Below are 72,089 nucleotides of genomic sequence, written 5' to 3'. Positions count from 1 at the left end.
GTGGTCCGTCTCCTTAGAACGCTGCTTGGAGTCAGCCAGCTTGCTGTCAATCGAGCGCAAGGGCACCTCTGTAAAACAATAGGCCAAGTGATCTTGTGCCCTCAAGATGTAGTGAACCTGATAATCTGCACACACAGCTCTTCTTCCAACCATCCAGTGCTCCACAGAGTACAAATCAACATACTCAATCCAAGTTTGGCAACCCAGTTTAGTACTCTACCTAAACTTTACCCTGTAACTCTCTGGGGTGAGACCATACCTCCTGACCAGGGCTTCCTTCATTTCAGATCACTTTATCTAATCCTCTGGTGCTAAAGCCAATAAGGTATTCCTCCCCTCTACAGTAAAGCGGTTCCACAGATCTGCCCCCAATCTCTCAGGAACCCTGTGTGACCTCAGTGCCATCTCACAGCCCTAACTCACTGGGCAATATCATCCTTCACTACATCCGTGGGTAGGTGTACTTTTCCTTCTGAGTGCCCTAAAGAAACACTGCCGCCATCGGTGCTGGATTTGGCCTTCAAGTCCAACTCCTTTAAGCTCACCTCCTGTGATCTAATGTAATCTTTTGTTCCTCCATCCTGATAGTAGCAAGTTCCAACTGAAAATGCCTCACCTCTGGGGACAGACTCTTAGAGGCAACACTGCTACTTGCCCTAGAAGGTGCCTTCTTCCCAAGCAGGATCCTCTAGCAAGCTCTGCTCCTCTTCTCCCACATCATCATTCTACTCCTCTGGGTAACCACCAACCTTCCTAGCTGCCATCCAGGTACTCAGCACCTTTTGCAGCTCTTTATTCCTTTTGCAACCTCTAATAGAACACTTGAAACCCTTGCAAATATTTTTAAGGCACTGTATTGGACTCCAGTTTCTCCTCCTCAAACTAAAAGGATAAACTGATGGCTCTCTAGAGTGAGACATGATTTATAGATTAACGAACTCAGGAGTAAGAAGAGAAAAATCAAAAACAGTTTGTGGATGCGTAGGGGTCTGCACTCTGGTAGTAGTCCATACCAATCACTGTATGTTAAGTACAAACATATGTCCTATCTTCACTGCTGCCCACTAATGTTAAAAATGGTGGTCTCTAGTTGCCAGTGGCCAGAACCAAGTAGAGACCCTTCCTTCATGTCAGGGTAAGGGAGTTACACACTGAAGATAACCACTGCTTACCCCCTTGCTAGCTTGGCACAAGCAGTCAGGCTTATCTCAGAGGCAAAGTATAAAGCATTTGTACATAGACACACAGTAACACAGTGAAAACACTACAAACGAACACTGCACCAGCTTAGAAAAATAACCAATCTTTATCTAAACCAAATTAGACCAAAATGACAAACATCCCACATACATAAATCAAGTTATCACTTTTATTGGTTTAAAGGTTTAAAACAGTTCAGTCCATATAAAACTATGGATACATCACTTTTAGCAGAAAGTACCTGGGGTGCGTCAAAATTAAAGACCAAAACAGCAGGGAAGTTCAGGCACTGGAAATGCAAGCGTTCCATGGATTGCACAACTCGCCGTGTAGGTGATGCGTTGGTTTCTTACTACTATGCAGGGAAGGTGCTGAGTCGGTTCCTTACTGTGGTGCATCAGTTTCTTACTGCAAGGGGAGGTGATGTGCCGGTTCTCCGTACATGCAGCCTCAATTCCATACCGAAGCGAAGTGTTGATGTAGACTTGGCTCACAGGTGCAATGCATGGAAAATCCAGATGCACTGAGGTCCATGCGGCAGTGGCTAAAAAGGTGCTGCATCAATTCTCCCAGCCGCGAGCCGGTGATGCATCAATTCCTTCGGCCGCATGGCAGGGCATGTATCGGAGTAGGGTTCTGGGACGTCTGAGACACAGTGCTCTGGACCCAGACTGCAGCAGTTATTTCAGCCATGGATAGGCACTGTGTCAGTCTTTTCTGCCGCACCCAAGAACTGCATTGTTTTTTCAACTGCACAGCTAGCTTGCAGCGGAAAAAATAGCACTGTAGGATGATGTGTGGATTTTTAGCTCTTCTTGCAGCAGAAGCCACCTCCAAGTGCCTAGAACTGACATTTGCACCACTTAGCAGGTCAGAACTCCCAGCAGAGGAGTTCAAGGGTTGCAGGTGAAGTATTTGATGACCCTGAAACTTCTTAACAGGAGGCAAACACACATAAACCCTTGGAGAATCTTTTCAAGCAGAATACCAAAGCAAAAATCCAGTCCTTAGTCTCTCCAAGACAGAAGCAACAACTGCTTGTCAACCCACCAAAGCAAACACAGCAAAGGGGCAGAGTCCCTCCTGACAGCCCTCCAGCGCTTCCTCTTGGCAGAGTCTCCTCTTTATCCAGAAGTGATCTGAAAATGGAGGGTTACAGGTCCAATACATACAGCCCATTTTGCCTTTGAAGTAGGCATACTTCATAGGATAGTCTTTGTAGTGCAAAGATCTTGACTTGTCCTGTCTTGCCTTCAGACACACTACTGGGGTGGAGAGAGCATTGTGAGATGCCAGGCATAGGACTATGCAGGTGTCAGATTATAACTCCTCCTACCACTCTACATCAGGAAGACCCATCAACCTATTGATGGCCATCAAAATATGCGCGGCACACTTCAGTACCCTTTTTGTGACTGTCTAGAGTGAAAGCACAAAACAGCCCAACTATCAGTCTAACCCAGGTGTGGATTCCGCAGGCAAGAAGAGACACAGAATGGTAAAGCAGGAAAATGCCCACTTTCTAAAAGTACATTCAACAAAAGAGATGACAAAGTGCACACCAGTTTCATTTACGACTTTACTAACAATTATTTCACCGTTTAGTCTTGTTCACGTGCAAGCCCGGATGCGTGGCCTGCCCTGAGCCACCCATTTGTACAACATTTCAAAATAGGAGTGAAATCACAGCTTAATCCTTAATACATAACATAGATGGCCCCAGTTTCTACATTTTCCCAAATATCTATTTCATGTTATCCAAAACTTCTGCGCATTCATTTCTTGTTCTCTTGTCACATGAGAGGTGCTTACGTATTCACTGTATTCTAAATGCAGCAGACATGCCTATCCAGATCAACTATTGTGGATAACTTATGTACACTTTGTGCTTTAGAATAAGGCCTGGATAGGCATGATTATGCTGAGGCTATAATGTTGGACGATGGCGATGAGGGGAGCCATGTAAATGTTGAAGAGGGTTGGGCTGAGTGATAATCCCTGTGAGACTCCACCGTTGACATCCGTGGGTTCGGAGCTGTCTGATCCTTTGGCTCCTGCCAGTAATGAGCGATCTGATCCAGTCAATGGCGGTGCCTTGTATGCTGGTGTCATGTAGTCTGGCTGTGAGTGTGCGGTGGGAGACGATGTTGAAGACTGCCAACAGGTTGATTAGAATGAGGGGTGCGGTGTGGCCTTGGCCGAGGAGGGTACGGATGTCGTCAGTAGCAGCGAGTAGGGCAGTCTCGGTGCTGTGGTTGCTTCGGAATGCGGATTGAGAGGGGTCAAGGATGGCGTTGTCTTCGATGAACCTTGTCAGTTCTGCGTTGACGGCCGGCAGTTCTTGAGGTCAGTCGGGTCTGCTGAGGGCTTCTTGAGCAAGGCCCTGACTTCTGCGTGTTTATAGTCATCAGGGAAGGATCCGGTCTTGAAGGTGGTGTTGATGGTGCTTTGTTACATGGGTGCGATGGTGGTGGCAGCTCTGTAGAATACGTGGGGTGGGCAGAGGTCTGTGGTGACACCTGAATGAAAACATACCATTAGAGCAATGGCACCATCCCAGAAAAAGGAGATGCAAAAATTCCTCGGGCTCCGCAATTACGTCGGGCAATGGATCTTTGACTACCGCATCCTCATAGCCCCCTTGTTGTCCGTGATGAAGAGTGCACATTCCAGTAGTGCCCAACTGACATGGACCCCTGAGATGCAGAATGCCTTCATCCAATTAAAAGAAGAAATCACAAATTCACCCGTACTTGGGAGCCCAGACTATAACAAGGAATTGTTCCTGTTCTACAATAGCTATGGATGGGTGATGACAGCAGTGTTCACCCAGAGGTACCCGTCAGGGCACAAACCCATAGCGTATTACGGTGGTCTACTTGACTACTCTGTAATGCAGGGATTTTTCGCTTGTGAGCAGGCCTTGGCCACAGCAGCCTGTGCGGTAGACAAAAGCATCTCTATTGTTATGGGGCACCCCTCACAGTGTACACTGAACATACAATGTTCACGATCATACATAAAGGGAAAGGCACCCTGACCACCAATATGAGCTTATGCTATCCAGACATCACTAAACAAAGTGCGGTGCCATATTTTCAACCCAGCCACCATCAATGCCCATGAAGTAAAAAAAAAAGAGAGGAAGTCAAAAACTGCCAGGTGCAGGCACCAGATGAATCCAGCAGTGCAGAAAAAGATCTGATCCCCAACAGTAAGGTCATGTTCTCGGATGGTTCCACTGTCACATATCGAGAAATTGGTGTTAGGTACACAGGGACAGCAGTGGCCACAGGAGATATTCAGACATCCTCATATTCCCTGCAAATTACAGCACAATTGCCCTTGCTCCAGTGCCTCTCTGAAGAAGCAGACAAATTGGTGCCATTCATTGAGGCCATCACACAAGGCACAGGGTATATCATCATGGTATGTTTCAACTACCGTACATTCCAGTATTAGCACATGGAAGAGACGGTCTTCCTCAAATCTGATGGCACACCAGTAATGCACAGGTATCTGTTAGAGCTCCTTGTCATCGCATTGATGCTGCCAAAATGAGAAGCAGTTGTCAAGTGCACTGCACATATAGGAGGCCAGGAGTTTATGTAACAGGGAAACAAACTCCAGGCTGAAAAGCAGGCAGCCTACAGAATCACAGGAGTAATCCATGAGTTCCCAGAACAAAAAGCTGAAATGTAACCTCCAGAGGACTCTTCACACCCTTCCGAGCTGCCATACACTAAAACATCTAGATTATACCTCATGGATATACAGGCAGTTGCTCTCCCACATGAACGAGAACTCTGGGAATCTAGGGGATGCACACAAACCCCCCACAATCCCAGCTACAGGGATAACTTTTTCAGGGATACCCATCATGTCCCAAAGCCTACTCTACACCAACCTGAATCAGCTCCAACTTTCAGCACACACTTCTAAAGAGAGCATGCTCACCCACCTACAACTAGACTGGTTTATTCCCTATGCAGCAGAAATTATCTCTATGTACAGTCAGGAAGCTTCCAGTGTATTCCTTGTGTTTTAGAGGGAAGGGGGGGGGGGCGATACCTGTCGTGGTGAGCATCAAGTGCAAGAGTATAACATGTCATAATGATATGCAGTGGGGCACCTCCATCTTGATGGACTATTACTGGCACTGCGGTTAGCATGCCTACACCCAGCTCTTCCTGACTGGAAAGTGTTCAGCCCACTGGATACCGTCTACATGCTCACATTGGTCATGCACAGAGAACATCTTTCTGCACTGCATCCCCATCCCATGAGCAAAGGCACCACACTTCTACATGCAAAAGAAAGTCAGAAGAATATTTTGGTTATGACAGATTCAATGACATTTCTGAAGAGTTACAACTTTTTTACTGATGCACAAATAGTTGTAGGAGGTTCAGTCCCCTTCTTCACCATGCAAACCACATCCAACTTTTGGTGGCTGCAGATCGCCAGGTGGGAACGGTTGGAAATAACATAACATATGTATTTGTAGAGTGCACGTTCACCCCTAACGTGGTATCTTGGCGCTGAATAACAGATGTTAATTGTTTCCCAACTCAATGGTACTCATTTTATCGACCTCAGATGGATGAAAGGCTGAGTGGACCCACTAGGATTTGAACCTGTGAACCATGAAGTCAAACACAGGCCCTTGCAGTGGATGCATTAGTTCACTGAGCCACCAGACCCGGCTTAAAACGATGAACACCACTGAAGATGGTCTCAATGCAATCAGAGAAGAAATATATGCCATCTGCCTCATGATGATGCAGCACCATTATGTGCTGGATTTAATGACTGCAATGAAACGGGGCGCATATTCCAAGATAGGGTAAGCATGCTGTACTTTCATCCCCATGAACAACCTGGACAATAGCACACTGCAATCGCCAACAAAGCACTTCAGAACCTACAGCAAGTCATGACTACAGAAGAAGGTGCCCCAAACATAGAATGGTTCACATGTTTGTTGGCCTGGGTACCAAGGTGGATCGCAGGCCTATGTAAGGCCTTGTTACCAGTGGCTGTAATACCTGCTGTGCTGCACCCTAGAACTAATATGTACCTGTGTGAAGAAGGATACCCTGAACATTGGGGAAATACACTTGGCTATAGACACCCAATACCAAGTGAAACACATACACCACAAACTAGAAAGCAGAAATCCCCTATGCCTTAGGATAAGTAAAATAGCAGATCACCGGATTTAGGGAAATGCCCAAAACCCAACAAAAGTAGCCCAAAGTTACCCAAAAAGAGAAGCCTCAAAAAAAAGAATGGAACCTTGATTTTGTGCGCCACAAGGGAGGGGCACGTTGCATGCCACATGCGGCGAAACTCTTGATCATGGGGCACATTGCATTCACCAAAAACACTTAAGAGAGACACGCCTCTTCCTCTTACAGTTCCTGCACTTGTAGTTTGAGAGTTACCAAAATTGATGGTGTCCCCAGGCACACCTCGGGAGAGACAGGGTCTTGGAAATCTGACAATTCCTATAAAACCCTACATAAAAACTGATATATTCATCTTTATAATCAGAAGAACGCTACCTAAAACTGATACGAGCAGCCAGTTAACACAGCAACTCATAACATAGATTAATCTGCCTGATTACCATAAGCTACCTTTAGCTTTTAACCATCAAAAAGATACCATGAATGAGGCCACCTTGAAGTGCCCCACAAAAACATAATGAAGTCAATGGAGTGTGGAGAACACACCCCTGAGGGAAATACAGAAACCATGTAATGTTTTGCTAAACTAACAAATGAATCAAGGTCTTATCCAACAGGTCTGCAATTGAACCACCAAGGTCACCATCTTTCATCTGCCATATCATCATCCCAACGCGGATCTAAAATGTGTGAATCAGACTTACAAACTGCACTATGATCAAACAGTTGAACGAAAACATCTGTTAACCAGAGGACCACAGACATCTCCCCTGGATCCATATCAGAGACCTGCAATGTTCAATCACATGTTATACATTCTTTTACACTTCTATGTACCCTCTGTCTAGTTTGGACGCTGCCACACCTATTTGCTGCCAAAGAACCACAAGGCCAAATGGTGTCTGTTCAGAAACTATCACAGCGCTTGCATTGGAATCTCTCCTATGTCACTTATAATTACACCAACCCAACAACTAGCATTCCATATTCACTACCCAGCGTCTTTTTACACAACACATGGTATCAGCACATGACCGTTGTGGGCTCCGAGACATCTGCCAGGTTGCGTTACATCTGTTCTCTGATAGCGCACAGATAGACTTTACTTGTCCCAAGAGGTAGCCCCAGGAAAAGCAAAATACCTTCTCTACTTAAACCTATGCCGAATCCGAGCCCACATCCAGCCCAACAAGGCAGAACTCCACAGAGTAGCAATGACTCTGACCCGATACAAAGTCAACCCAATGCCACTACCTTTTCAGTAAGATATTCAAACTGAGTTAGACAAGATGCGCAGGAAGGGCACCATAGTGGAGGATACTGTTTGGCCCCGAAACTTCTCAGAGAAGAGATTCTGAAAGGTAGCAAAGCCCCCAACTCAACGCACAAACGCATCTGCTCATACCTTCATTTGTGGTCCAACGGTGGCTTATCCGGGGCAGTCTTATTTAACAAAAAGTGGAACCCCGACATGGAGTTCCTGTGTAGGGCCATCCAGCTCGATGATATAAAGGGTAACAGGTATCATAGGGGAGGGCTGAATGAAAGCATACACACCCCATGTCAGGAAATCTGGGATAACAAGGTGGATGGATATACTTGGCTAGAAGGGAAGGGGCAACTAATAATTGTATGCAAACTTACACTGTAGTCCTTATGTTTCATAGATAAAGGAGCGCTTCCACTGGGTACAAATTAAAACTGTGACACAATCCGTCACATTCCTGATATGCAATGGGGCACCTCCACACTGATGGACTTGCACTGGCAGTGTTGCGAGTTTGCCTACACTCACCTCATCCCCGGGTGGCACAGACTTTACTCTCTCCTCACCATGCCCACCCCTACCCTGGTCATTCCCAGAGAAGAGCTATTAGACTTCTACCAGCACCTGCTAAGGAAGAAGACAACGTTGCTGCATCACGCTCATGAGAAAGTAACTGTGGATGTTTTTCTCTGGGCTCAGTACAAGAACATTCCAGAAGAATTTAGACTGTTCTCAGACTTAGCAGTATTGGCGGCAGGGTCAATACCCTTCTTCACCATGCAGACGAAAGCCAATGCCCACTGACTTCAGATCACCATATGAGAAATGCTTAAAATGATGAGCAGCATAGAGCTGGGCCTTAATATGATCAGGGAGAACTAAGAGCAATCTGCCTTATGGTGATACAGCACTGGTATGTGTTAGACTCAATGACAGCAATAGAGGGTGGATATGTGTCAAGATTGGTGCATCCTACTTCACGTTTATCCCAGAAAATGACCTGGATAATGGGATATTAACTGTTGCAATCTACGCACTGCACCTATTACATAGAGACATTCACGAGGTGCCCCTGAGCAGGAGTGGATCTCAAATTGGTTCTCCTGGCCGTCCCGGTAGATTACCGGATTGTGCATGCAATTACTACCTGTTTTCATGATGTTCTTGTATGTGTGTGACTCTGTTTGTGGCTCTGTGCAATTGGGAATTTCTTGCTGTACAAACACAGTTCTCAAATTCTATATAATGCTAGAAACTAGGAAAGTAACAGACCGAACAACAAAAGTCCCCCAATAAAGCACCTGCCATGTAGTATGTGTTAGATAGTGTAGTTGAAAATTCAACTAGAGGGGGGAATGCTAATATTGAAAAAGTCGATGTCCATTTGAATAATGATACATTAATGTATAGAAATGTAATTGCATCTTTATTGACAAATTCGCCCGTCGTAAACTCCACGCCTTCCCCAAATCAGAAATATGTAGTTAGGCAGGCCCTGATACCCAGGCCCAAGGTCACTGATTGACAGATTACAGGTGGTGTGGCACATAGCCAGCAGAAAAATGCACAAACAGGAAGTCCAAGATCAATACCCCAGATAGGTGCAGCGGCACCACAATGGTCCAGGGAGATTAGCCCAAATAAAGCACACATGGCTTGAGGAACACATAGCCAATCAGGAAACAGCACACAGTGCATGCAGTGAACACAAACCCCTTGTCAGGTATCTGGGCACGTTACCCACTGGCTGCATTGTGTCCACTCAAGGTTGAGGCCCACCTGGATTCCTCGTCAAATACCTTGTCTTATTGCTCCAAAAACAGAGGTGCACATTTTATTACATTCAATGAATTGTATGAAAGTTTATGTTAAACCACCTATGACTGTACTCCCGCCCCTCTTGTTTTTCTAATTTATTTCATGTTCAAGCAACACCTTTGAGTGAGCGGGGGTGGCAGGATCCTTGAGAGTAGTTGTGAGTCCATCCATGCCTGAGAACATCACCTGGAATGAGGTTGAACTCAGGTCCCACTTAGGGGTTGCCTGAGTGGGTGTGCCTGACCTCACAGTCCATGGCAGCCCGTGAGAGTGGTCAAAAGAGGACATGAAGTATGACCCAGATGCCTGCTAAGATGAGGAAAGGCAAGGGTGACGGGAAACCCGGTCCTGAAACTCCCACAGTCCGGTAGGAGGCTGACCCTGAGGGAGATTCCCCAGTGCCTATAGGGGAGGATGTGGCCGAACTGGGGAACCTGTGTGTACTGTCCAACTGGCAGCAGGAAGGAGGTCTCACCAGGGAGGAGTTTGGCAAGGTGCAGATAGAGTGCCTAACTACTGTGGGCCTTTGGCAGCAGGCTGAGACACAGGCAGCTGGTGGTGACACCCACCTCAGAGACACACCTGATTTAGTGGGAGAATTGTGTCCTGTATAGTAAGCCTAAGGCTCCTGAGCCTGGTGCAACATGTGTGTTGGTGGTACCCCAGTGCTTCAGGGCCTTCCTATTGGGTCTGGCTCATGATGTGTCACTTTCAGGCAATGTGGGGCAAGACAAGACATTTGTAAGGCTTGTACCCCACTTTTATTAGCCTCAAATGAGGATGGCCTCAGATGCATTATGTAGGTCCGGTCCTACCTGCCAGGAGAGTCATGGATGGAGTGCAAGGCCCCCATGCTCCCTGTCATTAGCACCCTTTCTGAGCAGGTTGGCATCGACATTGTAGGACCTCTGGATCCCAAGAGAGCCATAGGCAACAGATTTGTTCTAGTCTTGTTAGACCATGACACTGGGTAAACAGAAGCTATCCCTCTAAGGCAGATGTCTTCAATCTGTGAGCTACAACCCTAAGGGGGGCCATGGAGTCCTAGGAAGGGGGTTGCGTATTCCCCAGCCTCGCCTTGCCTGGATTCTAAAACATTTGCTTTGGTTTTGGTAAAAAGACAGCCGTCCAGGCACAGCAAATTTTTTTCATTTAAAAAGCTTCATCTGAGTCTCTTGTGCTGTAAAAACGTTCTTGCCAGGGTGCCTGGTTGCCCCCAAAAATGCAAATATGCCCCATTAGTTAACCTGCAAGTGTAAAGGATTCTTGGGACCCTATGAATCACTCCAAACTATGTGATGACAAAGAGTTGTTTTTTGAGTGGTAGTGCAAAGAGTTAACAACTGGGCAATGAAGGGTTTGCTTTTTATCAGAAGTGTACTTACACAGCCCTTAGTACTCCTAAGGACGTGTTGAAGCAACAGTTATTCAAAAAGGAAATTGCATTATATACACCCTGGTATTCATAAATCTACATTTTGGAAGAACGATTTTATTGTAAAACTATTTACACATTTTGTATCAGTCTATATTTCACTGTGTGCAATGCAATGCACATATAAATGGCCTACATATAAAATGGCTAACATACTCAGAGAGCTTTCTGTCACAGGCTGTGACCTCATAACACTAAATTACACTATTCTGCACTGCACTAACCAAGATTTAATTCTGTGTCTCTGGTTACACACCGACTTCTGCAGTGTATTAAATAGTAGAGGTTTTATATTGTACTACAGTGCATTTCCCCCTGAGTAACTACTTTTTACACTTTTCTTTTCACTTACGTGGTCCATTTTTTATATGTAGGTACCTGATGGTGAAAGACCTAAAAATATACAGAATATTCTGGGGCTTATTTATGAGAGGCTTGCGCTGCCAGAGCACCAGTTCTTTTGACGCTCTGGCGGCACAAGCGTCTTAAAAATACCTATGAGGCAACACAAAGTCACCCTGCATGGCTTTCCATGGCCTCATAGATATGGAGTAAGACAAAGCAGGACAAGTTGCTGCCTTGCCTAACTCTGCGTCAAGGAGGTGTTCCATGTGCACTGCAGGGCTGTTTCCACGCAACACCCATGGATTTTGATGCTGCCACATATTTACAAAATCACTTAAACCAGGGGTAGCACCAAAAACATACGTCTCCCCAATGAAAACATTTCCCCTCATGCCCTAGTGAAAACATTTCTCCTCATGTTTTCCACTTTCTGTTCGTGCTCCATTCTGCAACTCACATAGAAAGAGGAAAACATCTCCCAGAATTGCTTTTGTGAGGGATGGTGCCCTTCTGCACCAAAGCAATCCTGCCTATGTTGGTCCTAGGCAGCAATTTGTGTGCCAACGCAAGAGGAAAGAAAAGGAATGGACCGTATTTCATAAATAGAGTGCAGTCCTGCCTTTTGACATTGGTTTAGGGCAGCGCAGCAAGAAGACTTGCAGCCCTGCCCGACCTCAATTCCTCATAAATGAGGCCCTTCATTTTTAGATACACCTTTGACCATGACCTCACGCTCACTGACCTTTAATTTTCTATGCCCTGTTTAATATTATTTCCCCACTGTAACAATTATGTTGTGTGAGAATTGGAGGCAATTATGGTTGTCGATGATGAGGAGTACCAGGTTCTAGAAGCTTTTGTCAGGAGGGGGTCCTTACTCCTAAAAAGGTTTGAGAAGAGGGTCTCAGCATCAAAACAATTGACAGCTTCTGCTCCAAGGACAGTGACGTTGCCTGCCATGGCAAGGGCACTGCTGGGAATCTTTATCTGCATGGGATTCCCCAAGGAGGTGGTATCTGACCTGGGTACCAGCTTCATGTGTAGGTACATGAAGGCCATGTGGAAGGAGTGTGGGGTAACCTGCAAGTTCTCCATTCCTTACAACCCCCAAACAAATGGGCCGGTTGAAAAATTCAGCCATACTCTCTAAGGCATACTTATGGGTCTATCCAAACTCATGAGGCATAAGTGGGAAGTCCTCCTGCCATTGCTTTTGTTCATCTCTAGGGAAGTAACATAGAAGGGGGTTGGTTTCAGCCCCTTTGGACTTCTGTATGGGCACCCTATGAGAGGACCTCTCAGTTTGGTTCAGGAAGGCTGGGAGAAAGCCCACAAGAAGCTACCCCATGATGTAGGTAGCTATATGCTAGTGATCTGCAACCAGACAGCCTGCTTCTGGAAACTCACACAGGAGAATCTAGAAGCTAGCCAGGAAGACATGGAACACTGGTATGACCAGAATAACACTTTGTTTGAGTTTCAACCTCGTCAAAAAGCATGGGTGATAGAGCCTGTGGAGCCAAGGGCTATGCAAGACTGCTGGCCTGGGCCTTGTGAGGTGAAGGAGCACAAAAGTGATGTCATCTACTTGGTGGACCTCAAAATTCACTGGAACCATTTAAGGGTCCTACATGCCATTCGCCTCAGGTCCCACTTTGAGAGGTCTGAGCTTACCATTCACTTTGTTACTGATGATGGAAGAGGAAAGTGACCTTCTCCACGACCTCCTTTTTTCCAAGGAGCAGAATGGGTCAGTGGAGGATGTGAGGCTCTCCCCTGCGCTAGATCAACAGAGAGACTGTCACCAGTTGCTGGGGCAGTTTGCCTCTATGTTCTCACTTACCCAAGATATCAGTACATGGTGCACCCTTGAAATTAATATGAGGGCAGTATGCTTGTGAAGAACAACATGTACAGGTTATCTGACAAGGTGAGGGCGAGCATCAAAGATGAATTCTCTAGGATGCTGCAGGTAGAAGTTAATAAGCACTCAAACAGCCCTTGATCTACGCCAGTGGTGTTGATTCCCAAGGCTACCCGCCAGGTGTCACACATGAACTCTGTTTCTGTATGGACTACTGTGGGCTCAATGTGGTCACCAATGCTAATGCACTCCCCATCCCCAGAGTTTATTAGCTCATAGAATGGTTTGGAGCTGCCATGTTCCTCAGTACGTTTGGCATTATATCTGGGTACTGGCAGATTGCTGTGACTGTGGGGGGCTAAAGAAAGGTCTGTGCTCTCAACATCAGAAGGGCATTTCCAGAGTTTGGCTAACAAGGTCCTGGCTGGGTTGGAGAGCATAAATGCTGCCTACCTAGATGGCATTGTGGCCCCATTTCTAGTTGGTAGGACCACTTGCACCACCTCCAGGAAGTGATTCGGGCTCTGCAGCATGCAGGCCTGACTATCAAGTCCAGAAAGTGCCAGATAAGGCAGGGTTCTGCGTTCTACTTGGGACAAGGTGCAGCCCCTTCCGCCAAAAAGTGATACCATTCAGGCTTGGAAACCCTTCAAGACCCAGGAAGAAGTGTCATGGCTTGACATCTTCTTATTGGATTTTTGTTGTTTTGGTCTTATTTTACACATAACAATATTCTCTATTTTTCTAAACTGGCATGGGGTCATTTTATGTTTATTTCATTGTGTTACTGTGTGATATGTGCACAAATACTTTACACATTGCCTCTTAGTTAAGCCTGACTGCTCCGTGCCAAGCTAGCAGAAGGAGAGCACAGGATAATTTAGGATGTGTTGTGACTTACCCTGACTAAGATTGTGGTTCCTGCTAGGGTGCGTACCTCTGCCAACCAGAAACCCAATTTCAAAAATGGCCATCCTGTGCACACCTAGACCCCTTTGTTTCACTGTCTGAGAGGAACTCACAAACCAATACAAAGGCGTTTTCCCTGAACTTGTTGTTAGAATCCAAACTTTTGCTCTGTGGGTGCTTAATTATGAACACAAGAGCAACAACTTTGATGTCAAAAGATAACAAATTATGCTCCAACCACAATATTTAGAATCTCAAAAATATTTCATAAAAAACACATAAAATTCTAGTGACATTTGTTACCATAATTTATGATCCATTGGACCAGATTCATCATCAAAAACATGTGTTATAAAAAATAACATAAAAAACAACTGCACACAATCAAAATACTTAAAAAGTTATTGTTCGCACCGTTTCGGGGCTCCTTGAACTTTATCCTATGTTCTTCAGGTCTAATAACTGATTTAAAACCAGCAAATATGATAACATATATCTCTCCATAAAAAAGTTGTGAAACAAATTTTCTAAAGACATACGATTAGGCATACCATGTTGTTCTCACAAAAATACATTATTATCAACATGGTGTGTATTTATACATATATCATGAGTAGAAATTATTTTTTTATATATTATTCTTTACCATGTCTAATTTCATACACATTTAATTAATATGCTTAGGTTATTTGGTTTGGACTGGATGTGAATCTATGACTATGTTTAGCATTCTGTTGATCATCTTTTTGTGCAACTTCAGTTGCCTTAAGTGGGAAGGATATGCTCAGACATGGGTCCAGTGCTCACTGTGCCACTGGTTTCAGGTTAGCCTGGCTGATAAAGGGGTGATACCCTGAAACCGGTCTCAGGATGTTTGTTTCCGGTTCAGGGAGGACCTGGCTTGACAGTTCAGGCCGGATTCTTCCCATGGGGAGTAGGGTCAAGACTGATTTGCATATGGCTGGATCCAAACTGGGGTGGCACAGTGAGCAAATAAAAGGTGGATTCAACCCAAATCTGTGACTGGGGGTAAATGTTTGACTTAATCAGCATTCCGTCCATCATTTTTTCTCTGTTCGTTTGTTGCCCTAAGTGGGGTGGGTATGCCCACATGTGTGTAGCATGCTCACTGTGCCACTGGATTCAAGTTAGGCTGGCTGATTAGGGGTGATACCATTAAATTGGTTCCAAGATGCTTATTTCCAGTCCATTGAGGATTTGGAGCGGCAGTTCGGGCTTGACTGTACCCATGGGGAGCAGTGTCAAGACTGATTTGTACGTGGCTGGGACCAAACTGTGGTGGCATGGTGAGCAAAAAAACGATGGATTAAACCCAGACCTGTGACTACGGGGGAATGTTTGATTTGTTCAGCATGCCATCCATAATTTTTTCATCATGCTTTTGTTGCCCTGGATGAGAAGGGTATGCCCAGACGTGGGTCCCAGGCTCACTGTGCCACTGGCTGATAAGGGGGTGATACCCTGAAACCGGTCTCAGGATGTTTGTTTCCGATGATGATGGGTAATACCCTTAAACTGGTCCCAGAATACTTGTTTCCAGTCGAGGGAGTACCTAATTTGGCAGTTCAGGCTAGCCTGTTCCCATGAGGAGCAGGGTCAAGACTGATTTGTATATGGCTCGGTCTAAACTGGTGTGGTGAGCAAGAAAATGATGGATTAAACCCAGATCTGTGACTGAAGTGAATGTTTGTTTTGTTCAGCATTCCATCCATAATTTTCTTCTTTTTGCTTAGATTATATGGTTGCAATGAGTATCAAATAAAAAGATTCTAAGAGAAATCCTTCATTTCCTTCTTTTACTTTTTAACTTGATATAACAATGTTCTTACCCATTGATGTTCTCAAGGATTTTATATCATGTATATGGAAGGGACCTTGCTACACAAACCCAAAGAGCAGAGCCATTCACAGTCATGAAATCCAGAACTCTGGCAGAAGGCACAAATGACCAGGACAAGAACATGGCAACTTTCTAATAGTGGCCTTTTCAGAATTGTAACATAAAATACAACTGTAGCATTAATGAGGCTTTTAAATTATAATTCATTATAGTACTAAGGTAACCCAGTGTTAGTTCAAGGAGAGTAATGGACCTTACAGCAGTGAAGAACAAAACTGAGTTTTTTTACTACCAGTACATATAAAACGCAAGTACACATGTCCTACTTTATAAATACAATGTACTCTGCCCTATGGGCTTTTTGTGCTTACCTTAGGGGTGACCTCTATTTATGAAACAAAAAGGAGTAGGCCTGACAAAAAGGATTATTTTGCTCTGTTGAAATGGCAATTCGGGGTGCAGTGGCATGCTTGAGATGTGTTTTTTAAAAGGCTACTTCAGATGGTGGCACAAGGAGTGTTGCCGGCCCAGGCAAGCATTTAATTTACAGGACCTGGGTACATATAGTACCATTTACCTGAGACTTAGAAGTAAACTAAATGGAGTAATTTAGTGTAGGTCAACTTTACCATGTGTAATGAGAGAGCACAAGAACATTAGCACTAGTTTGCAGTCCTAAAGCCAACAAAAAGAATTCAGCAAAACAGAAGTGGTGAAGGCACAATCTTTGGGAGGAATACCACACCAAGGATGTCAGGTCTAACAGTCCTCATCATGTTTAGTCAGTGCAAGAAAACAGCAATTGGTGTCACTTCAGAGTGTGACAGTGGAAAATTGATCCCAGTTTTCAAAACAAAAAAACCCTTTACTCTTGCTTAGTTGAGTTGAAATATGTCACTGAACCGGATGAGATAATACAAATGGACCATATGGATAAGCCAGTTGTGAGGAGGACATTCTAGCATGGATATCGAAGGCAGAGGACCCAGGAACATACATCTTAGCCAGGTCATGGTCTCAACACTGATTTATGGGACCAAATTATTCTGAAGTTGTGCTGGCTACATATCTGTCATCTTTAACCAACATTAACTTTAACACATAATTCTCATCAGTGCAACCTAAAGGGCATTTTGAGCAATATAAAATACGTTTCTGCATGCTTTAATATCAACTAAGACACTGGGTTCTAGTCCCAAGTAGTATGTAAGCAGCAACTAATTCACTGATGAGTTTTGAAAATTGGAATAATATTTGAACATGAAGAGGAATTTTCTCTTGCATATATATGTTTTTGTCTGAGATAAGAGCAGGTGAGCAAAGCAAGAATGTATATGACACAAAATATACATAAAATGATACTACGTGTAAGCATGTTCGGCCTCATAATGATGGCCGTTGTTGCCATGGGCAGGAACTGTCTGACAATGAGTTGGCCATCCAGCCACCCTTTTAGGGTACATCTAACGTGCGGGCGGTGGTAAAATGCTGTTTTTGAGTACAGCTTGTGCTGCAGCCCAAGAATATGGAGGCAGCACAAGCTGCACTAGAAAAAAAATGTGTGCACACCAGTGCATCGTGTGCCAGGCACCACATGAATAAGTGACGAGGCACTATATATGCCCCCCAGGTCACTACACAGTGGCCCACAGGGGATGGGGGCCCTGCATGGGGCCCCCCAAAGCCCCTTTCAGTGGGACTGCCATGAAGAGGCAGCCTGAAAGGGACATCCTGATCCCTACAGCGGTGCCTGCGCAGGGACTGCATCCATTATAGGGATTAGAGTCGGACCGCCACACCGACGGGCTCTTGAGCCTGTTGGGGGCGGCGGTCTTCCCCCCAACATAATAAATCCAACTGCAGGTATTGATTGTAATCCTGCTGTCGGACCAATGGCCTGGATGCCAGGCGGACCGCCCAACATCATAATGAGGGCCTATGAGTGTGAGTGTGTCTCGTGTATGGACACATGGTACAAGGTAATGCCACATAAGCTCAAACAAATATATATATATATATATATATATATATATATATATATATATATATATATATATATATATATATATATATATATAAGAAAAAGTGTCAGTAAAGCTCAAAATGTACTATAGTTAAGTGTTTTCATGGTAACATGAAAATGAATTCATAAACTGTCTGACATTGTTACAATCCGTTATTGCGCACATGTGCCTTATCACTTAACTCGTCTTCAGGTCTACAACACAATACATTGAAGCAATACGTAAACATTTACTAAAATGAGGTGCACAAAGCATCAAATAATGGCTTCAGATAAGACAAAATACTAAATTACTCGTAGCTTTCACTAAGTTTTTGAAAAAGCTTCTAAATATCGGTAGTAATAAAACACTGCAAAATAGGAGAGGACATACAATACTCACATTGCCTGGTACAGCTTTCTCTGTAGACGTTGTTAGGGGGATGAGAGGTTGAAGGAGCATGAGGTTAGCCTTTCAATACTTTCTGACTCAAGGAATTCGACAAAAAGGTGTCAGACAAAAGAAATGACCTGGAAGTTGTTTTCGCAATAATGAAATATAAAGAAAATCCATAAAATTCACCTTAAACTTCTAACATAAAAACCTAGGGAATAAAAATCTGTACAAGTCATCAAAATACTAGAATAAAAAAATACATATGGGAAATCTACCATGCACTGTAACACCTAAACAGATTTCCTCAGTTACGATACCAGTCACTATTTACCCCTGTCTTCAAGTAAGGTAGTGCTAGAGAAAGACAACAGATGCCAGCCTCTAAATTAGATCCTAATTCACCTCAAGAAAACTTCTGCAGGATGTAGCCAAGTGAACCAGCCACTCAACATATTGGTTAGGTCAAATGAACCTCATTTTTTTTATTTTAAAATAAAAAAAATAAAAAAATGAACCTCATTTTTCCTTCTAGGTATATACATTGGAAAGAGTGCCTCTCTCTTTATTTATTTAGAGTTACATATCTAATGTGGCCTAGTAGCTTGATAATTTAATGTTATCTTCAAATTTTCTGCCTGCCAGTCCTACGTTTTGTTTTATTTTAGTTTCGTGTTAGGTGTCTTATATTTAAATTATTACAATTTCTTTTCAATGAAATCCTTCAGCTTCACAGGTTTCTAACTTACTAAAACTGGTGACTGAAGGTGTGGGAGATATGTATCATCAATAAATAATGAGGAGTGGATTTACAAGAAACAAATTCTGTGCGGTGCCGCAAGTCATTTTGCTGCGCTGCGTTATTTCCGAAGCACAGGGATGTAACATATTTATAGCAATATGTTGCATTTCTGTGCTTCCCCCTGCGCTGGTGCACACACTGCTGCAATGCGCTGGCACGGGCATCCCTGCACCATGGTGCAGGGATGCCTGTGTCATGAGGAAATTGTTTTTATGCAGGAAGGGGCACCTTTCTGGACAAAAACAATCAATTGAGATGATTTTCTCTTCCAATGTGTGCTGTAGGGGACGCCTTGTTTACTCTTGCTGCCACTCACCTGACGAATTGCTGCTGCCCCGCAAGTTCATGCTGCCCCAGGTGGGGGCCCACAGAAGTTCCTTGCGGCTGCTGCCGCCTTTGCCGCCATTGTCGTGTCGCCGAGGGGGACTACACACCCCAGAAGCCCCTAGTGGCGCAGGAGCAGCGCGTCACTTTTTAGCGCCAGGATGCGCTTGAAATCACCGGAGGCTCCACGCAGCGCGGGATGCAGTCAATTCTGAACATTCACTGCAGGATGATAATTTTTGGGGTAAATTGGAGACTCTTTTGCTAACTACCCTGGAGCCCATCCATTAAAAAATGTCTAACCTAGAATTGCGGTTAGTAAAGATAGAGGAGTTGGTGCAAGGCACCCATCAACTGGCACAGAATCAAACAGCATGCACGCCATCCTGTATAGGGAAAGAGCCCGTTGTGGACTCATCCTCTAATTTGGTAATCCCTGAGAAAACGAAGAACAGGATTGTGAATTCCACTTTAACCAACAATCGTTCTGCTCACATTGAAAGCAAGGTAATTGTAGGGGGAAGGAAGGGGGAAGTACTGAGGCTGCTATCAATGGCATTAATCAGCGGGGACATTGTGAGAATCCTTATAATTCTTCACAAAATTTAAACCTACCCCCAGAGGCAACCCCGCACACGGAGGTTTTGTCTAATGTCCCTCCCTTAGGGCCATATGTATCATGCTACCGTTTAGCGAATTCCAAATAGCGAATTTTAAGGAATCGCTATTTGGAATTCGCAAAACGGTATGTATGTACAAAATTCGCTATTAAATAGCGATTCTTTACCATTCCTAATTTGTGATTAGCAAATTGCTAATCGCAAATTACCCATTCATTTTCATGGGCCAGGAGGCCCATAGGAATGAAGGTGCAATTTGAGATTAGCAATTAGCTAATCGCAAATTAGGAATTTCTTCAAGGGTGCTGGGGTGTCTCAAGAACACCCTGCTGCACCCCTGAAAAAGACATTTGGGGGCATATGGCGCACATACATGCCCTAAGGGCATGTATGTGCGTCATACGGCACCTTTGGTTTTTTGGAAAAAAGCTTTTTGAAAAGAATTCGCAAATTACCACCAACTAGAAGTTGGTGGTAATTTGCGAATCCTTAATGGCATTTTTTGAATATTTTTTGTTTGATACATTGCATTTAAGGAATCGCAAAATTTGCGATTCCTTAAGTGCAATCGCAAAATATGGAATTGCAAATTTTGCTATTCCTTATTTTGCATCAAACATGTTTGATACATACCGTTTGTCTAATTAGCATTCGCAAAGGCCGAAATTCGCAAAATTTTGGCCTTTGTGAATGCTAATTAGCTTGATACATATGGCCCTTAGTCGCCAATGTGTTTGAACATTGGTCAACTCTAAGGAACAAGGCTCTCCACTTTTTAACCACTAGGACTGGTCTGAAGGAATGCCTCTTCTCGGAATTTAAAATGGTCCGTAGGATCGGATGGGTTGGCCCTTCCCCTAAATTGTCAAGAGGAGATTGTGTAGTTGTAACCTTTAGGGGCCCGCATCTGGTACGCACCATTATTGAGAGGGGCCCGAATGGGCCGGTTACTCAGCATGATATAAATATTCTACCTCTAGGATATTTTTATCGCCCTTTAGAGCCTGTACTGAACCCAGGTTTCCAACGTCCCCCTGAGAATTATTGAGAAATAAGCAAGCCTAGACACTATTTACATACATACAATCGTTTTGGGGCTCGGGCCACATGCATCATCGAGACATTTTATGATTCCTTATTTGCGAAAAATAGGGAATTGCAAATAAGGAATCGCAAAATGGGATGCATTAATTTATTTGCATAATTTTTGCGATTCAGTGAAAATCGCAATTTTTACCAAATCGCAAGGATTATGCGAATTCTAAATTGCGATTTCGCAATTCCCATGGATTCCTATGGGCCAAAAGGCCCATAGGAATCAATGGGAAGGCATTGACATTTTGCGAATTTCTATTTGCGATTGCCAAAATGTTCATGCATTACATGGGTGCAGGGGGGGTCCAAATGACCCCCCCTGCACCCCTGAAATGCATTTTTAAGTGCATGTTTCACACACACATGTCCTAAGGACATGTGTGTCTGTAACATTACAGTGTTTAAAATGCAATTTTGAGCATTTTAAAACTTTTTCGCAAATTACCACGAGGTTCTAACTCGTGGTAATTTGCACCCCCTAATTGCGAATTCGCAATTTAAAATGCAATCATGCATTGCTATTCTTAAAAGCAATCGCATTTTTGGAATTCGCTAAAAATAGCGATTTTCCCAAAAATGTTTGATGCATCCAAAAAAGATATTTAGGAATGGCAAACGGACGAATTTACCTATTCGCACCGTTTGCGACTCCTAAATACCTTGATGCATGTGGGCCTAAGTGGCCTGGAGGATAATGATGGACTTAACCCTGTGTCTTGCCCAAAAGTCATGGAATGGAATACAAGTGGTGATACACGGAGACCTGACGACTAGAAGGATAAATTGTCCCATGATTTTGGTAATGAGTTTTAAATAGTAACTATGTTGACTGTAATGATCTAGCTCAATCTGTACATGCTACCACGTTCCCAATCGAGGACGTAAATTCCCCCTTACCCAATACACCTGTTGTTGAGCATCAAGCCTGCCGTATTGTATCTTGGAATATTGCTGGTATTCGTTCTAAATTAAATGTACAATTATGGTGGGACTTTATCTGACAATATGAAGTCCTCAGCCTCCAGAAGACCTGGACCGAGGAAGCCATCTATTTAAATGGGTATAGGACCTACCACATTCCAGCTGTTGAATGTCGGAGTGGCAGACCTAAGGGTGGTTTGTGCGTGTACGTAGCTAATACATTGAGCTTAAACCTGATCACTAAGCTCGCTAGTGACACTTACTATCAATTGCTTGTCCTGGACTTTGACCCAAAACTCTCTATTGCTTTGGTCAACTTTTTTAATAATATCCCTTCAGGTTTACAGTGCATCGTGATTAAGAATATGTATAAATCATTGACTTTGTTAAGTAATAGTAAAAGGAAAGATATAATGTTACTTTTGGTGGGGGATTTTAACTGTACATTGTGTGTTAATGCCGGAACCAACTTATGTGGGTCCGTATGTGAAGATGGTTTATGCTCCTCACACTTTAACCTGTTCTAGGGAACCAGCTGAATGAATGAATTAATAGTTTTGATCTTGGGTTTGGTAATGAAATATGTTTATCGCCTGTTCCCATGACATCAACATTTAGAGGTCGGGGTTGTCGTTCCACCATCGATTTTATGTTGGACTCTATTAGTTCTGCATTCAGACTTTATTCCTTTCATGTATCTGATCATTCACTTAGCGACCACTTTCCGCTCTGTCTAACTGTCACATTGCCGCTTAAGAAAATTGCAGTTACTAACAACAGATAATTATTGCTAGAGAATCTATCCATTGCTAGCACTAATGGTTATTCTCTTCGTTGGGCTATGGTGAACCAAACAGAGTCGCTTAAACAAATTGTCGTTAAATGCATTACAGATATCGAGACATGTCTCAGCAAAGATACTACTCCTGCTATATTACTAGCGTCCTTTCAGAAATTAACTAAGGCAATTCGGGAATCCCTTAGTAGGCAATATAAGAGCAAGAAGGCCCAGAGGGGGTGGTTTGATTCGAAATGCACACAATTACACTCATTATTAAAAAAAAAAAGAATTGCACAGGAAACCAAGGAACGTTACAGAAGTTAAGATAGCTAGACAGGCCTATAAACTAGTGCTCAAAGATAGGAAAAATATACTAAGGGACGAGGCTTGGGAGGCTCTACACTTAGCTTCAGTAACTAACGATAGTGCCGGTTTCTGGAAGGCAATCAGAACACCCTTTCTATCTAATGATACCATAGAGTTATCTATCCCGGAGAACCAGTGGATAAAGCATTTTACTGAGGTTTACGGAGGAGTAGAAAAATTAGCAGGGACTCAAGTTATAAATGATCCCCCCTACTCTATAGATTTAGTGTTCACTCTGGAGAATGTCGAGAGGGCCTTACCTGCCAGTCAGGGCGGTAAGGCTCCTGGACCCGATGAGGTCCCCATTGACTTGTTTAAATCAATTATACCCTTGTGGGAGCCTCTTCTTGTGCAGGTCCTCAATGCGAGTTGTAACGCCGGATTCCTATCGACTTGGGTTGAGTCTGTAATCATTCCTTTCTTCAAAAAAGGAGACAGGAATGACCCGGCTGTGACAGACCGATTTCCCTACTGGATTCCATCTGAAGGTTGTGGGCCAGGTTATATTAGAGTGTTTACTGGATTAGGCAGACGAAAACTCGAACGTATCCGATTTGCAATATGGGTTCCGAGCTGGACTAGGGACAGTCGAACAGGGTGCTAATCTTTCCCTAATGGTGGGCAAATACACGAGGGCAAGAAGTGACTTTGTTTTTAGCTTTTGTGGACCTCCCAGCCGCTTTCGACTGAGTGTTCCACTCGAAATTATGGAAATTGTTGGGAGATCTGGGGGTTGATGTAAATATTATTTATTTTCTTAAACATTTATATTGTGATGCTTAGGTACGCGTACTTTATGGCCTGAACGGCGAGTGTACAGCCGCATTCCCGATTAGGAGTGGAGGTCAGGTAGGGCTGTGTCCTGGCTCCTTTCCTTTTTAATCTGTATATAAACGGGCTTGAAGAAGCCGTATGTAAAGATAATCTGGATTTTCCTCAGGTAGACGGCCACCCAATACCAGCCCTATTGTACACGGACACAGGTGGGATTGCAACGAGTCATGGACAGCTTTACCCTTTTTATGAAAGATATGGGTTTAAGGGTTAATTCCACCAAAGCCTTTATTATGCGCTGTGGCAATGGTTTTAGGACTAATAAAGATATTTGTATTGAAGGACAAAAGATTGAGGCTAATAATAAATTCTCCTATCTGGGTATTCTTTTCTCCCAGAACGATTCCTGGGTACAAGAAGTAGCTGCAAAAAAAATTAGCCCTTTTATGCTGTACCTCTGCACTTACCATCTTTGCCAGGAAACTTGGCAGACGACCACCAGAGGAATTAATTAAAGTATATAAAGCTAAATGTGTTTCTGCTGCTCTTTATGGGAGTGGAATATGGGGGTTTGCTGATCTTTCCCATATACAGATAGTCGAAAACTCTTTTTTAAAATACATTTTAGCCGTACCGAAAAGTACCCCAGGATGTGTCTGCCATGCTGAACCTGGTATACAGTTCATCTCTGATTTAATTAGGATAGAGCCTGTGCTACTGTGGCACAGGCTATGGATGAAAGTTGAAACCAAATTGAACAGAGATATCTTTTTAGACATACTGAAAGTGGAAGGAGCAACGAAGATTCCCTGGCTGAGATATGTTCATAATTTTTTCAAGGATATGGACCAGTTACATTATTTCTCGAACCCCTCTTCTATTAATGCAGTAACCAGAAAGGATTTGAGAAAAGAGTGTTTAATGCTGCTGGATACCCAGAGAATGACGTTAGAGCTTTTAAAGCCCTCTGTCCTACACCATCAACTGATTTTAACAACTTTTAATACTCAACCCTACTTGTCTTTCGTCCCAGGAGCCTATAACAGATTTTTATTAACCCGTTTTAGGCTGGGGACTTTCCATAGTTTAGTCACGTTCCCTGTCATGAACGATTGGTCATATGATCTTCGGCCCTGCCCTTTTGACTCCATTTCCCCCCAAACCACGATCCATGTCATTTAATTCTGTAAGTTTTATTTTAGTGAAAGGCAGATGTTTTTAGTTCCCATCTTATAGAGATCCGAATTACGACAATGTCATACAGCATTGTTACTTTTACAGTTACTAGCCAATGAAAACTGTGTTCTAAGAATTTTATCTATTTAAAAAAAAAAGTGCTCTATCAAAGGAAATTTATGGTCCCTAGAATGCTCATTTTGCACAGTAACGGTGGTTAAAATTTTAGGATTCTGATATTGTAATTTTTTAATTTTATAATCTATAATGTCTTTATTATGGATTTTTTATGAAATTGTCTTTGTATGAAATACTTGTGTGCTTTTATGATCGCTTCTACTATCGAATAAAGCTTTTCTTGACTTGACTTGACTTGAATGCAGCACGCATTGGAAGACGAACAAAAACGGGGAGAAATGAAAATATTTCTCCCCCTTGGACCTCTCTACGCCATCCCTAGTGTGGCAAAGCGTTCTGACACATTTCCAGATTTACGATTGCTTGTACATCTGAGAATGCATCAGTGGACATGGGTGTTGCGTGGGAACCCCCACAGCAACACCCATATCTCGCCCCTAAAACGCAAAGTCTTGCGTGAAAAGGGGTGATATTTACAAGCACAGGTAAAGACATGCAGTGTGGCTTTACCTGTGCTTGTAAATGTCACAGAGCAGGTTGCACTGCTGGTGTGTCACGCAACCTGACACATCTGTGGCGCAAGGGTAAATCTGCCCTGAGGCTTTAGATCAGGAGTATCTTGCATTAAAAATGATTTCAATGCACTCTATTGAGCTATGTTTCTTGTGCATGGTTAAACTACCCCCAAAGGAAGGGTCAATATTTTCATTTCTCCTCTCCTTACAGGTTGCAAAATGTGCAGTAATGAAATGCTGTCTTGACATGCTGTTGTTCAAGAATTCCGGAGGAAGCGTTCCTTCCAAGTGTACCTATTGAAGGCCCTTCCTGTCTCAGTCTTAATAGAGATATTAATTATATGCGTTTACCATTGCTTTGTGTGTAACTAGATTTGTACTGTCACATCTATAGACATTAGGTCAAATATGGTTTAATGATTATTTATTTAGTTCAATTATTGTTGCATATAGCGCTACTTTGATTGTTTGAGGTTTCACATTTTATTTTCATTTTATTTTGACTACATGACTTCCAGTATGCATTTTATTATAAAAAGGAATCCTTTCTGAAGTTGATCAATGTCTGGTTTGCCCTGACTCTAAGGGAGCAGTCCATTGTCTGTCTCATACTTAGAGATAGAATATTTTGTCAATCCTACTGCTAAATTTGCCAATCTTTAACAGCAACTCTCAATAATGACTGATTAGCCATATTTTTGCCTTCTTTAAAGAATGATCGATCTTTAATAAACGTGCATGATTTCTAAATTTGAATTGTCTCAAGGCTTATTTAACTGATTAATGTGCTTATTTATTGAGTATTTCCGATTCTGTTTGGGGCCAAAACCTCATCTGTTCTTGAGGATAACACTGCTCCCCAATCTAGGAAGCGACATTATCTTAGATCTTAACAGATCCTCAAATATAGCACCAGCCAAGGGGCCATCTTTCATTTTCAAAATGTAAATCTGAAAAATGGTTATTGGCAAAAATACTGGCTTGTGTTATTAAACTGCCAACACAATTTTTTGCCTGCCTGAAGGCCAAATAAAGTATCCTTCTGAGGATATTGAAAGGCATATTTACTAATCTTTCACGCAACACAGGGCAGCAAGAAATGTTGTTGTGCTCCATTGTATAACAGAGAGAGCAGAAATGATCCATATTTACAAAGATATGAAGATATGAAGCATTTCTGCTCTCTTCTTTGGCTGGCGCACTCTATGCAGCCTAGCGCGAACACAGGCACCCTTGCACCATTGTGGCAGGATTGTTTTGTGCAGGAAGGGATACCTTCCTGATCTAAAACTGTCCAAAAAAGCATTTATCTCTTTCTATGTGTGCTGCAGAATGCAGCACACATATAAAGAGGAAGTAACTAGGAGAAAATTCCTCCTTATTATACCTCACCTGAGAAGGCATAGTATTTTGACACATTGCCAGGTTTACCAGCTTTAATAAATCGAGTATGCAGCTAAATAAATGGGTGTATGCATGGGAACATCCACCCTCCACCCATGGAATGCTTCCCAGCTGCAAATGTAACATAATACAGCAAACCACTGCCATGCATTACCTTTCTTTACAAAGCCATGCCAGGTGGTTTAAATTACCCTTGCCTGGCTTTGTAGATATTACTGAAGGTTTTGCAAAGTGACACAAGGGACAATGCAAAGGTTTAATAAATGTGGTCCTGAATGGATAAGTGGCCAACAGCCACAATTTAATTAATAAAACGAATTTCGTAGCACGGGCTGCATCGCATTTTGCGATGCAGGGCGCGCTACGAAATTCGTTTTATTTATTAAATGTTTTACTTACCTCCAATTATCCATATTCCAGTTTTTAGCACCCCCCGCCCGCCTCTCTGCCCCACTGCAACTCCCTCCACGGGCCGTGGCTGGTGGCCAACCAGTGTAAAGAATTTGCTAGTAATTAGTAGAAGGGTTGAATATCAATCAGTGCTACTGAAGTGTTTAGTTGTTTCCTGAAAAAGAACATTAGTTGAGCTTGTAAACTGTGGTCTAGTTTTATTTAATTTGATATGGAACTCCAAAGAAGATCTACTAATAATAAAATACAGAGGAAAATTACATCAATGCAATCAGATAAGCAATTCAATATAAAGGTAAAAAAAAATTGAAACATTTTAAACAATTTAAAATGTATGATTTAATTTTGAGGTGACATAATATTCTAGTCTTTCCTGCAGCAGATATACCACATTTTAAATAAAGAATGGCTTTGAAAGGTGTCAACAACATAAAGGATACATGCAGGACAAATAAAAATCATGATCAAAATCTTGTACACCATTATTACAGAGTTCATAAATGTGATTGTTAAAAGTCAGTTTTTCATATACATCTATATTCTGCCACAATGATGAAGTAAAAATACATAAGACGGACACAATGATATAAGCTAAAAGGCAAATATGAATGTGTGTTTTTTACAAGGGAAAAAGAGCTAATAAATGTATAGTTATCACTTTGTGATTAAGATTCAGGCCCAGATTTACAAAAGTTTTTCCTCAGATTTGCATTATTTTATTTTAACGCAGACCAAAAACAAATCCTGCTTGGGATTTACAAACTAACTAAAACAGCAATTTGACTTACTTTAAGTCAGAGAGGTATTCCATGGGTGTTGCATAGGTGTTCCTTTGAATCGAACCACGTATTTTTTTGCAAATCCATATCTACAAAGAATTATAGACAAGGATTTACAACAAAATGCTGCACCTACCTGAGGATGGTGTAATGAGCAGAATGCAGCATACATGCACAGAGGAAATCACATTTCAGAATAGTTTATGTTCTGAAGGAAGTGACCCTTTTTGCCCAAAGCCATGCTGACCACTGCGGAGACACCCTTGCACTTTGGCGCAAAGTGGCTGCATTGGTGCTGGGCAGCACACAAAGAGAGTATTTCTTTCAGGATAGGACACTGTTCTGCTGTCTACAGGCAAAACAACACCGCACAGCAAGTTTGCTTGCTGCGCTGCAGTGCACCACTTGTTAGTAACACTGGCCCTCTATATCTCGTTTCATACTCACCATGGGTGACACTATCTTTAATTAGGACTTCCGCTGAACCAATGTCAGAGACTTAAGGAGGTACTCGATATACCGGAAATGTGTTCTGAAAGACATCGGGAAACGTTTGCTGTTAGGATTGATTGTTGGTGTTAATGAAGTAGTGGTGAGTGCAATTTTTTTTTAAATGACTACTACTTAGACTAGTTTTCAAATAAATACGATTTCCTAGCAAAATGCAACACAGATAATATGATAATTAATGTCTCAAGATAAGCAATATTGTAACTGAACATCATGTTTGTTCTTAATTGCTCAGTATACTCTTCTCTATAAATCATTGTCATCTTACTCCAAACATTTTTCGGCTTTGTTTCCTACTGCATGCTGGCATTATTTTTCATAAGAAATTGTGAATGCCTGGAAGTGATTCTTTTGGTCATGAAGCCATGGTAAGTTTTGATTGTCATGCTGAGGTCATGCGCCTGAACTTTTGTTTCCCTAGGAAAGCACCCGAATCTACAGCAGAAGTCATTAACTTGAAAGGTGCATATGTCACACATCTTCAGGCCATGAAGTCCAGGGGAACAAATCGCAAAATAATTTGAAGAAGTTACTTGTAGCTGCCATAACCAGAAAAACACATATTTGATTTAACAGTTTCAGAAACAAATTGATTGCTGTCTTTCCTCTGCCTGTGGGGAAGCATTTGATGATTCATGCCTGATATCTTTCATCCTCAACATTTTCCCGATGTGAATTATAGTGCCTTTCCGTTTTGAATAGTTCTCCTTGTAACAAATATCCAAAGAAATCATCACGCTCAGATTTTGCCCATATTTTTGGGGGGACATTTGCTGTAGGTTCAGTTGCGTTGCAAGGGGTAGGGGGGCCTTGCGCCCCGGGCGGCACTAGTGTGGGGGTGGCGGCTTCCCACCCCACTCTTACCTGCGGCATTGCCAGCACCACCCCCCTCTCTTAGGGACCGTATGGACCACCACAGGCAGCAACTGGTCCAGCTACACCACTGCAACTCACATAATGTCTTTCATGTAGGAGCATCTCCTCTTCTGTTGCAAACATAACCGACTGATCTATCTAATTATTCAAAATATTCTGGGACTCACCTTCTTGCACCAGTAATGCAGTACCCAACCAAATAGGATTTATATTGTAGACATTGGATGAATAAATCACAAGAATAACTATGCCTTTATTTATCCATTACATATCCTTCAGGTTCTCCTATTAAATATTAGCTAGCTGTATTCGAGGTTTTTCATTTCAATGCCATTACAATAACTTATGATGAAACATACAGTATTGAATATATATGTTTCAAAACTACAAATGAAGGGGCATTGCAGCCCACCAACAGCAGGTCGGCCTGGCATTAGCATGTACAATTGAAGGAGGTAAAGCTCCTTGCAAGTCCAGCTGGGAATTTTTCCTCCATGTTTGAAAGCATTGTCTCTATGTCCTTTGGCCTCAGCCTAGTCATTACATTCAACAGGCCGTCCAGTTCGTGCAGGAAAATTCAAGAAATGTTGTGAATACAAGCTCTGCTTCACCCAGCTAGATACCATAAAAGGAATAATGTTCTCAGCATTCTTGTTTTTGTCGGGTCTCTGTCAAGATAATGAGTCATCTAGAACATCCTGTGGCCTTCAATGCTGGTTGTAAAAGAGAGATACTGCCTGGAATATGCCAGACAAACTATGGGTTTCCAGCCTATAAATCCCTGGTACGTCTAATGAGACCGTTAGAAATGGTGTTCTCTAGTTGATAGTAGTTTGCAACCTATCCAAGTAGGGACCTTTATTCTACTCAGGGTAAGGAATTTACACACCCAAGATAACCCCTGCTCACACCCTTGGTAGCTTGGCACTAGCAGTCAAGCTTATCTCAGAGGCAATCTGTAATGCATTTGAACAAAACACACAAAGTATCACAGTGACAACACTACAAGGGGCTACCACACCAGTTTAGAAAAATAACCAGTCTTTGAGTAAAACATGAACCAAACAACAAAAAGTCAACATATGCAAATAAAGATATCACTTTTAAAAGGCTTAAAACAGTTCAGTCCATAAGAAAGTATGGATGTATCACTTTTATCACACAGTACCTGGGATGCATCAAAATCCAAGGCTAAAACAGGAACAGGGAAGATGATTTGCCGGGACAGCCAAGTGATGATTCGATTCCTTACTCCCAGGGGCAGTGATGGAGGAGATACAATGATTCCTTACTTTTAGGGAAGGTGATGTGCCAACCTCCGTGCAGGCGGCCTCAGTTCCTTACTGCTGGGCTACATTGATGAAGAAATGGGTGCACAGGTGCGATGTGCCAACAATCTGGACAGGCTGGGTTGTGTAGCAAAACAGGCGCTTCATCGATTTTCCAGCTGTTTGGCAGGTGATGCATCGATTTCTCCAGCTGCACAGCAGGGCCTGAATCAGAGTCGGAGTAGGTGCCTCAGATGTTAGAGACATGGTGATGAGTACTCGGGCTGCAGTGATCTTTCAGCCGCACGGCAGGTGCTGCATCTCTTCTTCAGCTGCACTGCAGTGATGCATTGTTTTTCCAGTTGTATGATGGTACTGCGTCAGGAAAAACTGGCGGTAAAGGTTGATTCATGGATTTTCTCAGTCCTTTGCAGCAAAACCTCCTCCAAGTGCCCAGAACTAGAGTTGGCATCACTTGGTAACTCCCAGCAGAGGGCTGCAGATGAAGTCTTTGATGGCCCTGAGACTTTTTAATAGGAGGCAAGCACACACAAGCCCTTGGAGAAACTTGGCAAGCAGGATGTAGAAAGCAAAGTCCAGTCCTTTCACTACCCAAGACAGAAGCAGCAAGCCAGAAAAACACAGAAACACATCAGCACTTTTTCTTCCATTGAGGAAATGACAACTTATGAATACAAACAGAGTTGAGGGATATTTAGCATTGACTTAACCCCAACCGCTCTTATGTTTGTTCCCAATGGCTAGCATCCCTCTAAGGACATTATGCACTATATACAAGGGGATTGCTTTATGTTTTATGTTCTTGAAACAACCGACTGGTGTATTCTTTTGTCACATTATTTTGAAATTATTTGTATACATTATTTGTAAGGTGGTGTATATAGTGTGCTGTTTTTCATGTTCACAATTTATTGATATGCATTTGTCTGAAACAAATAGTGTTTTCTCTATTTAAGACTTCAATGAAAACCAAAAAATGACACAATGAAATGATGAAGTAATGGTTAAAGAAATAGCAAGGACCAATGAAATCATATATTGGCCCTTCGTCTTTTTAGGAAGATAGCAGCACAAAAAATGGTAGCTAGGTTCCTTGTCTTAGTACTTTAGCTAGACCCTTTCTAGCAACTAATATTTGGGCCTACCCTCTTTATACCACTTTCTAAAAGTGGCATTTCAAACACACAATTTAAAAATCAACTTCACTTAAAGATGTATTTTCAAATTATGAGTTCCGGGACCCCAAGCTCCAAACCTCTATCCCTTCCAAATTGAAAGTTACACGTGTAAGAGGATACAAGTCAGCTCCAATGATAATCTATAGGAGAGATAGTTCTTGCCAAAGTGAAAAACGATTTTACCATTATTTCATTATTAGGACATGCAAAAAACACCTGTACATATCCTACCTTTTAAATAAAACCTGCACCCTACCCATGGGGCTAACTTGAGCCACCTTGTGCCTTTCTTAAAATATGTAAATTGGAAGGCTTGGGCTTATTAAGTTGGTGCACTTGCCAGGTCAACATGGCAGTTCAGAATTGCACTCACATACACTGCAGTGGCAGGTCTGAGACATGTTTGGCTACTCATATGGGTTGCACAATCTGTGCTGCAGGCCCGGTAGTAGCATTTGAATTCCAGGCCCTGGCCACACACAATGCACTTTACTAGGGTCTTAACAGTAAATCAGATATGCCAATCATAGACTACCAATTGTGATCACAATTTACACAGAGAGCACTTGCACTTTAGCATTGATAAGCAGTAGCAAAGTGCCCAGAGTTCTAAAACCAGGAAAATTAAATGCAGCATACAGTTAAAACCAGGAGGTCAGAAGCAAAAAAGACAGGGAAAAACACATCAAAGATGGCAGGTATAACAGATTGTGTCAACAAAAGGAGGGAGTTCGAAAGGGCACTATTTTACAAGGGGTCCAGTGTTTTAGCCCTTGGACCGCAGCTACAAACAAAAATTATTTTGAGTATAAGACCCAGATTTCATTACAAGACCGGAGGCTACCATTATGCATACAACTTTTATTGCAGTCCAAGCATAGCCGCATATGTCATAAAGCAAAAGTTCCAACTTAGAATACATATGAACCAACAATAGCATGAATCACTCAAGTATTAAGCCTATTTTAACCCCTTCGCTGCGGCGGCTATTCCGCCGCAGCGCTAAAGGGGCGGGGCGGCCGCACGGCGGCCGCATGCTGGTGACGGAGCCGCTTCGTCACCAGCCGCGGTTGAGCTATGCTGGTGACGGAGCGGTTCCGTCATGACCCGCCCCGCTCATTAGAACGCCCGCGCAGGCGCAAAATCAGCGCCGCGCAGGCGCGGCGGCTGGGCCATGACGGAACCGCTCCGTTATCAGCACAGCGCACCCGCAGCTGATGACGGAGCGGTTCCGTCATCAGCATGCAAAGGGTTAAATGCGGCTCCAAGCAAGATAAGTCAATTTCCTACTTAGCTCATGAAAAGTCTTATATTTTAGAGTTTAAAATTAGTATTTTATTATTAATTTACCTTAATACCGTATACTGAGTAACCCTCTTTTATCCCTACCGGAGTAAATATTTATATATACAATGTACGGATATATATATGCAATGTTATGTTATAAGGTACAATGTTATAAGGTACAGTAACACCTTTTCACTCCTTGTTTTCGGTTTCACAACCTCCAATTTATGGAGGTTGACTTCCATTTTTTCCTTCCCTTCGTTTGTCCTTGTATTGATGAATGATACTAAGTCTTTGAAACTAGCGCGTTAACTGTTTAAAAGCACGCATTGACTCGCGTCGCAAGTATAGTTACCTTCCCCACTGCTTTGGAGTTGATTTATTTTTTCGGAAAGCTTTGCCCTGCTCGAGGCTTCATGTTTCTTCAGAAGCCAAACGATCGTCGGAAATTAGAGAAATGACCCTTAGTGGTACACGCGTAGCGTGCGCTGCCTGCCAGGGGTTCTTTCTCGTACGACCTTCGATGAAAACAGCTGATTGAGACGCGAGCAACCTTGCTCGAGCGTTCAATCAGCTGTTTCTTACTGAGGTTCATTTCTTTGATTATAAATTGGGAAATTATAATATTTAGTTTCCTTTATTAACATAATCCGATTATCTGTGTAACCCACGCCCCCCCCAATAATCAGACAGTTCATTATATTATCAAAAAAAGGAAATCAGACAGTTATAATTGATATTTATAAGTTTACTATATTATTTTTTTTTAAACGGTGAATACTTACAAATTTAGAGGATCAGATATTTATATATATTTATTTGACTAACATGTCTGACTCAGATTCAGATTCAATTCATAGTCATACTGTTGAATGTGATTTTACTAAGGATGCCATCAAAAAACTTATCCATAAGGAAATGAGATCATGTATGTTTTCTACTCTCTCTCAAGTTATGTCATCTAAGAGGTCCTTGATCCATGAAAACAATGATTTATCAGATCTGGACATAACAGAGGTTAATGATCTCTCTGAGCAAAGGGGTAAGAGGCATAAAAAAAGTAAAAATATTGATTATACCCAAGAGGTTTTACAGCAGGTCCTCGCAACTCATTTGCCTCAGGTGTCCCTTGCAGCACAAATTTTGAAAGGTGTCCTTAGCGGCACAAATTTAATGGGTGTCCCTTGCAGCACAATTCATCAAAGTGCTCTAGACAATGATCCTATTAATATTGATGATGGCTCAGAATTTCCTGACGAATATATTCTTGATCTCGATGAGGATGATCAAGATATTGATTCCTTTCTCTTAAATGATAATAATGGTCTTTCATTTTCTAAGGATAGTATTTTGGACCCTTTGGGGGAGGAGATGTTCTCCCCTTTTAACATTAAACATCCTAGAAGCACAGAGTGGACCCCACACGAACATGTATCTAAATTCATAACTAAATGGATTAGAAAGAGAGACTCGTAATCTCTTAAGAGCACAGTGTACTAGACCTTCAATGGAAGGTAAAGTTTGTCAAACTCTTAACCTTGACCCATAATTAATTACCTACCTATTTAAAATAGGGAGGGACCCCCGTAAAGGCCTGGAAAGATCTCTTAAGATCTGTCAAGATAAAGTTCTCGACATTCTAGGACCCCTAACAAAAATAATCGACGCAGCAGAAGAGAGTTACCTTAATGGCTGCCCTCTTGATACACACTCCGTTCGGGGGTGGAGCCAAAGGGCACTAGTCCTCTTAGGCAACGCAAATGCGGGACTTAATTGTGAAAGAAGAAGAGTGGTCCTCACTAAAATTAGCCCTAAACTAATAGACATGGCTGAAAAGGAAACCTCAATTAATCCAAAAGGTTTACTTTTTGGAGAAGATTTAATAAAACGTTTGGGCAAATATGTATCGACCTTTACCGCTTCAAATAAAGCGCACCAGAACATGAAAAAAGTTTTTAACTACAACCGCAACCTTTTTGGAAGGGCCGGTAGAAGGGGGCAATCTTCCGGCCAGTTCAACCGACGCCCCTTTCCAAGAAACAGAGGGAATTTTGGTAGGGGATACCATCCATCCAACCAACCACAGTTCTATCCACCCAGAGGAAGAGGTTTCCGCTCGGGAGGATTCCGAGCTAGAGGAGCACCTGCCGAATCCACCCCTCAAAGTGAGTACAGCTTCCCCATCCCATTCCTTGAATCCAAAAGTGGGTGGGAGACAGAAATTATTTTACCACAATTGGAAAATTATTACACAAGACCCCTGGGTTCTAATAGATTTCATCCAGACTCCAATTCAGAACTCTCTACCAAGACCGATTCCCCTTACACTAGATCAAGAAAAAATCATAGAGGAAGAAATGTCCTCAATGCTAAAAAAAGGAGCAATTTTAGAAGTTCCCATGGAATGTATGAGATTCATAAGTACTCTCTTCCTTGTGGAAAAGAAAGACAAGGGTTGGAGACCGGTTTTAAATCTCATAGAACTCAACAAATTCCTTGTCTACCGACATTTTAAGATGGAGGGCATCCATCTTCTCAGAGACCTCTTACTAGAAGGAGACTGGCTGGTCAAATTAGATCTGAAGGACGCCTACTTTACCATTCCCATGGCAAAGGAACACCAACCATTTCTTCAGTTCATTTGGAAAAACCATCTCTTTCAATTTCAGGCTCTCCCCTTCGGTCTCTCCTCCGCCCCATGGTGTTTCACCAAGGTACTGAGAGCAGTTGCCTCATGTCTAGGAGAAAAAGGTATTTGTCTCATCATCTACTTAGACGACATCCTGATTCTTTCTCAAGATTATGCTCAAATCATCAAAGATCTCAAGACAGTTATAGACCTCTTAGAAAGTCCGGGTTTTATCATAAACAGGGAAACATCCATTCTAATTCCCACAAAGAAGATGGAATTCCTGGGTTTCACAGTAGACACAACAGAATGTCTTCTCCTCCTCCCTCCCAAGAAGATTGCAAAAATCAGAAAGGAGATAAGACATGCATTGAAACAAAAAAATCTCACACTAGGAGAACTAGCCAGGCTTTTAGGCCTTCTATCTTCTTCCATTCAGGCCATTTTTCCGGGACCATTGAATTATCGAGCCCTTCAGAGAATAAAAGCAAGAGCTCTCATATCCGGTCTTTGGTACGGAGATCGAATTTCCTTAAACCCAGAAGCAATCTTAGAACTAAGATGGTGGTTAGATAATCTAGATGCATGGAATATATATAAGCAGTAAAACTTTGTACTCCCAACCAACATCCCATGATTACTCAGGGAAGGAATGACCTTCCAATTTTTTCCATGTGTTAGTGTATCAGCAAAACACAAGGCACATGACCAGTTGCCCTAGGATGTTGCTTATGTATTGTGACAAAATAGACAAAGGACAGTAGTGTTATGAACATGCAGGCCCCACCTTAGAATTGCACACAGTTGAACGGAAACAGTTTGTCCAATATAGGAAAAGTGAAAGACAAACTTAACCATGACAATAATGTAGCCTTCTATCACAACATATAACAAAAAACAATAGATCATCTTGTTTTGGAGAAAAAATGTCCTAGATATACGTATATGGTTTTGTGTATTGGCAATTATTTTTTAGGTTTTATTAAAGTCTATGTGGTTTGCTTTATATTTAATAATTTGTTTCTAAGGTTTATGAAAATGGATTTTAATGTCATATGTACTTACATGTTTTATGTTGTTGTATGGTCATCATTTGTTTCTGATATGTTAGTAAATCGATATTGTTTTCATTGATAGTATATCATATAACAAAACAAATTACATCGTCCATAATGGTCTAATAGTGACCAGTTTTTCAGGGTTTTTCAGGGTAAAACAAAATTACTAAGTGCCACTTTTCACTAACTGATGGCCAAGTACAATCTGGTCAGTTTTGCAGCCCCTACTTTCTCAAGGCAGGCTTCTAAGCAGCAGGTCTTCCTACAGTGAGATCTCCTGCAGTGTTAGACCTATTCGTCTTGGGGTGTTCACCCCCAACTTCTTTTCGTACTTACCTCAATTTTGTGCTGAAATTTGTCTTTGTTAGCATTAGGACAGTTTTTCACTGCTGACCTGTGATAAAGTGCTGTACTTAGTCTCCTAAATATGCTTTAATTGGCTTACAGCTGATTTGCATATTTAATTTATTTATTTATCCCTTGTAGCATGGTATACTACATACCCAGGTCCTGTAAAAGAAATGCTTTTAATGGGCTTGCAGCACTTCTTGTCCACTTACTTAAGTAGCACTTCAAAGCATGCCCCAGGCCTACCATTGCAGCCTCAATGCAGTTTTAAACAGCCAATTTGACTTGGCAATATAACCCCCTAAACAAGCCTTAAACTCCCATTTAATTGTAAATAAGTCATCCCAAGGTAGGCCCTAGGTCAGGGCCATTTTCGGACAATGCATGCGGCCATGCGCTGCTGAACATTCGCAGAATATTTTTCTTGAAATTTCTAAAGTCCTAGAGTGAAAGCTCACCAGGTTAAATCAACTTTTTGTGTCTGACCCGCCGTCCACGAAGATCGGCCATATTTTTTTTTTATTTGAACCAGCCTCATGCGACTAGATGTCCACGGCTCACCTTTTTTTATTCAAAGTCCGTTAATGTTATACAATCAATACATCAGCAGGTAAAGTAGGAATGCAGCCAAACTATAAGCAATATTGAAGAATATACAACTAATATGCGTTTGTAGTGGAAGGAGCAAATGGCAAAACATCAGGCAGGACAAATATACATTGTCAGCGAGTACTATGAAGATATATAAAAATGCAAGGGCCGGCTGTATAAATATTATGAAAATCATCCATATACTCAAAAATTCAGGAAGGATCCCTCTCGGGAAACAAGAGGGAGGGGCACCTCCAGTGGAGCTCTCAGCAGAGGGAACACAACATGCACCAATGTACAAAGTGTGTAAGTTTCATGCCCCATCTGTAGGTATGTCTGCCTTTGGCCCCAGATGTCACGGGGGCGTGAGGAGTGAGGGAGTAGTTCAGAATATGTACAAAGCTGATCTTGCCAAAGAATCATGTCTCCCAGCCATTCTTTAAACTTAAATGCACAGCTGCGGCCCCATATACAGGCCACCTGCCCTTTAGCCAACACTAGACAAAAGGATAAAAATATCCGATGCGTGGCGGGGACATGTTCAATGTACCCTAGATGGGTGATAAGTGGTGATTTGGTGATGGGAGCGGAACTCATAGGGAGGTGCGGGTAAGAAGATGGCGGCCGCCACACTGGCCAAGTGATCTGGTTACAGCGCTTCTCCCCGCCTGGAGACCCTGCCGGCGCAAAAGCCTTGCATCGAGAGGATCGATGAAGTAATCCTCTGCAGTTACAAAATTGGCCTTCTTTCCTACCTCATGTAGTGGGATGCTCCGGATTCTCGGGAGTTACCAACGCTGCTTCACTCTGCTGATCTTGGCTCCACGGCGTCTGCTCAGAAGCGGCTTCACTTTGACGCGGCAGCTCCAACAGCTGCATCCGCTCTGTCCACGAAACGGCGCAATGCCGCCGAAGGGGCAATCCAAAACCCAGCCCCGGATTCCCGCGAAGACCACCGCTCTGGTGCCCCAGCCGCCGCCTACACAGCCGGCACCCGCATTTGACAGTGCGAAGAAGGGCTTACCAGAGAATCCTCATGGCAAGATATTAAAAAATATTAAAAGTGCTCCAGTACCTGCAATGTTTCAGTCACGTGCGGTCAGCACAAGTAAACTTCCTCAGACCCCCCACAGTCCAGGGACAGTGAAAATTTGCCATTCCATAGTTACAGCTTTGTCTAAAGCCCCCACAGCCGCAACGGATAAGACAGATGGTGCGTCTAAAGCATAATCTGTAGTAATTTCGCCCAGCGCAATTAATAGGGGCTTGGCAGGCAATATAAATGTGCAACCAGAGTTCGGGGTGTCTGATGTCAAAGATCCTGGAACTCTGACTTGTATTGAACCCGTAATGGATTTTTCTGCACAGCCCAATGGCCTTCTGGGAGATGTAGTTCCTCCAGAACAGACCCCTAATAAACACATAGCTTCAGACCCTCTTGCGGCACCATATGCAGAGGCTACGCAAGCCCCCCTGCCACCAGCATCAATTAATACTGATGGGGATACAGATTGTAACACCTTCTTTTCTTTATCTGAGCATACTGGTTCTTCTGTGGATGATAATGGGCTAGACAGGAATTGGACGGATGAGGAAGATAGTGTTGCAGGGGACTGGCGTACCAACGATGTTCTGAATTCCCCAGCCATCTCAAATGTGCTGTCTACAGTTCGGAAAATACCCCAAGACTCTGATCAAGTGACTGGTTCTCTAGCTTGGGACTATTCATACACAACACAGCCAGGAGTGCAAGCTGACTCCCTGGACTCAGCCACTAACATTCCTGATCCTAATCTGGGCCCACCTCCGGGTGAAATGACCCTAGCAATAATTTACCAAACAATAATGGCTCATCGGGAAGAGACCCGCCAGGAAAGCGCCCGTTGCAGGGTCAAAAATTTGCTTCGAAGAGTTATTAAAACCTGTGCAGATATCGCATCCAAGGTAGCCAAAGCAGAAACCCGGATCTCGACTCTGGAGGACGATGTGGCTACCCAGAAGATTGCTATTGAGTCAATCCAATCATAGGGGTGATGTGCAATGGAAACTTGTGGACATGGAAAATAGATGCCGGAGAAACAACGTAAGGATTTTGGGGGATTCCGGAAGGCATTGAAGACATCCGTCGGTTTGTGGCTTAGCTATTTACAGAAGCATTTCCAGAAGTGAAGGAATGGGATTGGCAGCGAGAAATTCAACGTGCCCACAGATTTCCGTTCAAGCTTAAACAACACTCTGGCCAAGCGCTCAATAGACTTTGTGCCATTTTAATATGCTTGCACAATTTTTTGGCCACAGTAAAGTTGTATGATCTAGCCAGACCTGATAGACAGAGATCGGGGAAGGGGTGCCAATTTTTTGTCAGGCCAGATTTTTGCCCTGCTACAGTTGAACGGAGGTGGCAGCGCAAGGCAGCTAATTGCCCCATTCCAATCAAAGGGGGCGCAGGTGTTTTTGCTTTTTCCGTCTACACTCAAAGTTATCCACCAAGGCCAGACAACATTTTTTGAGTCCGAAATACAGGCCAAAGCTTTTCTGGATTCAATCTAGAAAGTTTTAAGGATTACGTTCTAGTTCTCTCTTCTTGTCTTGTTTGTTCCAAATAAATATTAACGGGGGCATGCCCTTTGAGGGGGTCAATGATTTCTGGACTTTCTGCTTGTCGAGGTTCCATTTTGGACTTCCTCGGGTATGCCCCTGTGTAAGTTGATCGGCAGCAAATCCAGGGGGGGGGTCCCAGCTCTCACCAGTTTCCCCATCATTCGGACTTCGGTCCTATTGTCCAGTTTGGGGGGTGGGGGGTTCGGGGGTGGAGGGGGTTAGTTCAGTGGGTGGGGGGGCTTCAGGGTTGGATGAGGGGTTGTGGGGGGGCTGCATAAAAAAAAAGCTTGAAAGATGCTTTTTGTATCATGATACCCTATTGAATTGTGTGGTTATTTTATCGTTATTGTTGAAAAGATTGAATGGCGTTGGGTAAACTACGCATAGCCTCACTAAATGTCTGTGACCTGAATAGCGGGAAGAAGAGGGCCAAGTTCTCAAGGGTTGTTCAGGCCCTAAATGTAGAGGTACTCTGCCTGCAAGAGAAGCATGTTCCATGGCACAATCAAGAATATTTAAAGATCCATGGTTTTGATCTGTTAGGATGTTCCTGACAGACTTCAATGATAAGAGGGGTGGCAATATTGGTTAAGCGTGGGATGGGATCGTCTGTGAGAACTACACAAGATAATGACGGTCGCTGGGCTATTGTTGAACTTTTTCTTAATGGGGTGCCTCTAACTATTTGTACTGTTTATAGTGCCAATCTGGACCACCCCTCAGTTTTACATTATTTAAATATAGATTTCACCTTGTGGCCCTACCCCGTGTGTCTCTGTGGGGATTTTAATATAAACCTGTCAGCCGACTTTGACTTAATAGGGGGACAAAAATATGTAGGCAAGAAACCTAAGGAGTTTAGGGCCTTGCAAGCGTTGGTTCAGGAGCATGTAATGACAGATCTTTGGTATCATCACTATAGGGACTTAGATGGTTGCACCTATTTTTCATCTCCTCATAATAAAATGTTACGATTAGATTACTTCTTCGTGTCAGATCAGCTGGCAGATACAACATCAATTTCTATTTCACCCCGAATAATATCCGACCATAATCCGCTGATTGTGCCTTATCCTCTGTCATAAAGGTCCCTAGACCCTGGACATTTGAGAGGAAGCTACTTCTAGAAGAATCTTATTTACGCCATATGCGCTCCTGGGTTTTTGAATTTTTGAATAATATTAGAGGCTCGGCTTCCAACCTTATAATCAAGAAGGTCAGGATACTGCCCATAGCTTAATGCAGGTGGCATGTATTAAAGCCTCCCTTCTCAAATTTTTTAGTGAGGATTTAGCAGCTAAATATATACAGTTTCGTTCTACTATGTTCGAGTTTGGCGAAAGGGCAGGAAAAGCTCTGGCTAAGCGTCTTCAACAGCGAACTATGGCCAACAGGATTGATTCAATTCAGGACGCTCAGGGCCGTATTCATAATACCCCTGATGGAATCCTGAATTTTCTGAATTGTATTCATCTTTATATACAGAGACAGCCAGGGATTATAATATGGATGAAGAATTACCGACTTTCGTTCATGAGTTTAACACTACAAAAGTATCAGATAATCAGAATCTAGCCCTGCAGCACCTATAGAATGGGAGGAAGTTGAACTGGCGCTTAATAACTTGGCTAAGTGCAAGGCGGCTGGCCCGGACTCAATTCCTTTGGAGTTCTATAGCTCATTCGGTCAGGAGCTCCGGGAGGATTTTTTAACAATTCTCAGAGAGGCCCACCTCTGTCAAATACCAGATTCTTGGAGCCATGCAAATATTATTCTTTTTAAAAATAAAAATAAGCCTGAGCTTGACTCATTGCACTTTTAGATTGGGCTCAAGCTACAGGTTCTCCCCTTGGCTCGATCCTGTTAAATGCTGAAAAGGTGTTTGACAGGTTTGCGTGGGGGTTCCTGTTGAGAGTCCTACAATGGAAGGGGTTTTGTCCTGGCTTTATTCAAGCCATAGAGGCACTATACAACAAGCCACAGGCAATCATATCTATATCAGGCTTGGTATCAAGCTCGTTTTGCATTAGCAGGGGCACCAGACAGGGTTGTCCCTGTTCGCCCCTGCTATTTGCTTTGTATATCGACCCGTTTTTTACTAAAATTGAGACCGCTCTGCTTATATCTCCAGTAAGGGTCAATGCCTTTGAGTTCAAAGCATTGGCCTATGCTGATGATATTATTATACTAACCAGCGATGTGGCAACCTCATTTTCGGCGATAAAGACTTTAGCAGGACAATTTGGCCGTTGCTCCGGCTACAAACTTAATGCTCAAAAAACCCAGGTGGTGCAATCTTCTACAATGGGGCCATCTGATGCGCCAGTGGTTTCAAGTGCAATGTATTTAGGTATAAGAATTACGGCAGCAGTGGATAAACTGCCAGAAATTAACATGCTACCTATTATTGATACAGTTAGTACCACATTGCACAGACTAGATAACTTGCACCTATCATTGTTTGGAAGAAGAAACATCTTAAATATTTTAGCAACATTTCTGTACCTTTTTAGGACTATCCCATTAGAATTTTCTCAGACTAGTATGGCTAGGGCAGAGAGATGCTGTAACAGGTTTCTATGGAGCTACCATCAGCCATGAAGGGCGTCGAAATGGATGCAGCTGCCGTTAGACAGGGGCGGGTGGTCAGTCCCCAATTTGGTGCTTCATAATTGGGCAGCCCTGCTTCAACATCTTGCTGTCCCAGTTTTCGGGAATAGGGCTATACTCTCAATATGCTGCAGTCCTTCTATATTTGCAATTGGTTTAGGAGAGGAGGTTAAGGGGACACTCTTATCTGTTCTTGAACCCAGCTATTACAAAAAAAACTAAATTTAAAGCCATCATGGCAATGCATTCGGTCTGGAGGAAGGTACAGCGGAAATGGTCAATACCCAATATTAATTAATATACGCCCCTGGCAGCAGCCAGATTGCTACCATCTATTTTTCAAGACTAAATCGCAATCAGGTGGAGGATGCATGGCATTAGAGTTTTGGGAGATCTAGCCCAGCAGGGGAGAAGTTTGATCTAGACTCGCACACATTTTTTAAATATTTACAGATTCGTAGCTACTTAGAGAGACTGCTGCTCAGAAATCCAGGGTTTTTTGTTAAAAATATACTGATGGAGTTGATTTTGAAGAAATCAAACATTGAGCTGATCTATCAAAACCTTCTTCTCGGCCTCCCGGATGATGTATCCCTCCAAAATACTAAATGGGATAATAAACTGGGTCTGACCGGTATTGATATCACGCAAGCATTGGAGCTGTGCAGCACAGTTTTAACATCAGGGAGTCTCTGCACACAATCGTATATGGCTATATTTGACCTCTATTATACTCCGGCTAAAATTTCCAAATGGGGGGAAACAGGGGCCACAGCTGCCTGAGATGTGGTTTAGTGGCCGCTAACGACATACAAATGTTTTTCACCTGTCCCAAACTTGACTTATTTATTTAGGATGTTCGAAAAGTTATCAATTTTAGCCTTAAAATCTCTGTGGTTTTATCTCCTGAACTAGTAATTTTGGGATGTGAATTGAATGCTGTAGAACTTAGACCGAGCTTCTCCTCAGCCTTAGTATTCATTGCAATGTCGTTAATACGTTTATGTATTACTTCCGAATGAATTAGTTCAGGCGCCCCCACGTTTTTGAACTGGAGTGCCAGGATTTTGGCTCTGCATAATTTGGAATCAGCTGTGTTAATGCATGGGGGCAAGAGGAGGCGGAGGAGAGGGCTGCAAATGTGGGCTCCATTTGTGGATTGGCAAAATAGCTGATTCGCTGGACCGGTCTTATTGTTATGTTTGGATTTGGGTTTTTTATTTTATTTTTTTTTAAAAATCTTATTTTTTTCCTCGTTGTTTTTCATGTGCATGTAAAATTTGTTTTATGGATGTCATGATATGTTCAAATGTACTGAAATTTGGATGCTAAACGCAAGCTGAACAATAAAAAATACTTAAACAAAAAGGGAGCGGAAGTCATAGAGTCCAGGGCTGTGAGGAACTGACGCCAAAAAAGAAATACCCTTGGACATCCCCATGCCAGGTGTAAAAAATCAGAACGTTCTGCCTTACATTTGTCTGTGTCCCGTAAGCCAAAATTGTGAAGCCTGACCAAGGTGTAATAACTGTGGTGTAGAAATCTATAGTGGATGATGTGAGGCCTGCTATTGGAGGAGACTTGCTATGTCAATTTGCAACAGAACATCCATTGTTCATCGGTGAGGTTCTGACCCAGTTCCATCTCCCATTTAGCATGGGCTGTACATGGCAGGTAGTCGTGATCAACATACAAGGTATGATAGAGTGAGGACATCAAGTGTGATGCGGAGTCTGCGCGCAGGATTTGGTGCAATGGAGTTAGGGTATTTGGGTCAGAGGGATATGTTGGGTGGCAGGCCTGGATGCCATGACAAAGGCGAGCATATAAAAAGGTTTCCAATGTAGATGGCCGGAGTCATGACACAGTTGTTGGAGAGTGCGGAACTTGCCACCAACATATAGATCTACCCAGAGTGTTCCGTGTGTGAGCCATTTTCTTAAATATACCTTCCTGCAAAAATGCCACCTCTGGGTGATATGTGAGTGGTAGCAGAGGAGAATAGAGACAGGATTCGGGTGTGCGATCTAAAATGTGGGACAAAGCCTTTAACGTGCAGTCAACAGAGGTAGGGTTTATCCCCCGAGGTTCGACTCTAGAAAGTAAAACACCATCCAGCAGATTGGATCAGCGAGGCAATGTTCAGTAGCGACATGTGGAGTATAGAGGGGTGAATGAAACCAGAAGTGAGCAAAGTGTGCCTGAGCGCTTACATAGTTTGATTTGAAGTTGGGTATATCGAAGCCTCAGTACGCATAAGGCTGCGCCAATGTGTCCTACTGAATACGTGGCTGTTTACCGCCCCATACCAGTCTGATCAGTTATGATCTGAGGGTGGCAAAGAAGTGTCGGCCAGGATCGTAGGGAATGTTGAGGAATAAATATAATAATTTGGGAAGAATAACCATTTTTATGAGGGATATGCGACCGGCCATGGTTAAGCGTAGTGCTATCCATCGGTTGATACAGCCAGTGATGTATTCCATCGCACACCCGGAGTTGAGTCACATAAGCTCATCCCGATCGGCTGTATCACGAAATCCCAAGTATTTAACCTTGTCTTCACACCACACAATGGGATAATCTGTTTCAAAGGAGGTGGCAGAGCTGGTCAATGGAAATGTTTGTGATTTAGTCCAGTTTATATTAATACCTGATAGACCGCCAAATTTGACAAATTTGCGCATGAGTGGATTTAAATTTTGAAAAGGGTCTTTAATGTAGAGAGTTACATCGCCCACGTATAGGGAGATACCGATAGGGTTAAGAAGGTAGCGGAGCCCTACATTACTATAGTGTTGCCTGATTTTGGCTGCCATCTGTACCATTACCAGGGTAAAGAGGATAGCGGAGAGGGGACATCCCTGACGAGTGCCGCGGGAGAGAGAGAAAGAGGGTGAGGTGTGCCCGTGGATCATAACTCGTTGAGGTATATAGTAATCGGACCCAGGACAGCAAGCCCACAGGGAGTCCCATGCATTTTAAAACAGCGAAGAGGTAGTCCCACTCCACTGAATAAAAAGACTTGGAGGCATCCAGAAACTCCGCCACCAGTGCCAATTTCGGATCAACCCTTTGCAAGATGGAGAATAGTGTTCTAAGGTTTTGGGATGTCACCCTCCCTGGAACGAATCCTGCCTATTCTGGAAGGACCAATATGTCCAGTAGAAGACTTAGGCGGATTTCTAGTAACTTAGCAAGTATCTTACTATCCGTGTTTATGAGAGAAAGAGGTCTGTAAGATTCACAACGGTCTGCAGGTTTCCCTGGCTTTAATAAGGACTTGATGAGGGCTTCTCTCATCAAGGCAGGAAGGATATGTGTTTGATTGGCTTCAAGAAAGACCTTTTTCAGTACTGGGAGTAGCTGAGCAATGTTGGATTTGTAAAAATCAATGGGTAGGTCATCAGATCCTGGAGCTTTGCACGACTTCATCTGCATGATGGCTACCCACAGCTCATCATCTTCAAATGGCATGGCTAAAAATGTGCGTTGTGCGTCACCTAACTAACCGAGAGTTATGTCTCCAAAAAAGGGAGCAAAGTCTGGAGAGATGTACATTGTGAACTATACAAATTTGCGTAGTAAGTGGTGAATGTGTGTAGTATGTAGTGGCTATCCCTGTGTCGTGTTCCTGCCTCATCGGCCACATCAAGCACGTGATTGGAGAAACAAGGTTGTTTAATATCATTTGCCAAGGCGCAAACTGGTCTCTCACCCTCCCCTTATCGGCGGGCAGTGAAGTATTTTCCTCTGAATTTTACCTCACGGTCTGCGGTGGTGGTGTAGTCCGTAAATGTTTCACGGTCCATAGTTCGGTGGGTGCCAGAAGTAGTGTTCCACATATCAGCTTCTAGCTGTTTAGTCTCGCTCTCCAAGCGGGACAAGTTTCTCCGAAGCTCTTGGACATCCCTATGCCTCGAACAGTGGCTTTAAATGCCTCCCACAGTGTGCTCACCTGGTCTACAGAGCCCTTATTCCTGATGAAGAATTCTATATTTTCCTCCCCTAATTCGGCTTGGAAGGCCGTGTCTAACAGTGTCTCGGGGATCAGTCGTCAGCATTGCGGGGTGCCTATAGAGTTAGGGGGGATTATTTCTAGGCAGACAGGTACATGATTAGAATATGTCTGGGCCAGTTGATGGACAGAGTGGATCCAAGGGGTCACTCAAGTGAGCAAAGCCAGTAATCTAGCCAACACCATGTAGCATGGCCCGCTGTATAGAAAGTGCCTTCTCTGTCAGCGGGGTGTGTGTATCGCCATGCATCTACCACACCATGCTCTTCAATGATCCCTGAGAGGGCCTTGCGTGTAATGGTGTAATAGTGTGGTAGGGGGTTAAGTCGGTCAGAGGTTGGGTGTAGAGTTGTGTTAAAATCTCCCCCATAAAACATGTGTGGAGCCTATTTTCTCCTTTTACGAGGATTGCGATGATCTCTAACATTCCACGTAAGTAGTTTGATGCTCAAGTGATCAGCTTGTACTGTCATAGTAGGTAGGGAAGTAGTAGCTGATGCGTATGTTTTCGTGAAGTGTAGTGTGGCTGTCCATACAACATCGTGCGTGCAAAGTGATGTCTATCATGTATAACAATAAAAAACAGTCCCAACCATTCTCACCCTCCAACAAGAAGAAAACCCCATCGAGCTAACATCAGAACCTATGTCAAGCTTCGATACCACCCCCTCTCACAATGGCACCCCAATTGTGACGGTAAATAGCTGCCCACCCAGCGATGCCCAATGCATCAACCATTGTTCTTGAGTCTGGCGAAACTAAAAGAAGAGCCCAGAGGCCCAATAAATAAGAGTCCAAAAAACAGGGGGGGGGCAAGTGGGCACTAGTCCCTTCCCATGCCCCGGCTCTACTGCAAAGCAGTCCCCTGGGTGGTAGCCAATCAGGGGACCAGAGAGATACATCGGGGGAGGGGTGCTCAGTGATGCATCAATGAATCTACCAAATTATACAGAAATGTAATTTTAGATATGCATCGATAACATATACAATGTTCAAAGCCACTGGGGCACGTATCTGTCCATGACCAACCAGCAGTATGAACGGATCTTCCAACAGTGCACTGACAATGGATCTACAGCAAAGGTAGCACCTCGCACCTGGAAGCCTGTATCCCAATATGCATTGACATATTCAAATGAGGAATCAGAAAAAAGTGCAGTGAACAAACGTTTATGTGATGTTTTCCTTCCCCCATTTAGTTTCCAGATGGCGAGGGGGATCTGGAAGCATGGTCTCAACGCGGCGATCGTCTCTCAATAGACTAGTTTTTAAAAAGTCTTCCACCTGTTGCAGGTTTGTTCAGATAATGTTTTTGTCTCTATAAGTAATCCGGAGTTTCGCAGGGTAGAGTATGGTGTATTCTATGCCGGCCTTGCGGAGCTTCGGCTTGAAAGGGAGGAATTTTCAGCACGCCTCCTGAAATGCAAGGGTGGAGTCCAGGTAAATGGAGAACGTGGTGCCTTCAAATTGTAGCGGTTTTAGTTCCGGGGCTTTCTATAGCGCAATATCTCGATCCTGGTAATTTAGAAATCTGGTGATTATGGGTCTTGGGGTAGCTCCCAGCGGTAGGCGCGGTACCAGGGAGCAATGGGCATGCTCAACAACAAGATGAGGCATGAAGGAAGCCGCTCCGAGTGATCCTCTTAGAAGGCGCTCAACGTCGTTCTCCATGCGCCCTGTATTGGTACTTTCCGGTATGCCTATTAGACGGATGTTGTTACTGTGGCTACGGGCTTCAATGTCCTCATTCTCGGCCGCAATAACTTTCAATAGTTTGCCCATTAGTGTTATCTGGGTTTGCATCTGAGAGGTGGTATCCTCATTCTCTGAGATGTGGCGTTCAGTTTCCTTAATCTGTTTGTCATGCTTGTCTACTTTGTGTACCAGGAAGTCGAGACGATATTCATTGTATCCATCTTTCCTGATAAGTCCAATAGACTATGCTGGACAGCCAAAAACAGCATCTTGAAGTCATCCCCAGGAGGTTGAAAGGATGCTTGACCTTGATCAATATCAGCGGATTCAGAATCTACAGAATTGGAACGTGTCACAGCCTTCTTGGCCTCGAAAGTCAGCCTGGACTGCTGGTTGTCGGACTTCCCTGTTGCGCGTTGTTGCACCTCCAAACAGCAGGGCAAGAGTAGCAAGTTCTCAGGGAGTGCACAACAGTGCCTTGTGATCAGTCCGATCAGGGACAAGCAAATGGAAATGGTTTCAAGGTTGCAGTGAAGCTCTACAACAGGGTTTGGGAGGTTGCAGATTTTGAGAATACGATGTGTTGAAGAAAGAGTTATAGCTTAGGTCACAGCTGAACAAGGTTTTTTTGTTTTTTGTTATAACAGCAGTGTCTTATTGGGCATCGGGCAAGTAGAAGGTTTTCAAGACTAGGCCACTCAAGAAAATGTGTAATGTGTGGCAGTTTCGAGGAAATGCGCAGTGACAGCTTGCTCACAACCGGCAGGAGTTAGTGGATCGATAAGAGATCAGTATTGACAGGTTCAGCGGTGCGTGGGAGCAGAAAGTGGCCCGCAGATGGATCTTCACCATGAGGTCCCATGGCGCATGGTAGGTCGTACACGCAGACGGCGGGTATGCTCTGGTGGATAAGACGCGGCCGTGCTGGTAGGATGGGACAGTGATCTCGTAAAGGAGGAGAAATAGTGCAGGGCCACCTGTCGGCGTGTGCTGGTTTCACCAAACCTATGTGGGGGCAATTGGTGTCTGGGTAGTGGCTGGTATTGAGGCCTCACAGTATTGCCCGTTGCGGGCCGTTCGCTGGTGTAAGGGCGTTACAGTCCCAAGTCGGGGCCTCGCAGCAAAGTCCCAGTCGGTTGGGAATAAAGCGCGTCTCTACTTTCTCCTCTGATCGGGCGTGGCCCCAGCTGGCGTGTGTCTCACCTCAGTCTCCGTGTGTGAGTTAGTCACTGGTGTCAGCATTGGAGGATACATTCCAGCTCTACATGCAACCGCTGAGGAAGGCGTCGTGTGGTGTAGAGACCTTTGCCCAGTCTCTTGAGGCTGTGGCCTAGTCACACGTGGGAGCCAGGGGACTTGCGTAGTGGCAGCGTCCAAGCAGATCTCCAGCTCAGACGCCTGTGCCCGCGCCCGCAGCTTGCACAGCCTCACCATGGCACAACAGGTTACGCAGGAGCCACAGTCTCGCGCCCTATGCAGCAGAGCTGTCTGGTCTGTAAGTAGGCTGCTTTAGAAGTCGAAAATTTATAGCAGATATGCAGAATTTTGGCGGATTATTTCACCGAGCCTCACATGTGTGCGGCCATCTTGGATGTGCGCCACCTAGCGCCATCCACGGCTCACCTTTTAATCCTTTAGGCACTAATTTTTTCTAAAATATTTAAAAATTCATAACTCCGGTTCTACTGAATGGAATTTTGTCATTTTGAAGTCAAATAATCTAATATAATTTACTCTATTCTTCTAAACTGGTATGGGATTTTTCTTGTGTTGGTTTTTTACGTTATTACTGTCTGTGTGCTGCGTAAATACTTTACACTTTTCTTCTAAGTTAAGCCTGACTGTTTTTTGTGCCAAGCAACCCAAGTACAAGATAATTTAAGGACTTTTTTGGGTCACCCTGCCTGGGATTGTGGCTATTCCTTGACGATGACTCACACCCCAGTCAATTAACAACGCAATTTGTCACATGTATCATCTAGTCCTTTATGGTCAGCTGGGGACATCTTGAAGTCAGCAGCCTTTCAGCTTTTTGTGTGAACAGGAAGGCAACCAGTTGATACTTAGAAATTAGTTCCAGTCTCCTGGTGCCAGTCAGGTGTCCTTGAGTGAGTCCTCTTTTTGCAGCAGGATAAAGGAGTCTTCTTCCCTCCTTCAGTCACTTCTTCTTCAGAGGAAGAACTCCCAGGTCCCATAATGTTCCAAGGATGTGGAAGCTAGGATGCTTGATTTATCCTGTGCACTTGCCAATGATTTCTTGCTAATACCTACCTCCTTTTTGCAGCACTTTCTCTGTATATTTACCTGGTTTTGATATAGTAGAACCCTTGGGTAGCAAGTCTTCAAGTGCTTAGCCACTTTCCTATTGAGATGAGTTGTTAGTCCCCCTTAAGGGGGAAAACTAGTTCTCTCCCCGACTGTGACTATAGCCCAGTTGTCTAGGATGAGCTAGGATAAGAGGGTCCAAGGAATGAATAGGAGAAGCCCTCCTTTGCATCTCCAAATCAAAATAGGTTGTGATACGGTTGTTCTTAGTTCTGCCAGCCAATCCTTTCCATTCCCAGGTAGTTAATCCCTGCTAAGTCTTCAGCAGTTAGCAGCACCCAGGCTTTCCCAGGCTCACAGCAAGTATTTATAGTCCAAGTCATAGCTTTACCTCGTTCAGCTAAGAAGGAATATTGAAGCTCCAGGGGTAAGATGAATAGCGGAGGTTTCTCCGACATTCCACATCACATTTTTATTATGTTACCTTTAGTCTCAATCAACAAAATTTGATTTCACCATTACATCAGTTTTTGAAAATGAATTGAGGAAAAATGTTGAATGTTTTGTCTAGTATTTCCCAGGTGGCGGTATAGAATTTAATGTTTTAATCATAAATAGACATGTCTGTTGGTAAACGTTTCTGAACCTACACAGTGAAATCGTTTTTAGGCCTTCAGTCACTGTGAAGACACTCTTTTTAAGAATATGTGTGATCCCTTTAGATATTAGAAACCCGGCCTTGTGAGCTTATAAGGTTGATTTTAAGAATGATTTAATAATATATAAAATTGACTGTCCCTCCTTGGCAAAGGCACTTCTCTCCCATGTGTTAATCCAATACCTAAAATTGAATGCCAATCATAATAATTCAGCCCGCGTATGAAATTTAACTCCCATGGAAATAATGCATTTTCTGGTCCTTATACTATGACCTTACAGGAAAGTTAATTAGGTTGATTAGGTGAAACCAATTTTAACAATACAATTTTAGGGGCGTAGCACACATGGTGTGGCACTGATTAGCAATGCCACAATACAGAGATTGCTAATACAAATACAAATAGGGTCAAGAAAAAGACTAAACATATGAGGTAACAAAGTAGAATATAGAAACTATTGCTTTATGCACACAGATTGTTTTTTTACTCTAAGAAAATAGAATCTGTTGGAAAATTCTCTACGTTATGCACGAAGGACAATTTTGGGACCAATAGGGATATATTGTTACATAAACTAGTAGTTATTCTGAGATTCATAATGAACACTACTTATAACATTTAAATTATAATATTATATTTAAAGTCTTCCTTGGAAGAAACAGCTAAAAGTGAGAACAATTCTCATTCCAAAAAACTTCTTTACAGGAAGGTATTGGTCCAAAATGAATATGTGTAATGTTTACCATTTAAAAAATGTTGACTAAATGCAGAAAGAGTGTCTGTCTGACTGCTGTCATGAGCTCTTTCAATCACAAAAAGTTTACAAATGAATGTCAGAAGTAGTTCTTTGGACATTCTGATACCAAGCCAACAGATCAATGTAGATCAAAAAAGGATTATCTGCATCTTCTTAAAGTGCAACAAGCTGCTTTAATTGAACAGCAGCAGATCACACTAAGAAACATCAAAATAAAGCAGAACACGAGAGTAGAAGAACTGACCATTGGGATGTTTACTCTTGTATTCTTAGAAAGTATATAGTTTGCAAACATACACATTCTCTTTTCAATTACCTTAAAAGTGTCTTTATTGATTTAAACAATTAAACTTTTACCAATCATAGTATTTGGTATGCTGTGTTTGTTACAGACACAACATTTGTTAATATCTGTGAGAATATACTCCCACTGCAATACCCCAAAAGTCTTGCTCCCTGTTCTTCATCTTCATTCATCTTAATTTATTTTCCTCATAGATTTCCTTGTCAATTCACAGCTGTATTGCTGATTAGCAAAAGCATTTATGAGTATGGAAAGAACTGATAAAGCAATACTCTGCTACATACTCTTACTTTCCTTTGCGAATCTGCCTTGAAATGCTCATTCGTAAATCATATCAAATATGCAAAGAGTCATATCTATTTCTATTAATAGTATATGAATATCCCCTGTGAATTCTCATTTTAGTTCCTTTTTAGTACACCATGATATTACTTTATGTGCTCCAAAATTCTTTACTGACTTGGCTCCTACAGCTTTATGGTGGAGCTTGATGATATGGATATGTATACTATAAAATCGTAAAAGCAATAATGTTGGTTATTTAACAGAGTATTTGTTTTTATTTACACAATTAAGCCTAATTTAAAAGGACTCCTTTTAGTTTCACATTGAATATTTTTGGAAAAGAAGATAAATAATTAACTAAATTGCATTTCTCTTGTGATGCAAACATAGTAATGGCATAATAATTTGTAATTATACAATGGCTGCTAACCTTTAGTTAAATCAGTGATTATGTTTTCCAGTCAAACTGCTTATATTTATATATGGGTTTAAACGAAATTCCCAACAAAATCATGCTAAGGTGTAAACATGTAATTAATTTGGAACTGCAAATCACCTTTCTTGGAAAATATTGTACATTGTTTTGTAAACACGTACACCCATTAACTGTACTCAAGCTCTACAAAGTTATGTAGAATTATTATTGCTGTGACTCACTAGTTTGGAAACTGTAAAACAAACTTCCACACTCCTGATGATGTCATCTGTGAGGCCATAGCACATGTTATGATTCATGTCATATGTGAGGTCGTCAGCAGTGCATGGAGGGGACCAAGATATAGTTAGCGCTACTAAGTATAACTACCAAATGTCTGTTTTTTTTTAGTTCTGAATGTTAATGTTGTCACTGAGGAATTCACTGAACTATAATGTTAACAAGTGCGCATAGTAAAATTTATTCAAACATCACCTACTCCCTCCTACCTTTCATGTTTACGTGAGAGTCTTGCATGATCGTAACTTTAAAAAAAAGACTTTACCTTGTAATCATCCCAGTACTTATCTCCTACACCTTTCTTCTCAAAAACATGGACTGCAATACACATTCCTACTAATAGCGTGTATTGGGAACTCATCCTTTAGAAAAGTTAGTTTAAAACCATATACATTTATTATATTCACAGTGGTTATCCCATAGACATCTCCTCTCCAAATCTAGCGGCATAGCACGCCTTCCTGCTGACCCCTTATATTGCGTTTTTACTTAATTTCCACAGCATGTCCTACTTTTCAAAGCAAGCACTAATGACTGCCATTTCATTTCCAATATTCTAAAAGCCAGCAAATCAGAGTGCTTGCGCAACTTCCAGGAGTCTCTCGCTCTCAAAAGAGCATGAAGGCTCACTGAAAAAACTGGCCCCTCGACAAATCTCAGGAATCTATTTTTGATTTTGCACTCTTGGGCGACACCCACATGACTCACGTGAGCCCAACTGGAAAAAAATACAATTATATTTCACCCTTAATGTCACAGGCACTACTGAAAGGATTTCCACTAAGATCTTGCTCCCTGCCAAATTTGAGTAGTTCCGTTCAGCAGTTTTATTGTAGCCTTGTCTCAAGAAGTCCATGGAAAATGCAATGGTATTTTGTCTCTTGGGACCCCTCCTTTTTCTCGACCCCTGCAGGTCAGATTACCATCTGCAGGACAGATCACCGTGAAACGTTCAAGGATGGAATTGAGGTCGATGAACTTTTTACTAGTAAATATATATATATAAGGTGGGATCACTAAAATCCATGCTTTCAGTCCTACCCGACATCATTGTATTGAGTGTTGGGGACCTGAGAAGGTACTGGATAGTTATTACAGCGCAACCAAGAGCTACATCATCCCCCGCTTTTGCCTGGTATTAAAGTGTGCACCAAGCAACATCCACGCCACTGCACTTACCATTCTGGTGCATGATGGGAGGTGTGGTCCACAGCATTTGGACTACAGCTGCTGGTGATTTGGCGTGGTCAGCTGACTTTCCCTTGTTTGGGGGAGGACCAGAGGAGGACAAAAGGTGGGGCTTGGCAGCGTTCCTAGCTTGCTACAGCGTCTGAGGGAGGCAGTGAATGCTGAAATGCATAACGCTTTGCAACTTGTTATTAAAGTATCCTCCAGCAGTTCCCCGTTGTGGCCTTTGATCTCTTGAAAATTAAGCGGTCTATTGGAAGCAATTTTGTGCACTTGTCGGCAGCGCAAGAGGCCGGCTCTTCAAGTCTGCTGCGGCTTTTGCTGACACGAGTTGTACTGCTCTCCACAAAATCCAGAGGTATCGGATGACCGCAGGACAGCCTCTTACAACAGCGTGGGCTAGAGGCTACTGCCAGGAGCAGCTCGTCATTGAGGGAAGGTAGGATCACTAAAATCCATGCTTTCAGCCCTACCGGACATACTTGTATTGAGGCAGAGTGTTGGGGACCTGAGAAGGTACTGGATAGTTATTACAGCGAAACCAAGAGCTACATCATCCCCCCACTTTTGCCTGGTATTACAGTGTGCACCAAGCAACATCCACGCCACTGCACTTACCATTCTGGTGCATGATGGGAGGTGTGGTCCACAGCATTTGGACTACAGCTGCCGGTGATTTGGCGTGGTCAGCTGACTTTCCCTTGTTTAGGGGAGGACCAGAGGAGGACAAAAGGAGGGGCTTGGCAGTGGTCCTAGCTTGCTAGAGCGTCTGAGGAAGGCAGTGAATGCGGAAATGCATTACGCTTTGCAACTTGTTATTAAAGTATCCTCCAGCAGTTCCCCGTTCTGGCCTTTGATCTCTTGAAAATTAAGCGGTCTATTGGAAGCAATATATATATATGTGTATATATATATATATATATATATATATATATATATATATATATATATATATATATACATATATATATATATACAATGCCATTAAAATTACAGCAAGCCGACGCGTTTCGAGGCTCTCCGCCTCTTCTTCCTGGGCTGTGACAAGAACACACTGATAGCTCACCTCGCTTTCATTATTTCTTTTATTGCTGGCATCCTAGTGGGCGTTCACTTAATATATATATATTCACTGAAAAAAACAAAGGTTACAGGGACGTTATAGTTAGTGCCAGATTTTACTTGTACAAAACCAGAGAAATGCAGAAATTATAGTTTGCTAAGCTGACTATAACTTACTCCCCGGCAATGCACCTCTTATAACCTCACATATTACATCACTCATGACATAGTCAGTGACATAACTGATGACTTCTCAAGTGACATCACTGATGCCAACACCCATGACACCATCCATTGAATGTAAGTATTTTGTAAGAGTTTATGATTGCCAACTTAGGTCCTCAATCTAGGTGTGCTACTAATGATTGATACTACATTTAATATATATCATGGGAGTGGTTGTGTGACTGTATATATCCTTGTGCGCATCGATGTGTGAGTGACTGTTTGGGTGTATAAGAGGTTGTGTAAGCAGTTGTGTGAATGAGTGAGAAGCTGTGTGAGTGGCTGGATTTGTGAGGGAGTGAATGTGTCAGTGGATATATGAGTGGGTGAGTGGCAGTGTAAGTGGTTCTATCAGAGGGTAAGTGGGTGTTTAGTGACTGTATTTTCATGTAGTTCCTACAAATCTACATAGGATCTGCGCGTTTAGTCAACATAAAACTAAGGGATTGGTGTCCAGACTGATTGCAGGCACCCCCAAATTATATATTAGTCTGTAGACCAGTTAAGGCACAGTGTCACTGTGAGCCCTCTTACCAAGGAGCGAATAGTTGCTGGTACTAGATGCACCTAAGTGTACCTAGCATGTATGTAGGTTTATAATCAACAAGCCCCCTAGGATAAAGCCATCTTCATTACCTGAAGTGAGAGAATGAAGGACCCCCTCTTGGTCTCGAGATGGACACCCTGCAAGGGATGCCAGACCAATGCGTGCTGGAGTGTCTGCGTGCAGGAACGTCAGCATCTTGTGTCAGCGTGTCAGCATGGATATCTTTTTCTTCTGTCTTGCCTAGCAAATATATGTTGTCTATATAACCAGAAGGTACTCTCAGTGGTTCTACCTTGCTGTGTCATGTCGACGAGGATGATGATAATGATGAAACTTATACATAGTTATTATACAGAGGGTGGTAATCCTGCTGTGATTCCGAGAATCCTCATGCATAATAAATTAGGCTAGTTTTCAGAGAAGATCACATGACATTTATGCAGTACCTAACTAGGTAAAAGGTCAGCACCAAACCTGTTATGTAGTACAATGGCAGGGAAAATGTAGGTGAAAGGTTAGGTGACTACCCAGGCCTAAATTGGGGAACATTGTGAATCATAACACCCACTTCTCATCCAACTGGATAATATTCTACAACATTTAAAGGGAATCTCCTTACTATCAATCATAAAAAGAATGTCAATAACTCTATAAATTCTTTAAAATATGTAGATATATAGGGCCCGATGTAGGTAGGGCGTTACCGATCGGTAACGGCCGAAAATACCGATTTTTGGCCCTTACCGATCGGTAAACAGCCATCGAGATGTAGGGAACCAAAAACAGAAAGAATCGGATAGAAAACCGAATCGGAATGAGTACCGAATGGGAAAGAATCCGATACGTACATACCGAAAATCGGATATGTAACGAATCGGAAAAACACCGAATCGGATGCAAAGACCGAATCGGTCCAATTACCGATTCGTTAGTGACACCGAATCGGGAAATCACCGATTCGGTCCAATTACCGATTCGTTAGTGACACCGAATCGGAAAATCACCGATTCGGTCCAATTACCGATTCGTAAGTGACACCGAATCAGAAAATCACCGATTCGGTCCAATTACCGAATCGTTCGTGACACCGATTCGGAAATTCACCGATTGGGTCCAATTACCGATTCGGTACAAATACCGAATCGGACATGATCCGAATCGGAAAACATGCCGATTCGTATGATTCTCCGATCGGGAAATTCCCCGATTCCGACAGTTGGGGAGATGTAGGGAGGCACAGAAACACCGAAATCGGCTCAAAATCGGTAGAATTCACTCGGTATTTACCATGGATTGCAATCAGGTGTTAACCAACTCCAACCCATATAAACAGTCCCAAAATGCATTGCAACTTGCAGGATGGCAGCTTTCTATGTCATTGCGAGGCGGCTACGGCTACAGCAGGAAGGACAGAGGGAATGGCTAAGAAATGAACAGGTCTACAGACAGAGGGTAACCCTGTTCATGCTCACTGAGGCTGAGATCCTACAGAGATACAGGCTGGACTCTGACACCATACTCGAGCTCATCAGGGACCTTAAGCCATTCTTGGACCACCACACCCCAAGGGCACACGCCATCCCAGCGCACGTCCAGGTGCTATGCAGCCTACACCTGTTTGCGTCTGGCAGCTATCAAAGTGGAGTAGCAGCAGCAGGAGGGGTGAGCCAGAGCAGCCTGTCAAGGTTCTTCCACATATTCCTTGACGCCATGATAGACAGGATGGACCAATACATCTCTTTCCCTGCAACCCACGCAGAACTGCTACAAACTAAAGCTGACTTCTACCAGATGGCACAATTTCCCCAAATCATCGGTTGCATAGATGGCACACACATTCCGATTTGCCCACCAGCGGACACCGAATACATATACCGCAATCGGAAATCTACACACACCATCAACGTGCAGGTGATCTGCAAAGCCAAGTGCACCATCACAGACCTGGTAGCAAAATTTCCAGGGAGTACCCATGACTCCTATATATTCCAACAGAGCGGCATATATGCACGGCTGATGGCTGGCGAATTTGGAGAAGGATACCTCCTAGGTGAGACACATCATCAGACCCCCATAACACATAGTAGGTAGGTGGAATACATGTATGCATGTGTCTAATGTGACCCCTTTCTCTTCCAGGCGACAGTGCATATGCCCTCCGCTCATTCATACTCACCCCCTACCTCAACCCCTCCACACCCAGCCAAAGGAGGTATAACCGGGCCCACATACGCACAAGGAATGTTGTCGAACGGACCTTTGGCATCTGGAAAAGTAGATTCAGATGCCTGCACAAGAGTGGAGGTGCAAGGCAGTATACCCCCATCACCTGCTGCAAGATCATAGCTGTATGTGCAATGTTACACAACCTTGCGGTCAAGAAGGGCACTGAGGTGGAGTTGTCTGACTACGAGGACTATGACGACGACGAAGCTGTGCCACTGACACAGCCAGCTGGGGTGTGTACGCCAAGTGATGGCAGATACAGACGTGAGGAGATCACTGAGAACTATTTCTGACTGAGTACAGATGCAAAGACAGCTAAATGTTGCTTGCAAAAAATCAAATTTTAATAGTGATGCACCACAGTTACAGCACTGATGTGCATCAAAAAATGGAGTATGTAAAATCAAATAAAGTCCAGGGTTCTGGTTTGCTCATCCCCCCTTGCCAGGCTATTTTTTTGCCCGCTTGCCAGACCCACTGGGGTGTCCCTCGGCCCCCTCCGAATGCCCAGCAGCATCAGCGGATCGCCTGGTGCTCCTCCGTGGTTCAGATGCAGCGCTGGCCGGGCTGCTGCGGCTGCTGCTGTCTCCAGCATCACCCAGGTCCAGGGCAGGATTGGAGGCGGTGTTTGATATTATCATGGCCTCCATGGCCGTGGTGATCCTGGCCATCCCCCTAGTGAGCTCAGCCGTATGCTGACTGAGCACAGATTCTTGGTTGGAGCTGCGATGGCACAGTTGTGCGGTCGCCGCTGCAAGGCGGGCCATGGCCCGGTTCAGCACCCGGGCATCCCTCCTGCGTGCAACCTCATGCTCCTCCTGTCTGGCAGATGAGTGGGTGATGGCAGTGGTCAGCCTGCCTAACCCTGCTGCCACCTCCTTGTTGCTGTCCACAACAGCCTGGAAACCCTTCACCAACTCCCCCATCTGCATGTTGTGCTGCAGGAGCTGGCGTTGGCAGGCCATGGTGGATCTGGCCTGTTGGCGCTGGATTTTAACCATCTGTCCCTCCAGGCCCAGGAACACACTGCCCTCCCGTGCTGGTGCAGCAGTGGTGGTGGTGGCACGGCGTCGGGCACTGCTGCTTCCGGCCTGCTGAGTGGGCTGGGGTGCCACTGGTGGGGGTGTGGTGCTGGCCGGTCCCGGAGCCCCTGCTCCCAGGACAGGTTGGACAGGTGGCAAGGCCACGGTTGTGGCAGGAGCTGGTGTAGGCGGAATGGTCTGCCTTGTAGGGGAGTTTTCTGGTGAGAATTGCAAGGGGGGTGTGCTGGGCAGTACTGGGGAGTGCACTGCTTGGAAGTCAATGACCAGGACTCCCTCCATTCCTAGCCCTGGGGTGTCTCCTTCCTCATCCTCCTCCTCCTCCTCCTGGCCAGCCTGGCTGGTGCTCGGCCCTGCGACTGCAGTGTTGGACGTTGCTGCTCCCTCTGCTGTCGCAGTTGTTCCGCCTGATGGGGCCCCTAGGTACAAAGAAGCATTTGTAAACTGAGTGCCGATGTATTACAGTCAGTACAATTATGGCATTCCACATGTCCTTGCATCTCCTTACACCGTGTCACACTGTTTCCTGTCTTGTGATTCTGCACTGACATATTTGGCTAACTTCTGCTGACTACATGTACCATGATGCTTGTCTCTTGTATGTTGGTGACAGTACAGTGCTGGTGTTTGCCTATGCATTGTGTCTAATGGGGAGGTGTCTGGTAGGGTGTGTCATGATGCGCATGCTTCTTACCTGTAGCTGTGGCTCTCGCAGAGCTGTCCAGGGTCCCGATTCCTACGATACTCTCCCTCTCGATGGTGCTGGAGACAATTTCCTCCAGCTCGGTGAGGGGTGGCGCCGGGTTGTTGCCTCCTCCAGTGAGTCCAGCCTGCCTTTGAATGTCAGCCAGCTTCCTCTTCGTGAGGCTGCGGATGTCGTAAAACCTTTTTTTCAGTTCCTCTATGGACCTGGGGGTGACACCCGCAGCATTCACCTTCTGGGCGATGTCGGCCCAGATTCTCCTCTTGGTGCTGTCTGGCACGTTGAGGGACAGCTTGCCAAACAGCTGGCGGTGCACCCTCACCACCTCCTCAACCAGCACCTGAAGTTCGGTGGTGGTGAACTTGGGCTTCCTCTTCTGGGAGGACTTCTGGCTTCCTGACTGATCTGCCATTTTCTCCTGTTCAGTTTGCAACCTCCTTCTCCCACTGCTGCTAACTGTGTGTGTTGGGCTCAGGCAGGCTTTCCAGAAACTTCTTAATTAGCTGCACCTGCCAGGGTTGCCACTCCCTGTTTGGGTGGGGGAGGGGGAGCCACCTCATTGACTGAATCGCCTATTGCCGAATCGGCTTTTACCGATTCGGTAATTTCCGAATCGGTAAAATCCGATTCGGTATTATCCGAATCGGTAAAAGCCGAATCGGTTCATTCAATGCATTCCTATGGGCTTTTTCGCCATGGGTCTGTTTTCATGGCTACGAATCTATGATTGCCGAATCGGATTTTACCGAATCGGCTTTTACCGAATCGGTATTCGCCGATTCGGGAATATCCGAATCGGTGGTAGCCGATTCGGTGATTTCCGATTCGTTGTTGGCCGATTCGGTACTTTCCGATTCGGACCGAGCAGAATCGGAACGTACCGAATCTCATTACCGATGCCGACCGATTCGGTATTCATTCGGTTTTTTTTTCCTACATCTCGTTTTCCGATTTCAGAATACTGATTCGGCCCGCCTCGGTATTTTGAAATCGGAAAATCGCGTTTACCTACATCGGGCCCATAGTTTGAGAAACTGAGTAAGTCTGAAAGGGATGTACGTCAGTACAACGCGATCTTTTAGATCGCGGTACTTTACAAATCTGCCATTACAACGCAAGTCGTTACAACGACTTGCGTTAGTGTGCGCGGTTGAGGATTATTTTAATTTTATATTCCAACACCAGCCCACGTAACAGAAGGGAAGGTGTTGGAATATACAATAACAATAGTCCTTATCCAACAGCGCCATCCAGCGCAAGTCGTAGTAACAACTTGCGTTGTAATGGCATTGTTGTAAAGGTACTGCGGTGTAAACACTGTGTTGTAAATGATGTTTCCCGCCTGAAAGCCATGGTGCTCAGTAAGAGTGAGAATAGAGAAGAAATTATTGTTTTAAAATTCCAATTTTGGTTGTTTTGGATAAAAAGGCAAAATCTTCCTTGCACACAGAGAGGCAAATGTTTATGTGTCTTGTGTGGGAGAGGCAACATCACTGTTGCTTGCCTTTACAGACAACGGTACTTGTAACACCTCACAAATCAAATCAATCGATCAAAGGTGATCTTCTTCAGTTCCCACAGCTGATGCTGAGTAAGCATTTGAAACATCCAAAGCCTGTGTGCCTGTATCAGAGCCGGTGTCCAATCCAACAGGAGCTGAAGCATCCCGTTTTTGCTCTAAGTATGCCAACATCATTATGGGAATACGCTGAGGACACTGCACCATGTCTGCCTTTATCAGTTCCAGCAATACTTCCACCTCTGGTGGTGCAACCAATGGAAGTTTTACTCAGAGGTCCAACACGCATTCTTGTCTAAAGAATAAGCAGCAGAGAACACAATCAATCCAGATTTGTCGGAAGGATTGGAGTAAAGACTCGCTTGAGGTGTACCATGAGGTTGCTGCAATATCGCTTCAAGAGCGTTTTTCCATCTCTTTGGTTGTAGGGACATCCTTTGCATAGCAAAAGAATGAAAATCAGGATACCCACTACCAGTAGCTGGAATAGCAGAAGACCTTCAAAAACGCTTCCCAATACAGGGTGTATAAAAGCTCTCTGAAAGGTGTTTAAGAGTCCAGAACCTATGGTCTTAAATAGGTGTACTATACCCATTGTATCAGATATATTAAAGATATGCTGTACTATTTCTCCTAAACTGAAAGGGCAATTAGTTCATACTAGTGCCTGTATCTGAGCTGCTGACCTTGCAACCCGAACATGAAATGTTTTGGCCAGAGGTTAAGGGCACATCCTTCTGTAAAAGCATGGCTTTCAGTCAGCTCAGAGAATTCAACAGTATAAAAGAAACATTCAATGAAGGCCATAACGCACCTCCCTGACTGTATGGTTCAGTGGAAACAATACTTACATACAACAAGTAACCCTGGAACTTACTGTGACTTGATATGCATTGCCTGGAAGCATCCCACAACAACCTAGATCATTCAGCATTAAGTAACTCCTATTGGAGAGCAGCCTGAGCACTGGATTAACCATGGCAGCTGGGGTTCCCTTTAAAAGATAGAATACGTTTTCAACCGAACCATTACAGACTCCGTGAAGCATTTTATCCTGGCAAATTAGAGACCCACTTAATGAAGTCTCACAGTCTGTACCGCTGACAAACACTTCAGTGTCCCCATTGCTGGATCTAAATCTATACGGCAATTCCCAAGATTCATGGATGAAGTCCTTACCCATTGCTTCATATGTGCTTACCTGGTGGTATTCTAGGCAATATAGAAATTGGAAAGTTGTTACTGGCAATCTTATATGTGCATGATCTGTGGATGGTGACTTTGCCACGGTGAAAGGTAATTGGTCTAATTTGTCAATGTTCAGCATTTGCATCTCTTTGTGCCATTCTTGTCTGCCTTTCTGATAGATTATAAGCAGAGAACAAAGATTTACTGTTAATATAGGATGTATGACGTTACAATGCATAAGTATACAATGCATACCTTTACAACATATTTTTTACAACGCAACATCCATTACAACGTATTCCATTACAACGCATGCCATTACAACAAATTTTTAAAAACTACCTTTACAACGCATTCCATTACAACGCATACTACCGTAACAACGCATACCATTATAACGCATAAAATTAAATTGCATGTATGGTAAGTATTGGATAGTGTAGGGGTAAAAATTACTATTCTAACTCCAGGGGGGTGCAACAGTAGGGTACGTGTTGGATAGTGTAGGGGTAAAAATAACTATTCCAACTCCAGGGGGTGCAATAGTAGGGTAAGTGTTGGATAGTGTAGGGGTAAAAACTACTGTTCTAACTTCAGGGGGTGCAACAGTAGGGTAAGTGTTGGCTATTGTAAGAGAACTATGTGTTGTAATGGTATGCATTGTAATGGTATGCGTTGTAATGACTGCGTTGTAATGACATGTGTTGTAATGACATACGTTGTAGTGGTATGCGTTGTAGTGCCATGCGTTATAATGGTTGCGTTGTAATGGCATGCGATGTAATGGATGTTGCGTTGGAAATGTTTTGTTGTAATGGTAGTGCGTTGTAAAAGTTGCGTTGTAAAGGTTGTTTCGTGTTAATATATTGCCAGGGCACATAATCGGAGCGCAATGATTGTAGCATTCAGCTTAATAATAGCCTGGTGAGCCTGGCTGTGGGCGGGAACCACAGCAGTAGAGGGGCCGCACGTAGAGCAGAGCAGAGCAGACTTGATGGAGACTTTGCTCCGGATCCAACCGCAGCAGCCCTTCACCAGTCAGAAGAGGAGCGGGATTGTAGATCTGAGGGGTCGCAGCACCCTCCCTCTCCTGGCCAGTGCCACTCAGTGCATCCAGGTATTTCCTTAACCTAGCAAGCAGCTGCTCTGCACTGTTGCAGCTGCGCCACATAGTCTCATGCAGCTACACCCTTACCGGATGTTGGGGCATTTGTTCTTGACATTCCGGGGAGGGCCTAGTAGAGGAAACCGATTTGGAAGTTGCTGCCGATAAGGAGCCACATGGGATCTTGGCATTGGGAGAGGGTGCGACCTCGACGAAGGCCACCAGATCTCACTGAAAAAAGGATCTCCACAGAATTGCTGCATTCCCTGGGATAGGCGGGTGAGTGCCAAGGAGCCAACGAGCATTACCACATTCCTGGTTGAAGGCAGGCAGAAGACCTAAAAGCCTTCCAGGAAAGGATCAGGGTAGCGAGCAGCAGCTCGGAAGATTGTACAGTGAAGGTGTCATTGTATGGTGCGCAACTTACTAGTAATTACTCTAGTGCACTGTTGAGGAAGTGTCTATGCATATCTTACCAGTAGTTACTGGTGGACCTAACTAACTGTGTGTTAATTGATTTTGACAGTGGCCCGATTGGCCTTGTGATTTATGTAATCCCTGTAAAGTCATGACAAGTGCCTAGTGGCAAGGTAAAATGGGTGATTGTGTTCTAATGTGTTTTATGGATAATACAAAGGCTATTTTATATCACCTTGTGTGAAGTTTTTTTGTGGTGTGCCTAGTAAGTCGCTGCTGTGTGAGTGTGTTGTGCGAATGATTTACACATTGTGTCTGGGATAAGCCTGACAGCTCGGCCGAACTACCAAGGGGGTGAGCAGGGGTTATCCTCAGTGTGTAACTCCTTTGCCCTGACTAGAGTGGTGGGTTCTGCCTGGCTTAGGTGCATACTCTAGCCAACCAGAAACCCCATTGTGAACAGATCTCAACTGTGATTGCCTGTGTTATAGTGTGGACAGATCCTGTTCCATTATATCTATAGCAGAAGACACAATGTTGCCCAGTGAATAAATCCTGGATGTTAGTGCGGCCATACCATTGTCAACCACAGCCTTTTGTAGGTTAATCCTGTCAATTTCACACAATCTCTCGGCAGCTTCCTGTTGAGAGATTTTCCAAATTTCATTGTAAATAGCGTATAAGAAGCGTTTACAACATGGTTTCTGGGGACCTAGCAAAAATTGTTGTTTCACCTGTGAAAGTTTTGAGGTTCTCAGCCAATCTAGGCAGAACTTCCTAACACTGAAGGATGTTAGCACCCCCAGTTGTTCTTGTTGTACATAGCATAGGCCAGGCCTTTGGACACTAAACCCTTCGGCGGGACCCTTGAATCGTGACTGACACCTATTTGTGTTGATATGCCAAACTAACCATCCCTTCCAAATGGGGTCTGTTGAATTGTATGAAGTGTCATGTATGATGTCATCTAGCGTACCTCCACTGTGTTCCGTATAATTCTCCCATCTCTCAAAGTGTGAAAGAGAGGGAATATGAGGTGTGTTCAAGTCCTTGATCTTAACTGTATGTGGCCTGACGCCAAAAGGCGGTCAGGACTCTAACACGCACTACAAAAATAAATACTCCTTTTAGCAAGTTACATTCACTTTTATCAGGTCTGCTTAGTCAAAAAAGTTCATTACATTTCAACCATCATGAAGAAATACTTTTTTTACATTGTCAAATTGGCTTCACGTTTACAATAACAAAAGTATAAATTTATACATTAAATAAACAACACAATAACACCCGATGCATTTCGGGCCATCAGCCCCTTCGTCAGGGGTCTGTTGAAGAAAAGGAAAAAGGAAACCTTATTACTTTTAATGTTCTGTGGAATCAGTGTTGCTGAATTCTACCTATTTGAGTTGTAGGGGGCTTACCTTGTTATTGCAAGTACTAAATGCTATTGTACAATAATTAGCATATATGAATGTATTCTATAATAGAGAAAGAGAATATTCTTTTATCCTCTGCAAATTTATTTGGTATGGCTTTGTTTTCAAAATCAACGTTTGAAGAGGAGAGAATCATACATTTTACCTGATCCTCCCTTGGGTGTGCAAAGTCTGTGAAAAATAATCATAGACTATGAATTATGAGACTGATTGGTGAATAAGATGTTAACAGTTCAACATCTCAAATACAACATAGGGCTCACCTGTTGTTTTCTTAAAGGTGATCTTAAGTCGTTTTATCTGTAATATTTAAATACATGAATCTCAATCTTTCTATTCAGTGCTAAAAAAAAACATCATGAGTTTCAAGATAACGAAGTTCTGTTTACCTGTAGGGTTTCAGTTATGACTTGACCCCTTCTCCCTTGTTCATGAATAAATTGTGCCTGTGGGACATTGAAATAATCAAGTTCAATGTGTACCCTTTGAATGGTCGCCGAGTGTACCACTCGCGATACCAATATGCATACAGCAGTAATAAGTTCAGTGCATCTTACCTGCGGGTTCTCGTGTTGAGCTGATCCCGCATGTATTTTTAGTGGCGCTGCGTGAAAGAAATACACGCTTCTGTTAAACAAACTAGCTGAATGTCGACGAGCGTACTCGCTATTAAATATTTTAGTAATTCGGGAAAAACACGAGCAAAACTATGCTTACCGAAACGCGCGACTTGAATCTCCTTTCAGTTTACCGGGAAGCAGAAGCATAAACGCTCCGCCGGAGCTTTGTTAAATGTGATGTCCCTTCTCTGTTTTACTATGTACGGAGATCAAGATAGGACTAAACAGCTATGGGCGCCATTACTAAATGGTGTTTTACGTTGTAACGATCTGTTTGGCACTAACCACGTTATTACATTGTTTGTTGAATGGGTGTAAAACTCATATTCGATTATTTTTTAACACCACAGTGTTTACAACGTCCTAAGTTATACCAATCAGAATAAATAAATAGACTGACATAAGCATTAAATATTACGAGAAATCAACAAAATCATAAGAAATGAAAAGTTGCAGTGAATGATACCAGCAGCATCTCACCTGCCAATTTACAATCTTAATAATATATCCATTCAATTACATTCTATGTTCCTCCAATATCTAGTCCAAAAACAATAAATTCTGTTGCGTGTTCAAATCAGCTATATCAAAGTATCACTGTGTGTTGGTGTCACCCAGAGGGGTTCAGTGTTTTGAAACCTTATGTGCTAATGTTTTTTTTGTGTGTGTTACAAAAAACACGCCATATCCAATCTATCATTTAACCCAGTTGGGGTCAGAGTCTGTAGTTTTCGAATCCAAAAGGCTTCCCTCTGGAGTAGGATTTTTGCGTTGTCCAGGCCTAATCGTTGCGGAAGTAATTCAATAATTTGAAATCTCAGTTGCGCAATCGTATGTCCTGCTTCCAGCCAATGTTTTGCAAGTGGAGATGTCAAATTTTTATTTCGAATGTGGCTTTTGTGTTCTGAGAGTCGCAATTTTATTTTCCGCTCAGTCTTTCCAACATATAATAAGCCGCATGGGCATTTGATGGAGTATACCACATATTCTGAGTTACATGTCGTGCTGTGCCTCAATTGAATTTTTTCACCAGTACGTGGATGTAGTAGTATGTTGCCAGGTATTATGTTGTTGCAGTTTTTACAGTTGTAACAACGTGTGGTTCCTTTGTGGATTTCTTGTTGTTGGCTAACGCCCATACTCCTTGTAGGTTTATTCAATAGTTCCTTCAAGTTCTGCGCTCTCTTGTATGCAAATAAGGGCTTATCACAAAATAAAGTTCCAAAGTCTTTTTCCACTTGTAAAATCTCCCATCTCTTCAAGATGATGCGTTTAATGTCTCTGGACGCAGTGGAATATTTTGAGACAAACACCATTCTTTTGTTGTCAGTCCGTTGTTTTTTCTTCAGTAAATCTGATCTCGGGATTGTCTTGATCTTATCAATATGAGCTTCCAACAGTTTCTTCGGATATCCTCTGTCTAGATACCGTTGCTTCTGTTCTTCCATATGCTTATCACAACTTTCCTTATCCGAAGATATTCTTTTAATCCTCATAAATTGAGACACTGGCAAGTTGTTGATGAGGTTAATAGGATGAAAACTTCCATACAGTAGCGCGGTATTCTTATCCGTTGGTTTTTTATGAAGGGTAGTGCTGATTGAATTGTCCTTAAGTTCTACCCACACATCCAAGAATGATAAAGCTACCTTGCTGGTAGTGTGCGTAAATTGAATCCTGGAATTTACGAGGTTTAAACTCTTGATGATTTGAATTAGATCTGCCGATGGCCGTTTCCATATTATGAAGATGTCGTCAATGTACCGCTTGTAATATACAAGCCCCTCCTGCCAACAGCTATCCTCAAGAATGTAATCCAGTTCAAACTTTGCCATAAAAATGTTTGCGTATATGCAGGCCCCCGGAAAACCCATTGCTGTTCCCGTGAGTTGCGTGTAATAATCATTTTGCCATGAGAAATAGCTGTTCTCCAAACAGAATTCCAACAATTGCAATATTAAACATTTCAATTCCTCTGGCTTGTCGTCCCGAAGTAAGGCCCATTCCATGGCTTCTAGTCCTTGTCTATGGGGAATAGATGTGTACAATGATGTCACATCAATTGTGCATAGAGTCCAGTTAGTTATTCCTTCTGTATCGATAGTTGATAGACTGCGTAAGAAATCCGATGTGTCTTCCAAATAAGTCGGCCAATTCTGGATGAATGTCTGCATGTGGGCATCAATAAAAATTCCCAAATTCTCAAAGATAGACGAGCAGCCTGACACTATCGGCCTAAATGGAGGGTTTTTCAGATCCTTGTGCACCTTTGGCAAAAAATATATCCTCGGTCTCATGGGATAAATTTGTCTTAAATAACGCCTTGTCGTGGTATTCAACCATCCCAACTCCTCTGCCTTGTCTAGTATTGCATCAAGATTTTTAGCAATTTCAATGGTTGGATCTCCTTGTAATTTAGCATAAGTGTTTTCATCCTGTACATGCTCAAATCCCTTCTTTATGTAAAATTCAGTGTCCATTATGATCAATCCTCCTCCTTTGTCGGCTTTTTGGATTACCACTTCTTTGTTGTTAATCAATGTTTGTAGTGCTGTACTCTGACCTTGTTAAGTTGTTGAGTTTTTTCTTATATTGAATCTTGCTGAGGTCTGCTTTGACTAGTAATTCGAACGTATCCAGGCTTTTATGAGAGATTGGAGCCATATAAGTGCTATTAGGTTTGAATTTAACCGAAGTGTTGTCTTCATTTTCAATAGGGTTAAGTACTGTGAAAAAATGCTTCAACCTTAGGATCCTCATGAATTTAAAGAGAGCTATTTCTGTTTCAAGTTGATTCGTGTGGTAAGTATTGACAAAAGTTGTTCCTTTATTGAGCATTTTCTCTTCAGCTTTCGTCAGATGGTGGTTAGATATGTTAATCACGAGGTTTTGGTCTGACTCCGTAGACCCGTTTTTTTGATCTCCCGTTCTTTTTCCTTTTCCTTTTCCTTGTCGCGTTTTTTGTCGCTCACTAGAGTTGGTGTATCCGGTGGTTTGCTCTGGGCATGGCCCTTCTCTAAAAAAAGGTCCGATGTTGACGCTGATGCACTCTCTGTTCCAGGAGTCGAGTCTTGCTGTCTTGGTTTACGCAATTGCTGCTTATCCACTGGTTGTCTAGTAGAACTAGTGTCGCTATCTGACACTCCACTCTCCTCAGATGAAGCTGTTTGTTGTTTCCTTCCAGTATATCTCCTTTTTGCGTATATTTAAGCCCAGGTGTAGGCTTCATTTAATTTATAATCTATAGTATCGCGCTTGAACTTGCGCAACTTCGTCTCCTGCAACTCCTTCCCATATTTGTCTAGTTTGATTTCCAGATCTTCCAAAAATTTACTCCATGGCTCATCTTCCATTCTGGCAGATAGTTCTTTCTTAGCATGGAAAATTTCTTCCTCAAGATCCCGGATGGTTTTGGCTAATTCTTCTATTAGAAGTAATATGAGGTCAAGCGAACACTTGTTAAGTATTTCAAACCACTTCTCCATGAATTGAGGATTATTGTTCAGTCTGTATAACATGGGTCTGATGGCTAATCGCAACCCCCTTGGGATTCGTTTCACACGATGATACTGAATTAAAGTTGATGCGTGTAGTCGCTGATTCAATTCGCGTCTGGTCAGATATTCCAGTTGCTTGAGCTGTTGCGTAACTGATCCTCCTTGAACATCAAAAGCTTTTGTTTCCTTGATTAATTTGTAAATTTGTGTAGCTTCTTCCACAGTATATACCTTTGTGTTTGCTCTATTGTCTGTAATTCCAGCAATTGATTCGAACGACATTTTGGCGTGGTGCAAGCTCCCGTGTTGCAGTAGAGAAGTAACACAATGTATGTGGGGGTGCTGCACTCTATGTGTACAATTTTTTCAAAGTTAAACGGTAGGTGTGCTGTGTTAGATGAGTGCCTGCACACAACGTAATAACTGTATGTGGCCTGACGCACTACAAAAATAAATACTCCTTTTAGCAAGTTACATTCACTTTTATCAGGTCTGCTTAGTCAAAAAAGTTCATTACATTTCAACCATCATGAAGAAATACTTTTTTTACATTGTCAAATTGGCTTCACGTTGGCTTCACGTTTTTTATGGCAAAGTTTGAACTGGATTACATTCTTGAGGATAGCTGTTGGCAGGAGGGGCTTGTATATTACAAGCGGTACATTGACGACATCTTCATAATATGGAAACGGCCATCTGCAGATCTAATTCAAATCATCAAGAGTTTAAACCTCGTAAATTCCAGGATTCAATTTACGCACACTACCAGCAAGGTAGCTTTATCATTCTTGGATGTGTGGGTAGAACTTAAGGACAATTCAATCAGCACTACCCTTCATAAAAAACCAACGGATAAGAATACCGCGCTACTGTATGGAAGTTTTCATCCTATTAACCTCATCAACAACTTGCCAGTGTCTCAATTTATGAGGATTAAAAGAATATCTTCGGATAAGGAAAGTTGTGATAGGCATATGGAAGAACAGAAGCAACGGTATCTAGACAGAGGATATCCGAAGAAACTGTTGGAAGCTCATATTGATAAGATCAAGACAATCCCGAGAACAGATTTACTGAAGAAAAAACAACGGACTGACAACAAAAGAATGGTGTTTGTCTCAAAATATTCCACTGCGTCCAGAGACATTAAACGCATCATCTTGAAGAGATGGGAGATTTTACAAGTGGAAAAAGACTTTGGAACTTTATTTTGTGATAAGCCCTTATTTGCATACAAGAGAGCGCAGA

This window comes from Lissotriton vulgaris, chromosome 6 (genome assembly GCF_964263255.1).
Source record: "Lissotriton vulgaris chromosome 6, aLisVul1.2, whole genome shotgun sequence".
Taxonomy (NCBI): Eukaryota; Metazoa; Chordata; class Amphibia; order Caudata; family Salamandridae; genus Lissotriton; species Lissotriton vulgaris.
The sequence above is the reverse complement of the archived record's forward strand: the minus strand, read 5'-3'. Positions refer to the sequence as shown.